Raw genomic sequence first — 60,948 nt, 5'->3', positions numbered from 1 at the left:
TCTCTACAGATTGCTCAGTCACGGCTGCCTGATACCTACACTTGTGGTTCTGGAAATGATATTTAGCCCTTTGGACTTAACTGGTACATTTGGAAATATATAGTAAAATAGGTTAAAATATAGTGCAACACATTTAGTTCACATAAAAGTTAAATTTTTTTCAGCTACATCTATTACCTGTAGATCTGGGCAGTCTGAGGCTGTTACTTGCATTTCTCTATTCCGCTGGCCTTTCCATACAAAATCCTTGAGAAGAATGAGCATGCTGTTTCTTCTGGTAAGTTTTAGCCGCACAGATTTTTTTCTCTGTGCACATGAAACGGGATACAAAGACCCCATTCACATGCATTGGATGTATTGTACAACGTGGTAAATCTGATGAGCAAATCCTCCTCAAATCCTGAACGTGTGAACAGGGCCTTAAAGGGGTTGTCTCATCTCCGACAATGGGGGCATATCACTAGGATTGATAGGTGCGGGTTCCACCGCTGGGACCTGCATCTACACCGAGAACAGAGCCCTGAAAGTGGTGGAGGGTGCACTGCGCATGCGCAGCCGTCCTCCATTAATTTTCCATGGGGTCACCACAAATAGCAAAGCGCTGGCTCGGCTATTTCCGTCGGGCCAATTGAAGTGAATGAGAGTGGTGGCCCGTCATGCACCTTGTTCTCTCATCCACTTCTATGGGGAGCGCTTGCCCCCATTGTCTGAGATGGGACAACCCCTTTAAAGTCAGCGGCACCTGTTAACAAATGAACCAAATACGAGGAAGATGGTGAGATAAGGCGCGGGCAGAAATGTATTCCTCTCTCCCCATTGAAAACACATACAAGCTGAGTAGGCATGTGTATGGAGAAGTCGGGAGGAACAGCTGTGGGCCAAGCAAGCCGACCATTATTTGAAGCCTTCATATGACACTGACCAGTCCTAGCCTCTTGTGGGTTATCAATTAAAACCTTTAATGTCTAAATGATTTCAGTGCAACTAAACCATTGACTATAAAAACTCTTCCCTTTCACTTGAGTTTTTCATGTAAATTATATTTTTTTTTTTATCAGATTTTGTGTTCCTTCCAAGTGCCATACAACATAAATTATAAGGAACCCCTAGGGTGAAAAGCCAAAACCATCATCATTCATCTAATGAGGTTTTAAAAGCTTATATACTGTCCAAATCAATGGGAAAACACAAGGTACCATTTCTACACAATGACTCTATGAAGGAGAAGTGCTCCTCAACATGTGACTCTCCAGCCATGTTGGGCGTTGTGGCTTTACAATAGCCAGAGCCGCAGGTAGGAGACCACTGCCCTAACACAGAAGATCTACACATGGGCTTGGACACGTATTTTAGAAAAATATATGGTTCGCGCTCAAATATGATGTTTTTCAAAAAAGTACAAAAACCTAAGCCACTGATAGGAACCAATGTAATTAGCAAATTAATAAGGATTCGTCATCACTACTGCTGCTTTCTGAGAGGGGATGCGAGGTCTGCAGAGTTGTCACTGCCACTGAGTGTTGATAATGGTTATGTACCCCCAAAGGCTCTTCATGGCAAGAAGACAAGCAGCCATGCGACTGCTCGTTCACCTGAATTCGGACATTCTTTAAGCTGTGTAAGTGGCCAGAGTTTTTTAAAGGCAATTTTAATGGGTCCTTGTTTTGTTTATGGCTATGGGTCACGCTGCTGAGACCAGCAGAAGTCCTTTCCGATACAGGCACAGAATAAAAAGCGTCCAAGAGTTCAGCCGAAGACGTCTCTCCGGGAGTTAGTCCTGGCTCTTCCCTTATGGCTGGATTAAAATAACTGTGGCAAGGATTTTCAGAGTCTGACAATGCAGAAGACAATTCAGTCTCCAGGGGTATGTGTGCTTCAGAGCAAGTCTGCAGCAGGACATCTGACGGAAGCTGCTCCGCACCTCCAGGGTCGGGATGCAAATGGTTGTCGACCAAATCAAGACTTTCTCCCTCTTGACTGGAAGTCTGAGTCTGTGTATTTGATGTTTCTGGAGGGGTTAGCGGGCTCGGCCAGGTGTCTTCACTTCTGCCGGAATCTGTTTCCCCGTACCGAGTCTGAGAAAGGAGGGATGAGGTCAGGAGAGGGATTTGCCCTCTTGCACGTGGACGATGGAATAATCTGTTCCAAAGTCTCCCCAAACGTCTTCTGGAGGAAGCCCTTCGTGACGAATGTCGCCTCATCTGTCGACGCATTGCTGTACGAATGTTCTGTAGCATCGACACCTGGAAAACATATTGTGTAGATAGTGAAAAGTGGATGGCTGTTAATCATAATAAAATTAGTGGGCAGGTTACAAGCCTCACTAGCATCGCTGGTGACGCTAGGGAGGCTCGTCCCCGTCGTGGCCTGCTATAGGCTGCTGCTCCCCCCCAACGCCGGATGTTTTGATCCGCGCAATGGGAGATGCAGCAGTGGCCGTGTGGGGATCATGAGCGACGTGGGTGCCGGGGAGCGGGGTAAGTATATTCTATATGAAGGGCATGTTTTATACTTTGGATAACCCCTTTAAAGGCATTTTCCATCTTTGAGAGTCTTTTGGGGCAACCTCCGAGACATGCAGAGTAAAGTTTACTTACCTACTTCCCGCCACAGGGTTTCTGGCTTCTTTGCACTGCCACTGCAGAGCTCTGGTCCTCTCAAGTCAACATCCGGTTTGACAGCCGCTACAGCGGTGACGCGTCCCCATTGTGTTACGACAATGGGTCACATGATGAAGGGGGAAGCGTAACCGCTGCAGCCAGTGATTGGATGCATCTAATGTCAAACCAAACCAGAGCACTGCAACAGCAGCGGGGAAGTACAGAAGAAGGGACACAGCGGTGGAGAGCAGGTAAGTAAGGTTCCCTCTGGAGGGTGCCGAAACGCCACAAAGATGGAAAACTCCTTTAAAGGGGTTGTCTAGGATTGGAAAAACATAGCTGCTTTCTTGTAGAAGCAATACTACACTTGCCCATGGGTTTTGTATGGTATGACTGCTCAGCTCCATTGAAGTGAATTTATCTGAGCTGTAATACCACACACAACCTGTGGACAGGTATGGTGCTGTTTTTGGAAGAAAGCAGCCATATTTTTCCGATTCTGGACAACCCCTTTAACACATTCCTCAGCTAAAATACTCTGTGCTGCTGAAGAAGCTGCTCCTTTTATCATCAGTGCGTGACCTTCCACTTGTCTCCATTCTCCACACCCCAATATATTTTAATCTGCTGCTCACTAAACATATTTACTTGAGAGTCACTGACGGCTGGAAAGTCTTCCACAGGAGGAATGAGTCCCTGGGCAATGAGCTGTCCATAAGAAGGAGGAGCCTCACGTCTCACGAACTCCGCCTCTAAGCGGGTCATTTGTGTTTCGAATGCCCTGAAAAAAAAGAATTAAGAAAGAATGCATTTCAACAAGTCATATAAGCTTATGTATAACAACCTTAAAGGGGTTGTGAAAGAACGGCCGGACATGTAAAGGTAGGCTTACTTCCCGATTCTGGCTCCCCGCTCCTTCTCCTCCAGGCCTGGGCTGCTCTGCTGGGCAACTTCACTGTAAAAATCTGGTTTGACACTGACAATCAGTGGCCGCTGCGGAGAACGAATCACCTTGCATCATTTGTTATCACATAAGGGTAGCTGGTCACCTCCGCGGCCCATGTCAAACTGGGTGTTTACAGAGAGGATGCCCAGATGAGCATGGCATCCTGGGAGAGGGAGGAGCGGGGAGTCAGTGCCAGGAAGAAGGTAAGTAAGCTTCCCTTTACGGTCCAGCCAAGTTGGCCATCAATATCAGATCAATGGTAGAGTCGAGTATTAGCTGACGTCTTGTAGTTCTGGCTCCATAATGGGAGAAGTGTTACCAACTATGTCGACAAGACCATGGACAGAGCTACCATGAACCAGCTGATCACCAGGGGTGCAAGTTGTCAGACCCCCGCCAATTCGATACCGATTGCCTATTGTGCGGATAGACCATCAATATTAAAATCCTAGACAACCCATTTTAATCTGATTGATGCGGGTTTGGCTCCTTCAAACTGGTAATCAGTCAGGGTACCAAAAGCCAGACTCCCACAGATTTAATATTGATGACATTTCTTACGGATAATCAGTCAATATCAAAGTCCAGGACAATCCCTTTTGGGGCAGTTTTTATGATTGCTATGGGTTAAAAAAAAAATTGGGGAATTGGGGTTTATTTAAAAAATTGGGCAGTGTTTCTTATGCATGCGGTTAAAAATCTGTCTATTTGTAAAGCTCATATGAAGCCTTATCTCTGATTTCCTGACCTTATTAACACTTATTTAAGCCATATTCTTATCAGTTTGATAAGCGTTTATAATGAGTGTTTGTGAGGTCAGGAGATCAGAGATAAGGCATGAGCAGTCAGCTCACGGAGCTTAGGAGGGACAGTCTGCAAATAGACTGACTTTTAATCACATGTATCACAATAACTGCAGACATTTTTTAATAAAGAGCAAATAAAAAAATTATTTTAGCCCAAAATTTGTAAAATGCAATCAAAATTTCCCCAAAAGTGTCCATAGCCTTTAAGGTTGAAGTATGAAAAGTCGCACCTGTACTCCCGGCTTCTAAGAGAATACAGTTTGAAGGCGCAGCCCAAGGCGATGACCAAGAGTAGGCCGCACACCAAGCTGCCAATCAGAGCAGCTGTGATGACCTTCCTAGGTACAATCACCAGGCAGTTCTGTTCATCACTTCCGTCCTGGCAATCTTCTTGGCCATCGCACCGCCATGTTTCAAAGATACACAAATTGGTTCCACAGTGAAAATTCCCTGGCTGGCACGTGAAGCAGTTTTTTTCATCAGAGCCATCTGGGCAGTTCTTCTGGTTATTGCAACGGTCAAGGTAAGAGTAGCACAGGCCGCTTCCTCCCTCGCAGGGATACTCGTTACTTTGACAAGGTTTACAGTTCTCTTCGTCTTTGCCGTTGGGGCAGTGCCAATAACCATCACAAGTCTGGCGTTCTGAGTAACAAATGTCATCAACTCCACAGGGCTGCTCCCATGGCAAGCAGTAACCTTTGACCTGGTAAGTGGCGTTAAAACCATGACCCATGCTTTTCGGCCGTGCGTGGTAGGTCAAGGTGAGCTGGCCATTGGCAGACTCGGCACTGACAGTGTGCCGGTTATTGCGGAATGAGAGGGTTTGCAAGAGTTTATCGCTCCTCTCGCCGATTCCTTCATACACTTTCACATAGTCGCTGTAGCCCAAAAGCATGTCGATCTGAAGAATGACATGGCGATTGTCTTGAGTGTCTATGTACCAAACACAGCGAAGATCTGACCGGCTGTGATCTGGGCGGAAAAAGTCTGGTGAAGCAAAGGAGCCGTAGAAGTTGCCGAGCTTTCCTCCACACTTAAGATCGGGACAGTTCTCTTCATCAGTGCCGGTCATGCAGTCTTTTACTGAATTACACCTCAGTTCATTAGACATGCATTGTGTGGAGTGAGCCAAGGTGCAGGGGAACGTTCCCACAGGGCATAAGCTGGTCCGTATCTCGGTAGAGGGATTTGTACAATTTTGTTCATCTGAGTTATCTCCGCATTCATCTACAGCATTGCACCTCCAGGTGTTCGGGATACATTTGCCATTGCTACACAGAAATTCATCGGTCAGACACGAGGTCAGTCCCATTTTTCCTTTTTAAAACAAGACATAAATATTATATTATTCAACAAATATCAAATGGATGCATTAGAAATGGAGCATCATGTAGCATCTATAATGGTGGCCCAGTTGTTTGCATAATCTAGTGTGGGGTTTCGCTCTGGTAGATAGGGTAAGCGGGTGCAGTACAGAGGCAAAATACAAGTTCTTAACTCAAAACGTCAATGTTTATTCACACTTGAGGTAATTGGTGTTAATTCACACACAATGGAAAGTTCATATAACAGTTCTGCCTCCAGTAGTCCACAGCAGGCTTTAGGGGGTCTGTTTCCCCAGCATGCGGCTCTCAGCCCTCCATAACGGCACAAAGTCTCAGATCCCAAAAACAGAGACATCTCTGCTGAGCCCAGCTGCCTATTTAAGGACAGCCAGGTGCTGCCAAAACCCGGACAGGCACTGGAAACCAGACTAGCCGCACATGCTGGGAGGAAAATACCTGCCTTGCCAGATAAAACCCCTCACTGTGTCACACTAGCAATGCGCAAGCCATATTTTTAATGTGACGAAATAAAGTGTGGGTGCTGGATCTTCCTTCTCAACTTCATTGGTATATGTCTTATTTTGTTGCGTTGCTTATCCACATATGCTATAGATGTCTGACACTTCTCACCTCATGGACCCACATCAATCTCTAGAATGGGGCCTTACTTCTGTCTTCCGTGGTCAGAGGCTGACCTACAATGGTTTTCGTAACTCCCATACAAGCGAGTGGGAGCTATGGAATTAGGGTAGCACAGCACGCTTAACTGTTTCTGTAGTCCCGACCCCTGTGGCCGCCACATCCATGCCGACCCCCCGTGGTAAGAGCCACCTGGATGTGGCGACTACCTCTTTAAGTGTGTTCTACAGCTTGGCATTGATTATCTGGCTTTGGAAAGAAGAAGACAGAAGTTAAAGGGGTATGCTCTACTTATGAAGTGATAGTATATCACTAGGATATGTAACTTTCATGAATGAAAGAGTGCAAGGGTCGTACCCCCTCCATTAATAGATTGATAGCATATCCTAGGGAAGACCCAAGCTTGATTGGTGGGCAGAATGGTAGGAATGGATCACGTCTCGATGTCTTACGAGGCACTGGTGTCACATGGGTAAATCATATGACTGCTGCCATCTTGATTGCCATTGACGTGATGGCCGACAGCATCCACTGTTTATACACAGAATCCATGGGCAGCAGGGGACCCTGAACTAGGCTGCTTGGTGTTTCCTATGCCCGCACCTAAAATTTTTGGAAATTTAGAGATTTTTTTCCACCCCTTTGAGAAGGTCATACCCATAATTTTTGGCAGGAGTGTATATGGTGCCCTCCCAACTAAAGGTGGCCTTGTGGTTCGCCCGGCGGTCGTTTCACGGCAAACTTTGCGCGTTTGCGATTTGCCGAACATGCGAACATATGGCAATGTTCGCATGCGCCATATTCTTTTGCATTGCGCTGAACTTTGACCCATGACACATCCATCAGGTGGGACAGGACAGCCAATTGAGACGTTTCAGCAAATGGACACACCCCCGCCATATAACAAAACCTGATCTGGCAGCAATTTTACATTCTGTGTTTTGCCAGTTTAGGGAGAGGTTGCTTTGTGGAGCAGGGACAGACTGTTAGGGACACCAAACGCTAGCTAATAGGGCCACAAAAGTCCTTTTAAGGACTGGTATAGGTGTGTTATTGATAGGTGTGATATACTCAGGGGTGTGATATATTTATAATATACTTTCTAACATAGAAAGTACAGTATATTATAGTGCATTTGTATTGTGCAGCAGTTGTGTGCGGTTCTACTGAGATTCCACAGCTATACAGAGGGACAAACGCTATTGGAATAACTAATTGCAACTCGTGTGATATACCTGTTGCCCCAAAAAAAACTAATTGAGGGGGTGTGATATACCTATAATATACTTTCTAACATAGAAAGTATATAGTGCATTTGTATTGTGCAGCAGTTGTGTGTGGTTCTGCTGCGATACCGCAGGCATATAGAGGGACAAGCGCTATTAGAACAACTATTTGCAACGGGTGTGATATACCTGTTGCCCCCCAAAAAACTGATTGAGGGGTGCGATACACCTGCCTCCACAAAATACTGATTAGAGGTTTGATATCCCTGCTTCCACAAAATTCTGATTAAGGGGTGCGATATACCTGCTTCCACCAAATATTGATTAAGGGGTTCTATATACCTGATTCCACAAAATACTGATTGAGGGGTGCGATATATCTGCTTCCACAAAATACTGATTAAGAGGTTTGATATACCTGCTTCCACAAAATACAGATTGAGGGGTGCAATATACCTGCTTCCACCAAATATTGATTAAGGGGTTCTATATACCTGCTTCCACAAAATACTGATTGAGGGGTGCAATATACCTGCTTCCAAAAAATACTGATTGAGGGGTGCGATATACCTTCTTCCACCAAATATTGATTAAGGGGTTCTATATCCCTGTTTCCACAAAATTCTGATTGAGGGGTGCGATATATCTGCTTCCACCTAATATTGATTAAGGGGTTCTATATACCTGCTTCCACAAAACACTGATTAAGGGGTTTGATATACCTACTTCCACAAAATACAGATTGAGGGGTGCAATATACCTGCTTCCACAAAATACTGATTAAGGGGTTGGATATACCTGCTTCCACAAAATACTGATTTGAGGGGTTTGATATATCTGCTTCTACAAAATACTGATTAAGGGGATTGATATACCTGCTTCCACCAAATATTGATTGAGGCCTGCGATACACCTGCTTCCACAAATACTGCTCTTCTCTAGGGACTTTGGTGTTACCGCCACAGATTGAATGCAGGCCTGCCTCTCCTTCTCCTCCTCCTACTCCATCCTCCGTCTCCTCCTCGGCTGACTCCTCCTTTTCCACTGCTACCACCTCTTCTGCTGCACCCCCCAAGCTCCCCAGAACCTATTCGATGTGCCAGGTGAGACACTGCCATGCTGTGCTGCGGCTGTTGTGCCTGGAAGCCAAGAGCCACACCGGTCCTGCACTGCTTTCAGGTCTGCGGTCACAGGCCAATGCTCAATTTGCCAATTGGTAAAGTGGTGTGCGACAACGGTGCCAATCTGCTGAGCGCGCTGAAACAGGGCAAAATGACACACGTGCCGTGAATGGCACACGTCCTGAACTTAGTCGTGCAGCGATTCATTGCCAAATACCCCGGGGTCCAGGACATCTTGCAGCAGGCCAGGAAAATCTCTGGCCATTTTAAAAGATCTTACACGGCCATGGCTCGCCTTGCTGACGTTCAGCGGTGAGACCACCTGCCCGTCAGACGTCTGATTTGTGACTGCCCGACGCGCTGGAACTCCACCTTGTATATGCTTGATAGGCTGCTCCAGCAGCAACGTGCAGTTAACAACTACCTGTACGAACTCTGCAGCTGGGGAGCTTGGTTTCTTTTCACCGCGCCAATGACTGCTCATGCGCGACGCATGGAGACTTCTGCGGCGATTTGATGAGATCCCCAAACAGGTCAGTCACAGCCAGGGCGCTATCAGTGACATCATACCTTACGCCTTCTTTCTTGATCAAGCCATCGAGGAGCAGGAGCTGGAAGATGAGGAAGCCGCAATGCTGAATGAATTCCCAGGGGAGGCTACTCCATCTGAGACAAGTCAGCAGGAGCCTGAAGAGGAGTCAGAGGAGGATGGTGGCTGGGGGGAGGAGGAGGAGCAAGAAGAGCAGGCTTGGGAGGGGGACTTTAAACTTTTCGGGGATCCCTGGTGCTGATCGTGGCTGGGGGGAGGAGATCGAGGATGACATTCTCCTGGGCGCTCCACCACTTCCAATTTAGTGCAAATGGGGGCCTTCATGCTCCAGTGTTTGAAGAGGGACCCCCGTATAAAAAGCATGAAGGGCAAGGACCAGTACTGGGTGGCAACGTACTTAGACCCCCGGTACAAACACAAAATGGCGGACATATTACTAGCATTACAAAGGGCTGTCAGAATGCAGCATTTCCAGGCCTTGCTGCGAGAGATGCTGCATTCTGCTGTTGCGGGCGCTGGCAGAGGAATTTCCACCCACAGCGAAACAGGTGCGGGTACCAATCCTACCGCGCCTGAAAGAAGAGGGCGGTTTGAAGATGTGTTGGTCACTCGGATATGAGATCATTCTTGCAGCCAACCCATTGAGAGCCGCCCTCCCAATCCAGCCTCAGGGAACGCCTAGGCCGACAGGTGTCCGACTACATCGGACTGAGAAGCGAGGAACCCCTGGACTACTGGGTGTGCAGGCTTGACCTGTGGCGAGAGCTGGCGCAATTTGCCCTGGAACTCTTGTCTTCCCCTTCGTCGAGTGTCCTGTCCGAAAGGACGTTCAGCGCAGCAGGGGGGATCGTGACCGATAAGCCTAGCTCACGACAGTGTGGACTACCTCACATTTCTAAAAATGAATGAGGCATGGATCTCGTAGGAATTCAACACCTGTGACGACCACGTGTAATTGAATTTCCTCATGCCAGCCCACACATATCCGCCACCACCCAGAACAAAGAATGGTCCTAGTCTTATGTATATACAGCGGCATAAAAGGCCTTTTCTGTCAGGTGAATCCCTAGTTTTTGGGGCCTGTACTGGCCTACAGTAAAAATTGTATCCAGTGACCACATAATGTACCTCCAGCCACATCATCACAAGTTCTTTTCTGTCAGGTGAATGCCTAATGTTTGGTGCCTCTACTCCAGTGGCCTACTCTAAACATTTTATCCACTGACCACCTAATGTACCTCTAACAACATAATCACTTGTTCTTTTCTGTCATGTCAATGCCTAATTTTTGGGGCCTGTACTCCTGTGGCCTAAAATAACATTTTTCTAGGTTCCAGCAGGGCACGTTTTTGAGAGTTTCCCTTTAAGACGCATAAAAATGGCCCCTCATTAAAATCCATATTTATTGTGGGAATTTTTTACCATTGATCCCCCTCTGGTATGTCACTGTCCATGTTGTGGGACTATTTGTGCACTTCTAGTAAGTATTTGGTGGTTGCAAATATGACCTGAAAGTTTTTCAGGTTTCGCCTGCCATTAAAGTCAATGGGGTCCGCCGCGAATGCGCGGTTCGTGAATATTTAATCGCAAACGCGCGTTCGTGAATTGTCCTGGCTGATGTTCGTCCATCACTACTCCCAACTATCCCTCAAAGGCAGATTTGGATAGTTGGATCTCAACATGCCTGATCTTATTGTTCACAGGGAGATAAGCCTCTGCAAGGGTTGTCTGGCAGCAGCTTTCTCCCCATTCACCACACATGCATGCTTGTCACCAGTATTGGACAGTCGGCTTTACTAGTCTTTAACACTGTTCTCCGGGACTAGAAAAAAACGGATGCTCTTCTAAAAGCAGCACCACCACACCTGTCCATGGGCTGAGTCTGGTATTGCACCTCTGGCTTGTGGAAAGGAGTGGTGCTGTTTTTGGAAGAAAGCAGCCATCTTTTTCTAATCCTTGAGAACCCCTTTGATCTCCACAACACATTTCTTTAACCTATAGGTAAATGCTAATCTGTAGGTGACAATGAGAATTTTTGCACCATCATTCTAACAGCTCGGTGACAACTTTCACTCCAGAAAATGAAAAAGCGTTTAGTGTGCGGCGATCCCATTAGTTGAACCTGCGGTACCGTAGTTACAACTGTAATGACAATTGCTCAGAGTACTCTGCTTATTCTTCACGGCTTGAGGGATAATTTCTATCAAATTCCACTTCACTTAAGAGATTTCATGCGGACGCGTCCTGTGATTTACAACACCTCCGCTCGCCTGCCAGATGGATATTAACGAGAAATGTGAGAGGTGCGGAAGGAGAAGAGATGCATGGAACAGAGCCCTGATGAAGATTGTAATGGAATATGAAATGGACAGAAGTGAGTCTGGGTATACACAAGAGTACATCGCTCAAAGAAAATAAAATGGAAGCAATTTTGCAGTGAAGTATAAATGGAATTACACAGGATTCACTTTCAATCACAGTATGCAAAGAATAAACTATACTAGAGATGCCTGGTCTTGGGGTATCATATCCTCCTTTGACCAGTGGCCCACTGACAGACGATGCGGCTGCCTCCTATGCTGCATCAATGTCTTTGTCACTTTACATGCAACCAGGTACCGACAGTATTATTTTGAGTTGCAATACTCCACACATCACAGACAGATGTGCAGCTGTTTCTGGAAGAAGATCAGGGGTCAGCAACAGTTGTGAAACTACAACTCCCAGCGGCTTTTCTTGGTAGGGGCGTAGCTATAGGGTTTGCAGAGGTAGCACATAGGACCCACTATGTGCTACCTCTGCCCCGAGGGGGCACAAAGACCCTTGTGCCACATAAGAAGATACCGGTTTTATAGTGCATGTTGGTCAAGTTACACCTTCCGCTGGAGTAAAGGGGTTAGGTCAAGAATTTGGCATGGCGGGGGTGAGGGGGGGGGGGGGGGGGGGGCGAGTTGCTGTTCCAATTTTTGCCTCAGGCAGAATGAATGTGCTTCCCTGGCCACAAAGCACTGAGGGAAGGGGGGCCCAAGCTGAACTATTGCACCAGGGCCCATGGGCCTGTAGCTACGCCCCTGGTTCTCGGAGCATGCTGGGAGTTGCAGTTTCACAACAGCTAGACTGATACAGGTTGCCGACCCCTAGCCCAGGCAATGGTTAGAAGATATTCCCTTGTATGTGATTATTCATACCTCTAATATACGACAGCCGGAATCCCTGAGACTGCCCTGAACTCAAGGGATCTGAGTGAAAGAACATCCAAACATGATCCCGCAATGAAATAAAGGCTGGGGGGATGGTAGATCCGCAGACTTTATACCCTTCCCTTTTTGAAGACGGACCGATCAGTAACCAGTCGATAGTGCACTTGTGAGAATCTTGAATATCAAAATTCTTAAAACTGCAAAAATGCAAAAAGGAGAGAAGAAAAACAATGTTAAAAATGCCTTTTACATGGGTGAGAAATTTAGAATAATAAATGCATTGCAAGCAGCTCCCTAACATATGTCTATTAGCCAAATCGCTTCTTTTTACAAACCATACAGAGCAGTATAGACGTCACTAACTGGAGAGTAGATGGGAGAATATGAACTGGGAAAGAGCAAGGAACTCAAAGGGCCATTCCCATCTGGAAATCCTTCACCTGAAGGCAGACCCACTGGTGGGCATATGATTGCCAGGGATCAGGCGAGTGAAACTTCTGCCAGTCTTCTCTTTTTACTTGCCTACAGGAAGCATTACGCATATGAATGGGCCACCATCCAATATATGGTCCCATCATGTCCTCTGGGGTGAGAGATGGTTTTTGCGGTTTGCTCCAGCTAACAGATGTCTAAAAAGGGTTCTTGGAAACCATCAGCAAGCAATTCCATATATACTGACCCCAAGTTCTTCCAATCACTGGTTCCTTTTAACATGCATTAAAAGTATACTGTATTTCCATTAAAAAGTGTTCACACAATTATTATAAAAGGAGTTATCCAAGATTATTAAATGCCCCCCATATGCCCGGGCCCCTCACACTGAATATACTTACCTGTCCCAGCACGGCCGCCGCTGCTTCTCCCCGTGCGCGGATGAAAACATGTGGTGTCAGGGGGAGCAGCCAATGGCAGGCGGTGGGTCGTGGGTGACACTAGGGAGGCTCGTCCCCGTCCTGCCATTGGCTGCTCCCCCCGACACCCGGGCACCAGGAGCGGTGCAGGGAGCGGGGAGCCAGTTAAGTATATTCATTGTGAGGGGCCCGGGCATATGGGGGCCATTTAATAGTCTCATTCATCAAGGCCTTCTGTGCAGAAACCTCTGTAATATTACATGACTAGTCACGCCAAAGTCGTTATTTTTTGGCTGGTCTCAGTTCTGGCTGGTAGAGGAGTGGGCCTGAACCAAGACCCCCTTCTATGCCATTCATATGTCCTACAAGGAAATGTGTTGTATTGATGAATCAACCCCTTTGGTGCCCTATCTAGGCGGAATTTACACAGCCAGATTGTTAGGGCGATTATCGGAAACGAACATTAGTACAAATGTTTGCTCCTGATAATCGGCTGCCCAGAAACAATGAATTTGTAGGGGGATGAGCCATGACAGTAGCCATCAGTCGTCTGCATACTGTGGAGGCGATCTCTGCATGAAACCGGAGCTCTTCACCTCCACAGACGAGCAGGTATCTAGGACGGAACGCTTCCTTCCCCATAATTGCCTGCATTACATTAAGGCAACAATACGGTGATTCATCAACTGACATCATTAAACTGCTGAGGCGTATTTGTGATGAAAGTGACTGCTAATGTTGATTAGCGACTCACCTAATTGTTATGACGTCTCCGTGGTCTCCTTGGATAAACCAGCTGCAGTTCATGGTAGGGGGGTAGTTCAGGGGCCATGCGGGACTATAAATGACGCCTCTCCGTTCTGTGTGTTGCTCCAGTTCACCATTACAAGCAGCTGCCAAGGTACAAAATGCATCCTCAGACAAATTAAAGAGTTTAGAGACAAAAAGACATATACAGTTGCAAGAAAAAGTATGTGAACCCTTTGGAATGATATGGATTTCTGCACAAATTGGTCATAAAATGTGATCTGATCTTCATCTAAGTCACAACAATAGACAATCGCAGTCTGTTTATACTAATAACACACAAAGAATTAAATGTTACCATGTTTTTATTGAACACACCTTGTAAACATTCACAGTGCAGGTGGAAAAAGTATGTGAACCCCTAGACTAATGTCATCTCCAAGAGCTAATTGGAGTGAGGTGTCAGCCAACTGGAGTCCAATCAATGAGATGAGATTGGAGGTGTTGGTTACAGCTGCCCTGCCCTAGAAAAAACACACACCAGTTCTGGGTTTGCTTTTCACCAGAATGGGTCCGCATCCAAGCCGCAAAAACTGTGGCTCGGATGCGGACCATAACTACGGTCGTGTGCATGAGGCCTTAGCTGTGTGGGTCCTATGTCAGAAATAAACATGCCCCAACTGCAGCTTAGGGGTGAAAGCACTGACAGTGAGACCTCTCGAGCCATGACTGGCCGCAGACCTCTCTGCTTTGGAAGAGGTGCTGCCCTGACTTACGTCATCCTCCTATAGACTTGCAGTATCTTCATGTGCTTAGCCCAGCTGATGCCAAAAGAGTAAGAAAACTCATTATATCCTATGCCCTATGTCCAGGTGCAACCATTGTGGCTGCATAAAAATTCAAGAAACCTGAATTGCCCATGACCCTGGCACTACAGTTTTGCAATGTCCTAAAAGTCCTAGTGCAATAACCCAGTGGATCACAGCGAAAAGGGTTAATATTGTTAAAGAGTTAATCCTCAGGTTTACTGTGATTATGATGTGCACCACTGTAAATCCCAAAATGCTCCATCCAGGAAGGAAATAGTTAAAAGAGTTTTCTGACATTTTAATACTGATCACCTATCCTCTGAATAGTTTATCGGTATCTGATCAGTGGGGGTCTGACCCCTGAGACCCCCACCGATCAGCTGTTTGAGAAGACACCGGAGCTCCTATGAGCGCTGCGGCTTTCTCGCAGCTTACCAAGCACAGTGCTATACACCACCACAATGGATTTGAAATGAAACGAACTAGATGTGCTTTACCTGCAGACTGTCAGCTTTAATTTGAGGGGATTTACATCCAAATCAGGTGAACGGTGCAGGAATTACAACAGTTTGCATATGTGCCTCCTACTTGTTAAGGGACCAAAAGTAATGGGACAGAATAATAATCATAAATCAAACTTTCACTTTTTAATACTTGGTTGCAAATCCTTTGCAGTCATTTACAGCCTGAAGTCTGGAACGCATAGACATCACCAGACGCTGGGTTTCATCCCTGGTGATGCTCTGCCAGGCCTCTACTGCAACTGTCTAGAGTTCCTGTTTGTTCTTGGGGCATTTTCCTTTCAGTTTTGTCTTCAGCAAGTGAAATGCATGCTCAATCGGATTCAGGTCAGGGGATTGACTTGGCCATTGCATAACATTTCACTTCTTTCCCTTAAAAAACTCTGTGGTTGCTTTTGCAGTATGCTTTGGGTCATTGTCCATCTGCACTGTGAAGCGCCGTCCAATGAGTTCTGAAGCATTTGGCTGAATAGGAGCAGATAATATTGCACGAAACACTTCAGAATTCATCCTGCTGCTTTTGTCAGCAGTCACATCATCAATAAATACAAGAGAACCAGTTCCATTGGCAGCCATACATGCCCACGCCATGACACTACCACCACCATGCTTCACTGATGAGGTGGCATGCTTAGGATCATGATAAGTTCCTTTCCTTCTCCATACTCTTCTCTTCCCATCACTCTGGTACAAGTTGATCTTGGTCTCATCTGTCCATAGGATGTTGTTCCAGAACTGTGAAGGCTTTTTTTAGATGTCGTTTGGCAAACTCTAATCTGGCCTTCCATTTTTTGATGCTCACCAATGGTTTACATCTTGTGGTGAACCCATTCACTCTGGTGAAGTCTTCTCTTGATTGTTGACTTTGACACACATACACCTACCTCCTGGAGAGTGTTCTTGATCTGGCCAACTGTTGTGAAGGATGTTTTCTTCAACAGGGTAAGAATTCTTCGGTCATCCACCACAGTTGTTTTCCGTGGTCTTCTGGGTCTTTTGGTGTTGCTGAGCTCACCGGTGCGTTCCTTCTTTTTAAGAATGTTCCAAACAGTGGTTTTGGCCAGGCCTAATGTTTTTGCTATCTCTCTGATGGGTTTGTTGTGTTTTTTCAGCCTAATGATGGCTTGCTTCACTGATGGTGACAGCTCTTTGGATCTCATCTTGAGAGTTGTCAGCAACAGATTCCAAATGCAAATAGCAGACTGGAAATGACCTCTGGACCTTTTATCTGCTCATTGTAATTGGGATAATGAGGGAATAACACACACCTGGCCATGGTACAGCTGAGAAGCCAATTGTCCCATTACTTTTGGTTTCTTAATAAGTGGGAGGCACATATGCAAACTGTTGTAATTCCTAAACCGTTCACCTGATTTGGATGTAAATCCCCTCAAATTAAAGCTGACAGTCTGCAGGTAAATCACATCTTGTTCGTTTCATTTCAAATCCATTGTGGTGGTGTATAGAGCCAAAAATGTTAGAATTGTGTCCATGTCCCAATATTTATGGACCTGACTGTATATAGTGGTTGTACTTCATATCATGCTCAGCCCCATACACTTCTATGAGGCTGAGCTGCGCCTAGGCCACATGAACGTGTCATCACATGGCCTCACAGAAGCGCTGCTGCCTTCTCAAACAGCTGATCAGCAGGAGTCCCGGGTTTCGGACCCCACTGATCAGATACTGATGGCCTAACGAGAGGATAGGTCATCAGTATTAAAATGTTGGAAAACCCCTTTAAATCTGACAGTTCTTTAGATAGTTGACGGGAGACAGGCTTGTCCTGTCCCCACCACCACAAGTTCTTTGTGAGCTGCTGCAAAGTAGGCCTAAATAAGGCTACTTTCACACTACCGTTCAGAGCGGGTCCGTCTGATGTCTGCTCAGACGGATCCGCTCATATAATGCAGACTTGGGATCCGTTCAGAACGGATCCGTCTGCATTATATTGTAGAAAAAATTCTAAGTGTGAAAGTAGCTTCAGACGGATCCGTCCAGACTTTACATTGAAAGTCAATGGGGGACAGATCAGTTTGAAAATTGAGCCATACTGTGTCAACTTCAAACGGATCCGTCCCCATTGACTTACATTGTAAGTCTGGACAGATCCGCTTGCCTCCGCACGGCCAGGCGGACACCGGAACGCTGCAAGCAGCGTTCGGGTGTCCGCCTGCTGAGCGGAGGCTGAACGCTGGCAGACTGATGCATTCTGAGCGGATCCGCGTCCACTCAGAATGCATTAGGGCAGTACGGATGCGTTCGGGGACGCTTGTGAGCCCCTTTCAAACAGAGCTCACAAGCGGACACCCGAACGCTAGTGTGAAAGTAGCCTAAGCCACATCCAGGAACACACCATTCCTGAAAGTGGAAAACTGCCAGAAGCCAACCTTACTATGGATTCCGCCCAGAGAGAAGGAAGCACTGAATATTTATCCAGATGTTTGACAACCAAGGATGTTCTAGATTGAAATAGAAAGGTAAACACACGTTTATGACAACAGGCTTTACTGCAACTGGAAAGGGTTAATTGCGTCCGGTGTCCGCCACACTGAGATTGCACGCTTGTGGTTATTTTGGAAGGATTACAAAGTGCATTTAGAAAAATCTCAGAGAGGATTACTACCATCATTGCCACCTTCTATATACAGCCTTTCAGAAAAGCCTGCTCTGTGTAATATCTGAAAACTCTGTCCGCTGTTTGCATCTCTACTGTAATTCTGCAAAAAGACTTTATTTATCATAACCAAACAGGCCTGGTCACTGACTCCACCATCTAACTGCTGGCCTCTCCTTGCCTGCCCTCCTGCCTTGCTCCCTGCTACTGATTCGCCTAACATCAAAGCCACCTCAGCCACCACCAGGCAGGAGCCCCCAAAAGTCCAGGGTGTGCACCAAGGCAAGAATAGGTGCACCCTCCACTCAGTGCATTCGCAGCCCAGGGAGCACTAGAGGGATTAGCCACTGTGAGGACAAAAACCATCCTCATTGCCACCACTCCCTTCCTCTCGAGCTCCAGGCACCGCGGCTCCCGAGGGCCCGAAGCACTGCACTAGCACACTCCCTACTCTCATGCAGCATCAACCATAGGTTGCTCAGCTAAACTCCCTAGTGCTGGCATCAGCAAGACCTCTTGAAAACCACGATGAAGAAGAAGAAGAATAATAACTAGATATAACACTGATTTCACAGTTCACATTACTGCTGTGCAAGTGACGGCAAATATGAGAAGAAAATCAGCATGGTTTCAGCCTAGCCCTGGTATTCCCAGAGGTCCGTATACCTTGTCTTGCTATTACAGCTTTGGGAACGAGCTGCGGGTCTCCTGAGACACTACTGAAGTGAAGAATTGCTAGCTGTAGATTGAAACCAGGATGTACACAGACAGCAGAGCACCATATGGGCCCCAATGCTTTAGAATAAGATAGGGCAGCCATCTTAACAGCCTCTCAAACTCAGCCCTAAATATACAATCTAATACCTAGGGTATTGGGCAATGGCGCAGGATGCACATTACAATGCATTCGGAAAGTCTTCAGACCCTTTCACTTTTTTCAAATTTTTTATTGCTCACCAGCATACATCATGTTCCAAGGCATAAATTAAAAGGTACACTGACCATTGCAAAAAGACAAAATGAACACAATTTTGTCTCTTTCCCCCATCTGGATGTCATCACTACTTTAGCAACGATATCTATCGACATCAAGAGTTTGCAGTTGCTCTCAATTTGCCTAAAGTCCCTCTAAAAATCAGCTCATAAATACCAATCTGTGAATCGGAAATTGAACATGATTTTTTGAGTCTCATCAGAAGTCAAATGGTAGCACATAAAGCTCTTCCATTTATTAAGAAAGACTCTAGAAATTGTTCTTTGTGTTTTCAGCTTCTAATTCCATAAGTAGAAAGTGTTTCAATCTAATATATAAAGCTGAGTGTATGTATGTGTGTATGTCCGCTAAAGGAATACGCACCGTCGCATTTACAATCACGAAATTTGGCACACAGGTACATCAGGAGTCTGGGAAGGTTTTAGACCGGGTCTCAGCTCTCTAGCACGTACCGTTCCTGAGATATTCCCAAAAAATGCATTAGCCAATAGAAGCCTGGTCACATGACCCTTATCAGCCAATAGAAGCTCGCAGGCTGTTAGCCTCCAGATACATAGTTTTACACCAGGTTTCCATAACAACCCAGGCATTTTTCTTCACTGCTGTAGGTCAGCTTTAAAGGAAATCTGTCACCAGGATAATCGCTATTGAAGTAAAGCCATGGCCTAATAGCACTTAGTGCCTTATTTCCAAATGTGTCTTTGTTCCAGCAATAGATGTTTTTTATCCTCTGAAAATCCAGTTTATTTAGTATGCAAATGAACCAGTAAGGTGCCCAGAGGGGCGTCATTCTTGCAGGAAAGAGCCCAGGCACGCCCCCTGCCACAATGTGTCCACCCACCCCTCCTACATCACACTCAAGCCATAACTCTGCCCCCTTTTCCCTGCTCCCAGCATGAGGGCGTGGCTTGGCTTCTTCCTGCAAGAGTGACGCCCCTCTGGGCACCTTACTGGCTCATTTGCATACCAAATAAACTGGATTTTCAGAAGATAGAAAACATCTATTGCTGGAACAAAGGCACATCTAGAAATAAGGTACTAAGTGCTATTAGGCTATAGCTTTACTTCAATAGCGATTATACTGGTGACAGATTTCCTTTAAAGGGGCAGGTGTCACGCCCTGCCTTGTGGGTGGTTTGAGGAGATCTGTCAGAATTGCTGCACGTGACTCGACCTGATAGTTTGTTTGTTGTGGGTTTGAGCACCGTTCCACCTTCCCCCAGGTGGTGTTCTTTTGGTGATTAGGGAAGCTATTTGTACCTTCCTTTTTCCCTATAGCCTTTGCAGGTTATAGTTCTACCTTGTGTGAGTTTTGGATGCTTGGTGGATCATCTGCTCCTTCTCGTATCAGATAAGTATTTTCCCTTCTCTTTTCCCTTTTGGTTTCTGTTTTGTCTAGGCCTCTAGTGGGGACGCTAGCGCCTTCGGTGGTAGAAGGCGCTGGGTGTCTCTTACCCTTTTTCCCTATTACTGAGGGTCTGTTTAGTGTGTTATAGTCTTAGGCACGGGGACATATGTATATCTACCATTGAGGTATGCACATGGGCTTAGCAGCCTAGGGAAAGTGTGTCAGGGATTACTAGGAGGTGATCTTGTTTTTCCCTAGCTTGTGGGTCCTAGTCCGTTGTTTAGTTTGTCTTTCAGTTTGCTGTTCCCTTCGCTACCTATCGTGACATTATAACATGCCATACCGTAATTCTTTGCAAAATGGAGACTATTGATGCTTTGGTTGATCGCATGCAGGGATTGTCTTTGGAGGTAGCTGACCTCCGCAATTCGGTTGCACGGTGTCAGAGTACTTTGGCGTCTGGTGCCGCCGGTGGAAACCAGGTCTGCCTGGAACCTAAGGTTGCTCTCCCTGATAGGTTTTCCGGGGCAAGTGATAACTTTGTCCGGTTCAGGGAGTCCTGTAAATTGTATTTTCGTCTGTGTCCGATTTCATCTGGAGACAAAAACCAGAGAGTAGGGATTATTATTTCTCTGCTAAAAGGTGACGCTCAGTCCTGGGCTTTTTCTCTGCCGACCTGTTCTCAGTCCCTCCGGTCGGTGGATGAATTTTTCGGAGCCCTGGGCCAGATTTATGATGACCCTGACCGGGTCTCCATGGCTGAATCTAAGTTGCGCAGCTTGTGCCAGGGAGAACGCACTGCTGAGTCGTATTGTGCTGAATTTAGAAGATGGGCGACTGACTCGGAGTGGAATGATCCTACACTCCGTAGTCAGTGCTGTCAGGGGCTATCTGAGAAATTAAAAGTTGCATTTCAGGAAAAAACTGATTCTTTGGAGGCGGCCATGTCTTTGGCCATACAGATTAATAGACGTCTTAGGAAGAGATGCAAGGTTCTCTTCAGAAAGGGGGTGCTGTCTGGTGGGGAATCAGTCCCTCCTGTCCCTTGGGGTACTTTGACACCTGAATTAGGGGCTGGAGAGGAGCCTATGCAATTTGGTAAGGTTACTTCTTGCTCTGGTAATAGGAATTTTAGGAAGCTGAATCGACTGTGTTACTTCTGTGGTAATAAAGGTCAGTCAGCAGCTACTGGCCAGCCAAGATCTGGAGGAGACATCCGCAGCTTCCTCCGGTAGGCGGGCAAGTAGTGATGAGGAGAGTGGCATGGGAGCTGGTGTTGCGAGCGGTGAGGCTCCTGACCCAGAGACCGTTGAGGAGGACATCAGTGCAAACAGTACTCGATGATGATGATGATGATGTAGCTGATCGCACTTGGGAGCCGGGTGAATTAGGGGCTTCATCATCTTTGGGAGAAGAGGGTGGCAGCTTGCCCGTGAGGCAGCAGCAGAGCCAGCAAGGTGGTAGTGTGGCCGGGAGTCAGCAGTGTGGCAGCAGTGGGAGGTTGGGAGCCAAACGTACCCGGAGTAGACCACCCACTTCGCAGGAGCCTACCTGCCCAAAAAGTAGTGGTGCAGGGGTTCACGGAAGCAGTGGCGGTAGCAGTCAGTCAGTGCGGGGTGTGTTGGGGGTAAAATCACAGACTCGGCGGTGTGGCAGTTTTTTGTTAAGCTGCCGGAGGAGGTGAATATGGCCATTTGTAGAATCCGTAGGCAGAAGGTGAAGCATGACCAGGGTGCCAATGTTGGCACCACAGCCCTGCTTCAACATTTGCAGCATCACCATAAAGTGAGCTGGGAGAACCGTGGCTCCAATGTGGTGGTCCAGACTGCCGCAGCAACCGCTGCATCACCCAGTGGCACGCACCCGATTTCAGGCAGTGAAGGCTCCACCACCTCAGCCGAAGGGAGCTGTCTGTCCTTCCCATCATCTGCTGGACCTGATGCTCCTGCTTCTCCTCCTCGTCAGTCATTCCATCAGCAATCGATCACTGAAGCGATTGCCAAGAGACAACAGTATGCGTGCACTCATCCAACGGCGCAGAAGCTGAATATGCTCCTGGCCAAGTTGCTGGTGCTGCAGTCCCTTCCTTTCCAAGTGGTGGACTCTGGACCTTTCAGAGAACTGATGGCTTGTGCCGAGCCGAGGTGGAAAGTCCCAAGCCGTCACTTCTTTGCCAAAAAGGCAGTTCCAGCCCTGCACACACATGTAGAACAGAAGGTGGGCCACTCCTTGAGCCTGTCGGTGTCTGCCAAAGTGCATGGCAGCGCCGACGTGTGGAGCTGTAACTACGGTCAGGGACAATACATGTCCTTTACGGCCCACTGGGTGAATGTGGTTCCTGCACAGCCACACCAGCAACTTGGCCAGGTGACGCCGCTTATGCCTCCATGTTCTCACGCCGGTGGTCCTGCGACAATGTCCGCCTCTGCCTCTTCATCCTCCACCATGTCCTCAGCCTCCACTGCAGGGACAATACACAGTGCCCCTCCAACATACCACATGTGCAGGGCACGGCGGTGTCACGCTGATCTGCACCTCGTTTGCCTGGGCGAACGGAGTCACACAGGGGAGGAACTGCTCCGTGTCCTTCATTAAGAAATCGAATCCTGGCTTTCTCTGCGACAACTGAAAATCGGAAACATGGTGACCGACAATGGGAAGAACATGGTGTCGGTGCTGTGTCAAGGAGGGCTGAGCTATGCACCCTGCATGGCACACGTGTTCAATCTGGTTGTCAAGCGGTTCCTGAAGTCTTCCACCCATCTGCAAGACATCCTAAAATGGCCAGGAAACTTTGCATGCACTTCAGCCACTCGTACACCGTAAAGCACATCCTCCTTGAGCTGCAGCGGCAGAACGGCATCCCCCAACATAGGCTGATATGCGACGTTTCCACCCGTTGGAATTCTACCCTCCATATGTTGGATCTACTATACGAACAGAGAAAGGCCATAAACGATTTCTTGATGATCCAAGCGGACAGGAGTACTCCCCTGGGTAACTTCGATGTCAGCCAGTGGCAGCTCATGCGTGACACCTGCCGTTTGCTCAGGCCCTTTGAGGAGGCCACGTTCTTTGTCAGTCGCCAGGACTACGGGATGAACGTCATTCCACTGCTTCATATCCTGGAACATCTGGCAGGTCAGGGGACTGGAGACGTGGCGCCTACATCTCACGGCCACATGAACCCTGTGGGGGCTGAACTGGAGGAGGAGGAGGACTTCAGAGCACAAGCAATGTGTAGCGAAATGGGTGGTTTTTCTACACAGTTGACAGGAGAGGAGGAGCAGGAGCAGCCAGAGAAGCTACAGAGGGATGACTTCTGGCTCTCCACCATGTTGGACCCTCGCTACCAGTCCAAAATGGGGGCCTTTTTTTACACCCGCTGAGAGGGAGGACAAACTGAACTACTATAGAGACATCCTATGTAGTCAGTTGGCCGCTGCCTATCTGCGCCATCGTCCATCCTCTCGCAGGTCTGACCAGGGGGCCCTCTACACTCACATTCCTCTGCCATGGCTGCTGTGGCAGGAGCAGTACCAGCTCCATCAGCAGCAGCCTGAGTCTAGAGTCGCTGATGAGCAGCTTTCTTCACCCACCCAGTGAAGAAACTACTCACCAGCAGCAGCTAGACCTGGAGCAGGACCTGAACCAGCAGGTGGTGGCATACTTGGACAGCACCCTGCCAGCGGTCATTGAAGATCCACTGGTCAACTGGGCAGCCAAACTGGATTTGTGGCCACAAATGGCAGAGTTTGCCCTGGAAAAGCTGTCCTGCCTGGCCAGTAGTGTGGCATCAGAGCGGGTGAGTGTTTAGTGCGGCGGGGGCCATAGTTAAACCAAGAAGAACTCACCTGTCCACCCAAAATGTGGAGAGACTGACCTTTGTCAAGATGAATCAGGCATGGATCAGCCACCAATGCCTGATGCATCAGACTAGATCATCCATGGTGCCACACCAACACTTTGCCAAAAAAGACCGGTTTCTTCTGGCTACCTGCCTTAGCTACTATTCTGATGCTGCCACCTGCCTGATGCCACACATCTGATGCCAAGTGAGCCTTCTTTAACCCACCATCTTCAGCTGTAAGTCCTGAGATAGTTGGGAACCTCAATGACATGTTGTTTTATAGTCAATCAACATGGGATTCTGCAATCTTCCATATCCAGACCGATCAGCATAATAAGAGAGTCTGACACGTCAGCCTCTGTGAGTTCATGAGGAATAGGCACCATCCTAGATTGTTCGGCGGTCTCAGCGAGGAGCTCCATCTGCGGTTTACTCTTAATTTTCTTTCCCATATTCAAAACAAATCAGTCCATTCAATGCCACAGACCTTGAGAGAGGTTGCTGGTGAACCGGGTATCTCAGGTATCCTGATGAAACCCAGGGGGCGCCACATAAACTCCAGTACTATTAGAAATCCAGTACTATTAAAAATTGTATAGTTATAGTGGAATACATTAGTGTATTCCACTATAACTATACAATTTTTAATAGTACTGGATTTCTAATAGTACTGGAGTTTATGTGGCGCCCCCTGGGTTTCATCAGGATACCTGAGATACCCGGTTCACCAGCAACCTCACTCTAACCTCAGTCCACTAGTTGGTACTGAATTTCCCCCCTTTTTCTAGGGGGTCCTTGGGGAGCTGCCTACTTTTCTCCATCCTACATACATTCCTCCCAATTCTGTCCTCTTTTCACATTATTTTGTGGTTATCCCTTGGCGCCTTATTCTTTCCACTTTCCCCCAACCCCCCTATTTTTGTACATCTGTGCAGAATTTTCCATCTCCAAAACTTTTTTTCTCTTTGCACAGACCTTGAGAGGTATTAAGGAGTGGTATGAGAACCCTCACTGTGGTATTTTGGGCAATCGGAGCTATTAGGGTCCATTCACACATCCACATCCACGGATCCGCAAAACACGGACACCGGCAATGTGCATTTCGCATTTTGCGGACCGCACATCGCAGGCACTATAATAGAATATGCCTAATCTTGTCCACAATTGCGGACAAGAATAGGACATGTTAAAAAAAATTCGGGAAAGGAAATGCGGACCCGGAAGTACGGGTCCGCATTTCCGGATCCGGGCTGCACATCGTGCGGTCCCATAGAAATGAATGGGTCCGCAATTCCGTTCCGCAAAATGCGGAACAGAATTACGGACGTGTGAATGGACCCTTAATCAATCTGAGTCAAGGAAGCCGCAAGTATAATCAGCCTTACATGTCGGCTCCAGAACCGGAAGTCCACGTTTTGTTATGTTGCTCCTTGTACTAACATTTTAAAAAATCAGGTTTTCCCATCATTCTGCACTCAGTACTCCATAATAAAAAGTGAAAACAGAATTTTAGACATTTTTGGCAATTTATTAAAAAGGAAAAAATAAAATTTTGAATGGACATAAGTATTCAGACTCTTTGTTGTGACATTTGATTATCTCTAAGATGGAGTCAACTGTGGTAAATTCTGTTGACATGACTTTAAAAGACACAGCCCTGTCTATATAAGGTCTCCCAGCTGACAACGCATATCATAGCATTTCATGTAATATTCTAATTTTCTGAGATTGTGAATTTGGGGTTTTCATAAACTGTAAGCCATAATCATCCAAATTATAACAAATAAAGGCTTGAAATATCTCGCTTTGCATGTAATGAGTCTATCTTATATATTAGTTTCACCTTGTAAGTTGTATTACTGAAATAAATGAACTTTTGCACGATATTCAAATTTTTCGAGTTTCACCTGTACTTTATAATTGGAGCTCAGGTAAACAATAATTGCCTTACCTGTAAAAGGGAATGTGGTATCTACCCATCCAGGAGTGAGTGCATTAACTAGAAGAAAAAATACAGATGATCCAACATCATTATGATCATTATGGTAATAAAAAAAACAATAGTATAGAAATGTCCATATGTACAAGAATATAACTACCATAATACTGCTCCTATGTACAAGAATAGTACTATTATAATACTGCCTCCTATGTACAAGAATATAACTACTATAATACTGCTCCTATGTACAAGAATATAACTACTATAATACTGCTCCTATGTACAGGAATATAACTACTATAATACTTCCCCTATATACAAGAATATAACTGCTATAATACTGCTCCTATGTACAGGAATATAACTACTGTAATACTGCTCCTATGTACAAGAATATAACTACTATAATACTGCCTCCTATGTACAAGAATATAACTACTATAATACTGCTCCTATATACAAGAATATAACTACTATAATACTGCTCCTATGTACAAGAATATAACTACTATAATACTGCTCCTATGTACAAGAATATAACTACTATAATACTGCTCCTATGTACAAGAATATAAACTATAATACTGCCTCCTATGTACAAGAATATAACTACTATAATACTACCTCCTATGTACAAGAATATAACTACTATAATACTGCCTCCTATGTACAAGAATATACTTACTATAATACTGCCTCCTATGTACAAGAATATACTTACTATAATACTGCCTCCTATGTACAAGAATATACTTACTATAATACTGCCTCCTATGTACAAAAATATAACTACTATAATACTACCTCCTATGTACAAGAAGATAACTACTATAATACTGCTCCTATGTATAAGAAGATAACTACTATAATACTGCTCCTATGTACAAGAATATAACTACTATAATACTGCACCTATGTACAAGAATATAACTACTATAATACTGCTCCTATGTACAAGAATATAACTACTATAATACTGCTCCTATGTACAAGAATATAACTACTATAATACCGCCTCCGATGTACAAGAATATAACTACTATAATACTGCTCCTATGTACAAGAATATAACTACTATAATACTGCTCCTATGTACAAGAATATAACTACTATAATACTGCTCCTATGTACAGTAATGTGGATCTTTCTATATAGAAGTATTACCCAGTAACAGTAGCATTACAGAATCACTGAGGTCACACTGATGCCATCAATTGCCATGAAAATAAGCATAAATGCCATATGTCACTGATACAAATCTCTGTGTAGGGCATGACAGGATTATGATTATGGTTGCTAAAAACGGGACTTTAAGCCAATGTTATTATTAGGATGGAAAATATCACACAGGAGGAGGACATGCATTTTTCCAGAAACCAAATATAATATGTGACTCGATATAAGCTCTGTTAACAAACATTCAAGATTTGATAAAACTGTACAGCAAAAGCTATAATTCACTGCATACAAAACATGTAGTAATACACTACTCACAAAAAGTTAGGGATATTTGACTTGTGTGTGAAACTTCAGAATGAACCTAAAATGTATTCTAACCTTTATAGGTGAACTTAATGTGACCTTCTCTAAACTTTTGCATTCACATGCCCAACTGATCAATGTTTCAGAAGTTTTCTCACAACTTGCTGTTCTCTAACAAGAAGCTTAACATCAAAATTCACAATAGGTGTTTGATCCATGAATCCCCTAATACATTTCCTGGTTAAATTAGAATTGGTATTTAAGCAGTCCTCCTCATCATGCTGTTAACATTTTGACATCATGAGACCAAGACGACACCTAACAATTTATCAACAGTACCTCGCCATTGCCAGGCTTCAAGCAGGATGTTCAGACGGAAGTGGCCACTGAGCTTAGAGTGTTGCATCGAGGTGGCATCATTAGGGAATGGCTGCTGGAGACTGGGGGACCTCAAATGTAGTGGCCTGCACTTTCTCCAGACCTGAATCCCATTGCAAACCTATGGGATCAGCTAAGTCACCGTATAGAAGCTCGTAACTCTGTACCTCAGAACCTCAATGACCTGAAGGCCGCCATTCTAGAAGAGTGGGAGGCCATGCCTCAGCATACAATAAGTTGACTTGTGAACAGCAGGATATGTCGTTGTCAAGCTGTACTTGATGCTGAAAGCCACATGACAAGTTTTTGATACATTGAAATTTTTTGTGAGAATATACCCACCACTGGGGTTGGCTTTTGTTTAAAAAAATAGTTTGAGATGAGGAAATCACCATTGCATGCTTCTACTTAAATGCTCTACTTTCATGATATAATATCACTGTAGCGTGAACGTTTTCCATAAATTTCACCCAACTTTTTGTGAGTAGTCCATTATGTAAACATTGGGTCATAATATAGGAAATCTTAACCACACCAAAATCAAACGAGTGCACAGTGTGAGAACCAGCCTGCAGGAGAATGGTGCACATATTTTGTAGCAAAATGCAGTGAATATCAGCATCCAGAGTCCTCTCCATTATGTGCCTGAGCTCAGGAGTCCTCTCAATACAATTTACTGCTGGTTTGTCGGCGCACAACTTCAGAATGCCACTGAGTATAAGGATAAAAATTACATAAATGGACTCGGCATCACTTACACTATACACTGCTTACTCTAGTTTGGGAGTGTTTCGAACCTGACAGAATCCCTTTAGGGACTTATGCACACAGCCCTATTTTTCTTCCAGGTGCCTTCACTGACCGATTTATTTCTATGGTGTCATGAACACATCCATATTTTTTTGCAGATCCGTGAGGCATTCTGCAAATTCTAGAACATGTCCTATTCTTGTCCGTACCGTGGACGAGAATACTTCTTTCTAGTGATGAGAGTGATAAAAATGTGCATTGCACACCAGAGGACCAAAGTAAGGACACGTCCATGTGCATGAGAGTATGTTCACATGACGGATTTCGACCGTGTCAGAATCCACAGGGTCTCCCATGGCAGCGACCACTGCCCTTTCTGCCATGGTTTTTAATTTTAAATTGTGCGGTCCCTCTCTCAGTTTAGCTCCATTGAATGGAGCTAAACCCTGAGTAGGCGCCCGATGCGGCTTTCTGAGGTGTCCGCGAAGCAACCGCCTCATAAATCGACACGTATGCTTTTGGCGTGGTCTGGAAAACCCCACGTGAAAAATCTTCGGCTGCATGAACTGCGGTGCGACATCCCATTCATAACAATTGGGGAGCAGTATTAGCTCAGATTCAGAGCAGATTCAGAGCAGTTTTTGGTGCCAAATCTGTGCTAAAGCCCACACCAAAAATTCTCTATGTGAACATACCCTAAAAGTTTTATTATCAAGAAATATAAGTAATAATGGTCGCTTTTTCATGTTATTCAACAGACCACTGCTCATTGAGAGGTCATATCTAGAGTATGTGACTGGTCCCCATTACTCACAGGTTCAGCTATTTTTGACATTGGTGGGAACAGCCATCCACCCTGACATATAGAGGGAATGTAGGCAGGATAGGTGGTGGGCCAGCCGCCTCTCATATTCCACCCTGCTCCTGTCACGGTAGGTGAGGGAAGGGAAGCAAACCAAATACAACAAAAGCAACAAAACACCAGGCTAGGCCCCAAAGCTAGGGAACAGGGAAAGGTCACCACCTGACAATCCCTGGGCCTTTCCCTGACTGCTGACAACATGAGCAAATCCTTAGGGTGGAAGTGCTCATGCGCTGGAATCTAAAACTAGCTGAAACTGAAACAAACCCTCAGCTAGGGAGCTGGAGATAAGACAACCGGTTCCTAGTGCAAGGTGCAGGAACCAGCGTCTTACTGAGGCCTAGTCAGAACAAACAACAAAAAGGGAAGGATCAAGACTTAGCTTAAGACGGACGGGGATCAGGAGATCCACCAAACACCAGCTGAGAACTCCAGAAGCAAATATAAACCGCAAGGGCTATAGTGAGAGGCGGGTATAAATAGCACCACTAAATAGCTAATGAGCAGAACCTGTGGGGAGGTGGGATCCTGTCCAAAACCACAACAAAGAGAAACAGAACAATCTGTCAGATAGACTCACGAGTAGCAAGTCTGTCAGATCTTCTCAGGCCTCTCACAGGGCAGGGCGTGACAGCTCCGTTTTTTAAATTTAATTAGACGACCCGAAGGCTGATCTCCAGAATCCATCTCTACATCCAGTCAATAAATATTCAGCGATCTGCTCACAAAGTGAGCTAATTCTTCCCATCAATGGGATAATGATCACTCTGAATTCGTTTCTCAACAGACGAAGAATACGAGAAGATGGGAGCGAGAAGCTGTCTCAATATTGACTTTAGAGGATTGCCAGCAAGGAGACACTTGCCAGATTGCCGCAGGATTTCGAGCAACTCTTGTTCTATTGCTGCATGAGAGATGTCTGGGCCCACCTGCAAAAGTGGAAGCAGCTGGGGCGCGAGGTGGGGGGGATGTCAGGAGTGGAGACTGAATGGAGATTTGCATAATGATAAAAGACACCACAAGGCGAAAAACACAAATGCCTCTCCACTGGCTTCAGGTGCCAATGTGATACCATCAAAACAACAGACTTTTTAATTCTGTTCTTGGGCAGTGTGAATGTTTAACTATTACAGTTCTGGAGTGGCACAAACACACATTTGCTGACGCAATAGCAGTGGCGTAAGGTTCGAGAGCACATGGGGTCCGACTGGGTCTAGCAGAGACAGGGGCCCATCCAGATCTCCATGAATGCGCTAAACAAAAGTATGGCAAAACCATTGGCTCTCTGCCCAGCCATTTACTCAGGGTGCTTTAAAAGGATTTTCTGACATTTTATCCTATCCTCTGAATAGGTCATCAGTATCTGATCGGTGGGGGTCCGACACCCGGGAACTCCGCTGATTAGCTGTTTGAGAAGGCACAGGTGCTCCTGTGAGCACTACGGCCTTCTCTCAGCTCACCAAGCACAGCACTGTACATTGTAAGGGCTCATGCACACGAACGTATGGGTTCTGTTTCCGTATCGTGGACCGCATATGCGAATCCGCAATAAACAGACACCGCTCCGTGTGCATTCCGCATCACGGATGCGGACCCATTCACTTGAATGAGTCCGCAAATCCGGAGATGCGGAATGGTGCGGAACGGAAGCAAGGAACGGAACGCACGGAGTGCTTCTGTGGGGTTCCGTTCCGTACTTCCGTTCTGCAAAATGATAGAACATGCCTTATCTTTTTGCGGAACGGAGGGATGCGGACCCATTCAAATTGTCGTGCCTAATGCACGGAACGGAACACATAAGTTCGTGTGAATGAGCCCTAAAGCAGCTGTGCCTGGTATCGCAGCTCAACCCTATTCAGTTCTATGGAGCTGAGCTGCTCCTAGGTCACGTGGTCAATGAACGTGACGTCACATGGCCTAGGAGAAGCTGCGATAAGGCCGCCACGGAGGCTTGGAGCTGCCTTCTCCAACAGCTGATCAGCGACAGTCCCGGGTCCCACCAGTCAGATACTGATGACCTATTCAGAAGATAGGTCATCAGTAGTAAAATCTCAGAAAACCCCTTTAAGCCTGTTACCTAACAGAGGCCGGGAGCACATGGGAGGAAGTCAGGTGGCACAATGATGTCACTGCATCCTGCCACCTGTGCCAGGCCATGGGCATCAAGGCAGGGGAAGTTGAACGGGCCTAGCATTCATCATGAGAATGGGGTTAATTGAGTTAGTTTTTTTATATTAATTAATGCAAAATGTAGCATGAAGGGGTACAAATGGGGCATAAAATGGGCAATTAGTCTTGTAGGGGGATAACATTTTTGCATAGGTGCACAAGGGGTATATTATTATTGCATGACGGCACAAAAGGGCCATCATTATTGCATGGGGGCACAAAGCAGGACATTATTATTGTACAGGAGCACAAAGGTGGTATTGTTACTTTGAGGGGCACAAAAGGGGGTATTATTACAGTGTAGTACGGGGGGGTTGACATTATTACCATCTGAGGTACTATGGATAAGAAGTGTTGAGGTAAGGAAGATACTAGAAAGTAATGAGCCAAAGATGTATTTGCTTTAAACTGTGCAGAAATATATTGTGGCTGGAAGAAGTCTTCATGGATGTCTGGTCCAGATGGAGAAGAAAAGGGAACGTGAACAACTCCTATCAGAGATGTCACCTGTAAGTGACTGGATATAACTGTACTATAATCACTTAAATAGCCTGTAAAGCACTGCATAGAACTGGTAATTACCAAAATACTGTCAGCGTATGGTGGTAACTTTGATCTTAGCACAGTGGTCAATATGGTGGCTGCATATCCAAGCAACGTGGACATTGCTGCACAAGAGAGTTGTATGATTCAATCATGCAATATATTATAATAATATAATATACATAATATACATTACATGACGTTTCATAACACAGCGTCCACATACTTCCACTGTACCTATAATCTTTCATAAAAATTGGGACAGGCCCCAAAATGATAGTATGGAGTTCTCTCTAAGAAACATCTCTGATTAGCAATCCATGTGCTGCATGTCAGAACATGGATTGCCTACAAATCTGCAATACGTGTACAAGGGCCGTGAAGATGACCTATTCCACACATATACACATATATCTCCACAGGTATTGCAGTGTTATCATGAAATTACAAGGACAGCCCAAGTACAGATTGTGATGGTGTCAAGCAGCAGCTAAAAGAGGCCTCCGTGGTAAAACTACGACTCGCAAGATGTACACTTGCTTGGCTGTTCTCAGAACTCCATAGAAATGAATAGAGCATGCTGGGAGTCATAGTTTCACCACAGGTGAAGTGCCAAAGGTTAGCCATCACTGTTCTAGGTCCACCAACACTAGCACTGTAGCAGCCATAGCAGTACCTGAGACCATAGCCAGCTGAAGGATGGGCTGCTTTAACTGGCTCTATCTCAGGCTATATAGCAGCTAGAGTTATGAGCCAAGTCTTGTTTTAAAGCTGATACTCTAAGTGGTGCTAGTTATTATACAGATGGGAATAGGGCTTTAGAGACTGGGTCATGAGTGAGATCTGCAAGTAATACCTGCAGATATCATTCCCAATCTGGCTTCCAAAAATTATATTTCTGGCTGTATTGTTAAGGTCTTGTTTTAATGCTTAAAACACCTTTGTCAGCTTTAAAACAAGACATGGCTCACATCTCTAGCTGCTATACAGCCTTTGACAGAGCAGATTAAAGCAGTCTCCACCTTTAGATGGCTATGGTCTCAGTCAGCATTAGGCCCCTTTCACGCGGGCGAGTATTCCGCGCGGGTGCAATGCTTGAGGTGAACGCATTGCACCAGCACTGAATCCGGACCCATTCATTTCTATGGGGCTGTGCACATGAGCGGTGATTTTCACGCATCACTTCTGCGTTGCGTGTAAATCGCAGCATGCTCTATATTGTGCGATTTCCACGCAACGCAGGCCCCATAGAAGTGAAGGGGGCTGCGTGAAAATCGCAAGCATCCGCAAGCAAGTGCGGATGCAGTGCGATTTTCACGCACGGTTGCTAGGAGACGATCAGGATGGAGACCCGATCATTTTATTATTTTCCCTTATAACATGGTTATAAGAGAAAATAATAGCATTCTGAATACAGAATGCATAGTACAATAGCGCTGGAGGGGTTAAAAAAAATAAAAAATAATAATTTAACTCACCTTAATCCACTTGCTCGCGCAGCCCGGCTTCTCTTCTGTCTCCTTCTTTGCTGATTGCAGGAAAAGGACCTGTGGTGACGTCACTCCGGTCATCACATGATCCATCACCATGGTAAAAGACCATGTGATGACCGGAGTGACGTCACCACAGGTCCTTTTCCTGCAATCGGCAAAGAAGGAGACAGAAGAGATGCCGGCTGCGCGAGCAAGTGGATTAAGGTGAGTTAAATTTTTATTTTATTTTTAACCCCTCCAGCCCTATTGTACTATGCATTCTGTATTCAGAATGCTATTATTTTCCCTTATAACCATGTTATAAGGGAAAATAATACAATCTACACAACCCCGATCCCAAACCCGAACTTCTGTGAAGAAGTTCGGGTTTGGGTACCAAACATGCCGATTTTTCTCACGCGCGTACAAAATGCATTACAATGTTTTGCACTCTCGCGGAAAAATTTTGCGCATTTTCCCGCAACGCACCCGCCTCTTATCCGGGCCAAAAATATGACGCCCGTGTGAAAGAGGCCTAAAGGAGGAGAGAGAGTGCTCACAGACTGCACAGAGAGGATAGAGACAGACATACATACTCCTCTCCCTGTGTAAGTGCTGTACATGACCCCAGGAGAAGGAGTAGCATGGACTTTATCCTCTCCCCAATCAATTGACAGAAAAGGAGTGAAAGGATTAATGCTTGGATAACTGCGTAAAATAAGTTGCAACAAACACTTGCACCACACTCACACTGTCCCTATTAGGCCTCATGCACACGACCGTATTTTTTTGCGGTCCGCAAAACGGGGTTCCGTTTTCCCGTGATCCGTGACCGTTTTTTCGTCCGTGGGTCTTCCTTGATTTTTGGAGGATCCACGGACATGAAAAAAAAGTCGTTTTGGTGTCCGCCTGGCCGTGCGGAGCCAAACGGATCCGTCCTGAATTACAATGCAAGTCAATGGGGACGGATCCGTTTGACGTTGACACAATATGGTGCCATTTCAAACGGATCCGTCCCCATTGACTTTCAATGTAAAGTCTGGAGTCCCTTTTATACCATCAGATCGGAGTTTTCTCCAATCCGATGGTATATTTTAACTTGAAGCGTCCCCATCACCATGGGAACGCCTCTATGTTAGAATATACTGTCGGATATGAGTGAGATCGTGAAACCTCATTTCCGACAGTATATTCTAACACAGAGGCGTTCCCATGGTGATGGGGACGCTTCTAGTTAGAATATACTACAAACTGTGTACATGACTGCCCCCTGCTGCCTAGCAGCATCCGATCTCTTACAGGGGGCCGTGATCAGCACAATTAACCCCTTAGGTGCCGCACCTGAAGGGGTTAATTGTACTATCATATCCCCCTGTAAGAGATCAGGGCTGCCAGGCAGCAGGGGGCAGACCCCCCCCTCCTCCCCAGTTTGAATATCATTGGTGGCCAGTGCGGCCCCCCCCCCCCTCCTCCCTCTATTGTAATAATTCGTTGGTGGCACAGTGTGCCCCCCCCCTTCCTCCCTCTATTGTAATAAATCGTTGGTGGCACAGTGTGCGCCCCCCATTGGCCCCCCCTCCCTCTATAGCATTAACAACATTGGTGGCTAGTGTGCGGCCTCCCATCTTCCCCCCCCCCCCCCCCCCCGATCATTGGTGGCAGCGGGTTACTAGCAATAGTACAATAGTAAAGATTCATACTTACCTGGGAGCTGCGAGGTTCGTGTCCGGCCGGGAGCTCCTCCTACTAGTAAGTGACAGTTCATTTAGCAATGCGCCGCACAGACCTGTCACTTACCAGTAGGTGGAGCTCCCGGCCGGACACTAACATCGCAGCAGCAGCCTGGAGCAGGTAAGTATGAATCTTCTACTATTGTACTATTGCTACGTAACCATGGCAACCAGGACTGTAGTAGCGTCCCGGTTGCCATGGTTACCGATCGGAGCCCCAGCGATTAAACTGGGTCTCCGATCGGAACTCCTCTGCCACCAATGATGGGGGGGGGGGGGGGGAGAGATGGGAGGCCGCACACTGGCCACCAATGTTGTTAATGCTATAGAGGGAGGGGGGGCCGATGGGGGGCGCACACTGTGCCACCAACGAATTATTACAATAGCGGGAGGGAGGGGGGGGGGCGCACACTGTGCCACCAACGAATTATTACAATAGAGGGAGGGGGGGGGCCGCACTGGCCACCAATGATATTCAAACTGGGGAGGGGGGGGGGGAGGGTCTGCCCGGGGGGGAGGGTCTGCCCCCTGCTGCCTGGCAGCCCTGATCTCTTACAGGGGGCCGTGATCAGCACAATTAACCCCTTCAGGTGCCGCACCTGAAGGGGTTAATTGTGCTGATCACGGCCCCCTGTAAGAGATCGGGTGCTGCCAGGCAGCAGGGGGCAGTCTTGTACACAGTTTGTAGTGTATTCTAACTAGAAGCGTCCCCATCACCATGGGAACGCTTCTGTGTTAGAATATACTGTCGGTTCTGAGTTTTCACGAAGTGAAAACTCAGCTTTGAAAAAGCTTTTATGCAGACGGATCTTCGGATCCGTCTGTATAAAAACTAACCTACGGCCACGGATCACGGACACGGATGCCAATCTTGTGTGCATCCGTGTTCTTTCACGGACCCATTGACTTGAATGGGTCCGTGAACCGTTGGCCGTGAAAAAAATAGGACAGGTCATATTTTTTTCACGGCCAGGAAACACGGCTCACGGATGCGGCTGCCAAACGGTGCATTTTCCGTTTTTTCCACGGACCCATTGAAAGTCAATGGGTCCGCGAAAAAAAACGGAAAACGGCACAACGGCCACGGATGCACACAACGGTCGTGTGCATGAGGCCTTACACTGTCCCTATCCCTGTCCTGTCCTTGGACCATGAAATGCGCTATTACTGTACAAAAGTAGTAATAGGCAAAAAAGCTACACATATTTGGTATCACTGTAATAGTACCAACCAAGAGAGTAACACATTATTTATGCCCCTTGGTGGTGGGGGAACCATTCAAAAAGTCTGCTATGGGGCCCCCCTGATGTAGACCACTGACCACAATAGTCAAATGTTGCCGTTGTCAACCCTGTTGCTTTGCACATATTGTGTGGCTCTATGCATCCATACAAGCACACACTTTCACCCCATTAACATTAAGGGAGGAAGCCACAGGTTTACAAAAAATCGTGATTTTTCAGATCACATTTCCAAGAACTGCTTCATTTCATGAACCGCAGAGCTGAACCATTCTTTTGCGGTGGAAGCACGATGTGCACTTCTGCAGGACCATTTCCGGCATGTATGAATCTACCCTCGGGGCCTGGCAGTCAAGCAGTTTTGGAGGCTGCCCGTCATGGAGTGTTCAAAGATCATGTACAGCCTTAAAGGATCATCAAAACGGAGACTGGCTGTCATCCGGCTCAACGTGGGCTTCATTTGCTTATTATACGGAAATCTTGCACTGTGTATAACAATGGAAAATGTTCCGTGACCCGATTTGCCCGCAAGATTTTACTATTTAAAAGATATTTGGACAAGGGGTTTGGGAGCGAACCAATCATAGGTAATAAAAAAAATGCAAAAAAAAATCTATTGCAGAAAGGGCAGCATAGGATCCTAGTCTCTACGGAGGACAGTGGGGGGGGGGGGTTCTGCAGCAGCAAGCTGCCCCTCAGCCACAGCTAAAGAGCATAAGCCCTTTCTCCAGACATATTGTTGCATATGTTAAAAGATTAGGAGGATGAGATTTTTGTAAAGAGGTATTTATCACGTAGAGAAAGTTAATGCAAGACTCTGCTATTGTATGTGAGCTCCAAATTCTGGGATTATAGGAATTCATGCATGTTTGTATCGTAAAGGGGTTGTCTAGCCCCATGTCTGTCCATGGGTTGTGTCTTGTATTGCAGCTCAGGGTCATTGAAGTAAAGGGGGCTGAGCTGTAATATGGCGCAGGCAGGGTTGGTGCCATCCATTTCTAGTCCTGGACAATTCCTTCAATAGGGGGTCATCATGCAGAGCAACTGAAATCAAAATCCACTTCATTAGCAGCTGAGGCTTTCATGCAATTGCAAGTCGCTCTAGAATTGAGGAGCCTTGCGTCATGAGTAGGATGGGCATCGCTGAAGTGTTTGTTAATTTTTGCACTTTCTTGCCAAAAATACAATTATAATGCAAGCTGCATTTGGTGAGGCCGGCTGGCTCTGGCTGTAAGCAGCGCTCACTGAAGATGAAAGGGGATCGGCTGTGGATTGCAGAATCCATCTGAGAGGTTATTTCCTAGCAACTCAATACATGGAACAGAAGTGACTTCCAAGCAGCTCCGAAATATGTAAAACCAAGTAAAATCTGCAATTCTGGCCTTTGCTTCTAAGTATAAGGTTATACGTGACAACGTCAAACAAAAAAATCCAGGATTTAGAAACAGTAACAGTGGGGGGGGCGCTATAATGACAGCTGGAGTGCTCACATAACAGTGACAGCTAGAATGCTCCATAATGATTGCCACAGTGACGGCTAGAGTTCTGCATAGTGACAGCTACAGCTGCTCATAAAAGTGACAGCTAGAGTGCTCCGTAATGACTGCCACAGTACCCCATAACAGTAACAGCTGGAGTGCTCCGTAATGACTGCCAGAGCGCCGCTTAAGGCCTCCTGCACACGACCGTATTTTTCCACCGTTTACTGGCCGTTTTTTGCGTTCCGTATACGGAACCATTCATTTCAATGGTTCCGCAAAAAAAACTGAATGTACTCTGTATGCATTCCGTATTTCCGTTTTTCCGTTCCGTTTAAAGATAGAACATGTCCTATTATTGCCCGCAAATCACGTTCCGTGGCTCCATTCAAGTCAATGGGTCCGCAAAAAAACGGAACACATACGGAAATGCATTAGTATGTCTTCCGTTTCCGTTCCGTTTTTTGCGGAACCATCTATTGAAAATGTTATGCCCAGCCCAATTATATCTATGTAATTACTGTATACTGTATATGCCATACGGAAAAACGGAACAGAAAAACGGAACAGAAACGGAAACACAACAGAAACAAAAAAACGGAACAACGGATCCGTGAAAAACGAACTGCAAAACACAGAAAAAGCCATACAGTCGTGTGCAGGAGGCCTAGTGACAGCTAGGGTTCTGCATAGTGACAGCCAGAGTGCCCCATAACAGTGACAGCTAGAGTGCTCCGTAATGACTGTCAGAGTGCCCCATAACAGTGACAGCTAGAGTGCTGAATAGTGACAGCCAGAGTGCCCCATAACAGTGACAGCTAGAGTGCTGCATAGTGACAGCCAGAGCTCCTCATAAGAGCACATGGGTGCAGGTGAACATGCAGAAGATCCATACAAATTTCTGTGTGGATGTTTGTGCGATTCTGCACCCATTTGATGCAGTTTTGCAGCAGATCTCACCCTTCATTTTAAAACTGTGAAATCTGCAGCTAAAGCCGCAAACATAATTAACATGCTGCGGATCTGAAAATCGACATCGTAGGTCAATTTCCATGCAGAAAACATCCACAAAGTGTACATGAGAATTGTCTACTCTCATACACTTTGCTGGTACTGTGCGATGCTGTGGTTTTTCCATTCAGAAAAACGCACGTAATCCGCAACATGTGCAGGTAGCCCAATGGTAACAGCTGGAGTGCTCTACAATGACAGCCAGAGCGTCCCATAACAGTGACAGCTGGATTGCTCCATAATGACAATCAGAGTGCCCCATAACAGTGACAGCTGGAATTCTGCATAACAGTGACAGCCGAGTCCTCCATAGTGACAGTAGGAGTCAGTGCGCAACTTGTGCAAGGGGTGGGGGACCGGAGGCCTACCTTGCTCAGGGGCCATCGCGGTAGGTACCTGTCCCTGTCGGCCAGTCCGAGCCTGGATGAGCCCCAAGTCCTTTGTCCAAAAGTGGCGTCAAAGGACAGATTTCTAACTAGATAAACAGGCTCGTCCATATGTGGCCATAATGGTTGACTGACCGTTGACAAAACCTAAAATATCTGCCTATGTATGAAAGCACTTACTGTCTGGTATCATTATATATAATGACTCCTAACCCCAGCTATTTATAGGATTGTCAGAAGCGCCGCGCTGTGACACATGATGTAATGCTTTATGAACAATGTTACACAACACTTCAGGAAATGTATACATTTCCAGATAATGTCACATGAGCGCCTGATACAATGTAACCCCCCCCCCCCCAAGCATTGTTCCTGCCGCCTCTGAAGTCATCACTTTTAGCTCTTTCACACATTTATTCAGCCGATGCAGGAGAATCAGACACAAAGAGGTCCATTCACTTCAGGTTGCTGTGAACCACACCTGCCGAACACTGCTAGTTACTGCTGAATCACATCAGTTGTTGGAAATGTGAACAACACTGAATCTTTAACCACGAAATGTAATAGAACGGCAATGATCTCCAACCTGTGACTCTCCAGCAGAAACTACAACTCCAAGCAGGCAATGATAAACTTGTCAGGCCATGTTAGGAGTTGTAGTTCCTAATTTAGTAAATTTGCCTGGGGTTGATGTCCTTGCCCCTGACCCCAACACTACCAATTGGTGAGGATGGCATAAAAACGCTGCATGTGAAAAAAAATTGTGTTGCACGGGGGTGTTAAAAAGTCACAAAATGGGGTCCTGCGACTTTTTTACGCCACAAACTAGTGTACCGTTGTTAGTAAATGACCACAAATGATTTGGGCATTCATACTGAAATCTACATGACACCTCTACACCATGCAAGTTGTAACAGCGGCTGCCAGGGGCACCGTGTTCAGCGTTTATCTGCTGCCAGTGTTTCTTTTCAGCCCTGGCCACAGCATGTTTGCTGCTTGTTTCCTGCAGCATTTCCTTAAGGGCCGGCGCACATCACTTCCTGTGTTTTATGGGTTAGATCTTGTGACCTCGCCAACCAATCCTAGCCCTCCTGCACATATATAAGTGGCTCAGCCTCCTTCCCAGATGCCTCAGTGTTAAGGTCCTTGTGTCCTGCTAAGGTTCCTGATAGGTGCTTGTGGGCCTGGGCTCTGCTACCTGTTTGATTCCTGCTTGCCTTGACTCGCCTGTTGCTGACCTGTACCGCCTGGCCTGACCTATTTCCTATCTGACTTTGCCTCATCCTTCGGTCCTGCACTGTTGCTCCTGGTAATGACTCAGCCTGCAGACAACGCCTGTACCTCTGGTACCTTTCTCAGGTATCTCCTGGACTACCTGCCTCATGTGCCTATCCTCCTCAAGAGGTAGCGACCTGGTGTTCCCCTCGGCAAAGTCTATCCCCACCATCAGGGGTACTGTGAAGATATGAGGGGTTCACTTAGACAATGCCCTTAGAGGAGGTAGGACACGTGGCACAGTGGGGTCATACCCGCTAGTTCGTGACACAAGTGAATGGGGTTTCCAAAACCCTGTTCACATGCAAAGAAAAATTTCTGAGTGGATTTTAATCAGCATGGCAGAAAAATACTTGCTGTAGAAATAACTGTTACTTAATTTGGGTGGAAAATGGGAGGAATAAACTTGCATTGAATGGCGATGTTGCTATTCTGTGGGTCAGCCGAGGGTTAACCTCAGATATCTGCTACGGAAGATGCACAGTGCGGGTGAATATGATGTGTGAACATAGCTTTATTGGTGCAGCCAAAAAAGAGGTACATTCGGAGTCATGGATTACAAATAAAAAAAAAAAGAATCGTTACTCACCTCACCTGTCTACTGCCTCTAAAGTCTGGTACTGTTCTGGTCTCTACTGTTCTCCACTTCCGAGTCCTAGCTTGACACACAGGAAATGGTTGGAAATGCCCAATCAACTAATCACTGGCTGAGGGGGTTTACCACTGTGGCCAATGACTGGTTGAGTGGGCATTTCCTGTGTCAAATATGGATCAGGAAGTTTAGAGCAGCAGGGATTGGAGCAGTGCCAGAAACTGGTGAGGTGAGTAATGTTTATTTTTCATTTCCAACCCATTCTGTTAAACAATTCACCCAGTAAAACCTCTTTAACCCCTGTAGAAATGCATGGGCTACAAAACAATGGCAAATGATCATATCTTATGCAGTCGTGCGCAGTTTTAGCATTAATGTAGCAATGACAAGTAATGTTGCTTTCGATGTGACTAATGTGAGATATCTGGGTTTATTAATGAAAAGTTGTCTTTCGTTGTTTTATCACATTTATTGTTGCTGTAGGTTATTTTTTGTTTAACTTGGACAACCCCTTTAAGGTGTATTCTAGGGGTTGTTGGCTAACACCAAGAAATGGTATAAAATAAAAATAACCATTAAAGGCGTTATCTGTGCCTGGGCCCCTCACATGGATTCTACTTAACCCTCTACCTGCGCCGCTCCTGGTCCCCGCACCGCCTCAGCTGCTTCTCTCCATGCGCGGATGAAAACATCCGGGGTCGGGGGGGCTGCCAATGGCAGGCGGTGACGAGAACGAGCCTCCCTAGCATCGCGAGTGGCACTAGGGAGGCTTGCCCCCATCGCCGGATGTTTTGATACACGCAACAGGAATCAGCAGCGGGGACCAGGAGCGGCGCGCGGAGCCAGGTAAATAGAATCAGTGTAAGGATCCCGGGCATATGGGGGGGGGGGGGCATTTCCAGCCTCAGATAACCCCTTCAATGACCTGTTACTTCCCTCACAGCTCCAATAACAGTGCCACCCTTAGGTTACTTGCACACGTTGCGAATTACGTGCGAAAAAAACATAGCATTAGGCCTTATTCACACATCAGTGGTTTTCTTCAGTTATTTCCATCAGTGGTTGTGACCCAAAACCAGGAGTGAAGCCTACACCGAGAAGTTGTAATGGACAGATCTGCACCTCATGTCCTATTCTTGTCTGTATTGCGGACAAGAATAGTCATTTCTAACAATGGGAGTGAGAAATAGGCGGATTGCACACGGAATGTGTCTGTATTTTGTGGGTCCGTAGTTTGGTGGACAGCAATACGGACATTGTCCTGTACATGAGGCCTTAATGTGTGTAGTGGTTTACCAGGGTCCGTGGTGACACCATGGAAGCATGTCCTACTTTCTGAGTGATTACAGATCCTCCATGCAGGTTATAGTCTAGGGGTCCGTCAAAATCAGTGATATAACACGTGTTTGGTCGGTGGTCTGCATGGACCATTGGTAGGAGATGCACTGGGAACTAAATTTCAGCCTAGCTGTGTCTACGGATGACACCCGGACCTAACACTGATTCTTCTTGGACATCTTCACAGAAGGATGACCAACCATTTTGTCAGTGGTTGAGTGTTTTATCTGGTATAACATATCAGCCCCCTTCACTTGAGCTGTAATAATAGACACTGGCCATGGACAAAAGCGACATTGGTTCTGGGGGGAAAAAATACTTTTTTTTTTTTTTTTTTAAACAAATTTGTGACTAAATTCAAAAGGTGTGAGTCCTCTAGTATGGTTGGATGTGGTCTCCTCTCGTTATCCTGTTCTGATCTTCTACATAGTCTGGCCTCCACCACAGAGATCAATGCTGTCAGGATCCATCTCGCTGACATTCGCCTGTCAAATATAACAGAGCGCGGACGGTATAAAGACCGGGGTGCGCGCTCTATCCCTGCAGGGCTTGTCCTGTAGGAATACTACCATGCGTTCTGTTGTGTTAGGTTTAGATTGGGGTTGTCGGGTTAGTAACAGTAGGAAATGGCATAAAATAAAGAGAAAAATTACCCATTAGCCATTCAATTTTCCCACCGCTCTGGTGGTCAACGGACAGCTTTGATCTCAAATGTGGAAGCGAGGACAATTGGCCAAAATAAAAGATGCATCAAAGTGAAATCGCATCTTATGCGAGCGCATAAAGTAAGTAACTAGATGTCCTCACACCTTCTACAGCCCCAAATTTTATAAGGTTCCACGAGATTAGAAAAAAGGGTTCCCCCCCCCCTTCCCCAGAAACAGCGCCATTCTTGACCATGGGTAGCATATAGTAATGCAGCTCAAGTGATTGGAGCTGAACTGCAATACTAGACAAAACCCATGGATGATGGTGGCGCCTTTTCAGGAATAAAAAAGTACCCTTTTTGTCACATCTCATAGAACCCCTTTAATTTCAAGAGCAGCAGCCGATAGGCCCCATCATGATTTGATGGTAAACTTTTTACGCCGATATATTTGCTTTTTTTCTTTTTTTGCATCTCTGATTTATTTAAAGGGGTTATCCTACTATAATACGCCGAACCCATCACGGGGTTAGCAGAACCGCAGGCGGTCCGGGTGTTGCAGACATAATATGCCCCATTATGACCCAGCCTAAATTCATTTAAAATCTGATGGCTACCCCCCAATATCCCACTGCTCCGATGTGACCCTTATGGAGGTCTACGAAGAAGAGACACAGGAAGCTATTTGCTGAGATCCTCACACTGTGTTCACCATTTGCTGTCATATAAACATACCCCCCCCCACCCCCCACCATCACCTGTCCTAACAATGCGCCACGCTCCTGACAGCCAATGGCACTTGATGCCCACCTGTAATAATATTACAAGAGGTTTGTGTTGGCTGCCGTCAGCTGTTGCCGGCTGCTGTGTGCAGGGGAGATGGATGCAGGAGCAGCGGTAAGGGCCACAGGAGCAGCCCAAGTCCTCAGTGGCACATTTAGCAGATGAGATCATAGTATTAACCCCTATCAACCCTGAGCTGGAAGCGAATGCAGACTGTACGGACAGCAATGGAAGCTACTGCAACGGCGCAAAGCTGGGGGCACAATAGGAGTTATTGGCATTGCATCCAGTAGACACCCCCCCAATATCACGCACTATGTAATCCTCTGCTGTGGTTATAAAAGGAAGGGAGGGGGGTGCAGGTACTCACCAAAGCAAATGACAGAAATATGATGGAGAAAGTCCAGCCTGGCAGAGCTGTGCATGGTGTTGAGGGGGGCTGCGTTCCTTTGTCAGGCAGCCAGGGGGGTGCAGGAGGAGAGAGGCTCCACATCAGCTGTGTCTTTTGTTAGACAGGGGATGAGCACTTGTCATTTCCAGCAGCACATGCATTGAGTGAGCCTTTCTCTGTGTGTGTATGCTGTATGGGAGGAGGAGTGCAGGCTGGAGGAGGTGGAGAAAAGGAAGCATCTCCTGGTGCAGCAGCTGATGACACTACTTCCTCATACACACACTGCCAGACCCCCAACCCCCTCCTCCTCTTCTTCCCCTGGCACTAGCACCATTCCCTCTTATTCTAGCAGCAGGATAGCCACTCACCTCAATACACCTAATGGCAGAAACCACCCCAATACTGCTCATCTCTATCTGCCTCCCTCTCCTGGTCAGTCAGAGTACTGCACCTCAGGGAAGTCACCAGCCCCATGTCCCTGCACTGAGATCATCTGGAAACCCCCCTGGGTCTGTGTGACACTGACCTATGACTAGTGCTTCTCAGCCCAGCTGTCACCAGATAGCATTCTCCACATTGTTACTATGTATCAAGCTTTGCAGTAAAAGGAGGCATGAGGAAATCTGGAATAATTGTTACATATTTTATTTATTTATTTTGGGCATTGTTATTTTTAGTAAACAAAACTACATATAGCAATTATAGGATGTAATTGGAGACACAGACTACAAGCTACACTGGGCTCCACCTGGCAAAGTCAGAAACATTTACTTCTTTCACACCAGCGATACGGATCTTGTCAGGATCTGTTCAGGAAAAAAACGGATGGTTTTGCACACAAGTTCAGTCAGTTTAGGGTCCATTCACACATTCGTAGTGCATTATGGATCCGCAATACACCCGGCCGGCAACCCCATAGAAATGCCTATTCTTGTCTGCAATTGCGGACAAGAATAAAACATGTTCTATTTTTTTCGGGAGCCGCTGACAGGAAGATTGGGGGCGCGCTCCGGAAATGCGGATGCGGAGAGCACATAGTGTGCTCTCCGCATCCATTCCGTCCCCATAGAGAATGAATTATTACGGATGTGTAAATGGAGCCTTAGGCTGAGTTCACACGGGCGAGTATTCCGCGCGGATGCGATGCGTGAGTTGAACGCATTGCACCCGCACTGAATCCCGACCCATTCATTTCTATGGGGCTGTTCACATGAGCGGTGATTTTCACGCATCACTTGTGCGTTTGCGTGAAAATCGCAGCATGCTCTATATTCTGCGTTTTTCACGCAACGCAGGCCCCATAGAATTGAATGGGGTTGCGTGAAAATCGCAAGCAAGTGTGGATGCAGTGCGATTTTCACGCACGGTTGCTAGGAGATGATCGGGATGGAGACCCGATCATTATTATTTTCCCTTATAACATGGTTATAAGGGAAAATAATAGCATTCTGAATACAGAATGCATAGTAAAATAGCGCTGGAGGGGTTAAAAAATAAATAAAAAATAATTTAACTCACCTTAGTCCACTTGATCGCGCTGCCGGCATCTCCTTCTGTCTCCTTCTTTGCTGATTGTAGGAACAGGACCTGTGGTGACGTCACTCCGGTCATCACATGATCCATCACATGATCTTTTACCATGGTGATGGATCATGTGGCGGACCATGTGATGACCGGAGTGACATCACCACAGGTCCTTTTCCTGCAATCAGCAAAGAAGGAGACAGAAGAGAAGCCGGGCTGCGCCAGCAAGTGGATTAAGGTGAGTTAAATTATATATTTTTTTTTTTTAACCCCTCCAGCGCTATTTTACTTTGCATTCTGTATTCAGAATGCTATTATTTTCCCTTATAACCATGTTATAAGGGAAAATAATACAATCTACAGAACACCGATCCCAAGCCAGAACTTCTGTGAAGAAGTTCGGGTACCAAACATGCGCGATTTTTCTCACGCGAGTGCAAAATGCATTACAATGTTTTGCACTCACGCGGAAAAATCGCGCGTGTTCCCGCAACGCACCCGCACATTTTCCCGCAACGCCCGTGTGAACTCAGCCTTAGTCTGCAATTGCATTTAGTGCTTCTGTTTTTTTCCACACTGGTGCAATCAGTTTTTGATGCGTTTTTTTTACGCGGCGTGAAAAAAATTTAAGAATAACAATCTAAATCTTCTAGCAACCATCAACACATTGCATCTGGATGCCTTCCGTTTTTTTTTACTGAAGCCCCATTCACATCTATGGAACCAGAGCTGCGTGAAAAACGAATATAGAACGTGCTGAGATTTCTCCTGAACGCAGAAATGATGCACAGACCCATTGAACTGACTCGGTCAGGATTCAGCATAAATAACAAGAGTCGAAAAAAATAAAAAACATGCTTGACAAAGGCTGTTTGTGAGCCGAAACGTTGCATCCGGATTAAATTCCACCACTTTGGACGTGCTGTCTCCTGTTTATTTTTTTCAACCCTAGTTATTTAGGCTGAATTGGGGGTATTTTTACCAACCCCCTGGAGACGTGCACCCACCACACTGATGCCAAGGAGTGCTGTCCATCCCTGATTTTTTGCTGAATCGGTAGGTCAGGATTTAGTCCGGATGCTATGCATTTGATTCACGCATTGCACCCTGACGGAAAAATTCAGTCCTGGGAAAGAGGCCTCTCCAGTTCAAGATTAAAAAAATTTAAATAAAATCGCATTAGGGCTCAAGCACAGGACCATATTTTCTTTCCTTGTCTGTTCCGTTTTTTATGCAGTCCATATGCGGAACCGTTCACTTCAATGGGTCTACTAAAAAACGGAAATGACTCAGTTTGTCTGCAAGTCTGTTCAGCCAAAAAATAGAACATGTTCTATTCTTGTCCGTTTTGTGGACAAGTACAGGCATTGTTACGAAGGATCCGCAAAATATGGATGTGGATCCATGTTTTGCGGACTGCAAAATACATACGGTCGTCTGCATGAGCCTTTCATTTGAGAACTAAAATAACACTTGGTGACCTATTTCATCTTTTCAGCTGCAGATCCACCAGTTCCTGGGCTCCTCTTCTGTCAACTATGATGGTGGCATTACTTTTCAGGCAACCCGTTGTTTGATCGCCGAGACCTCCTCGAAGCTTACCAAGCACAGCGCCATACATTGTATAGTGGCAGTACTTGGTATTGCAGCTCAGCACCATTTACTTCAATGGGACTGAGCAGTGCCTAGGGCCTAGGCCATGTAACCAATGAACATGACGTCTCCAGCCTAAGAAGAGGCCTAAGCACTCACTGAGCACCACGGCCTCTTCGTACAGCTGTTCCTACTCCTGGGACCCCCGACGATCTCATACTAATAACCTATCCTGAGAATAGGCCATCATTATGTAAATCCTGGAGATCCCCAGGGTATGGGCAATGGTATACAAAACATTCTGATGTGGAGTAATTTACTGCTTGTATTATGCTTCAGAGCTGCTCTCTCTCTTCTGCTAAAACCTCATGCACACGGCCATATCTGTTCTTGCAAAACGCAGATGCGCGAAACACGAATATAGCACTGGGTCCGGGTGTGATAGACATTTGCATCTTGATTGGTGGCCCCTTTGCTCTCCAACATTACTCCCTCCAGAGCTGAAATCTAGTGCATGCATGGAATGGTATATACCGTAGTAGTCTCCACCCTGTGGGCATGGGCTTCAAGGATGTGCTACAGATGTCTGCCACGAATGCACAGTGAATTTGCAAGATTTCATGACCGGAGGGAGTGACACTGGATAGCAAAGGGGCCACCATTCAAGACGATGGGGAGGCATTACGAAGAAGAGCCTGGGCACTCGGTGCAGTTGGGCCGCCCACTGGGCACTTTCAGACTCATTTTCATATTGGGTATAAAAGTGCCCAGTGGGCGGCCCAAGTGCCCAGGCTCTATAACTTCTGATAATACTCAGGGTCGGCACAGGATGCATCCGTTATGAATGGATCCGGCTGTGTTATCTTTAAAATAGTAATGACGGATCCATCATGAATTTTCTATTGTGTCTGAGAAAACGGATCCGGCACTATTGACCTGCATTGTGTGTTATGCCGGATCCGTTTTGCTCTGCATCCCATGACGGAAAGAAAACGACGGCATGCTGCGGTTTGATCTCCGGTATGGGAATGCAACCAAACGGAAGGGAATGCATTTTGGAGCACTCTGTTCTGTTCAGTTCCGTTTTGCTCCGGTATTGAGATCCTCTGCCGGGTCTCAATACTGCAAAAGTTAAACACAAGTGTGAAAGCAACCTAAGGTTTCGTTCACATCACCGTTCAGCCTTTCCGTTTTCTTGCTCAGTTTAGGAGCAGGAGAACGGAAAGGACGGATTTGGCACATAACTGAGCCTAAGGACCCCATAGACTATAATGGGGTCTGTTATGTTTCCGCGCAGAAGATGATTTTGGAGCGGAGACAAGAGTTGTGCATGCAGGACTTTTGTCTCCGCTCCAAAATCATCTTCTGAGCGGAAACATAACGGACCCCATTATAGTCTAGGGGGCCTAAGGCTCCGTTCGGTTAAGTTATGTGCCGAATCCGTCCTATCCGTTCTCCTGCTTCTATAACGGAGCAGGAAAACTCAAAGGCTGAACGCTGATGTGAACTCAGCCTTATATAGGATTTATGTACAGTATTTGTATATGTAGAGTGGTGTTCCCTTCCAGGTTTCTGACCTGTAGTAGCAGCATATGTAGGAGGATAATTGCACTTCACATCTCACACAGCACTTCTCTAGCTGACGTTGGATTTCAAAGGGCCATTATCAACAGGAAATGATCGGACTCCTGGAATGAAATCACTTTCTTTTTTTTTTTTTTTTTAGAATGGCGCCATCTTTTAACTTTTAGCGGTTCATTAGTTATCTTAATAATAATAACATGGACTCGTTTGCTTTGAACTTTCTGATTATTACAGCTTTCTGCTCACTAGGATTACTCATCCCCACTTCTCAGTGTCTCACACCAGGATGAAAGTCCCTTTATTCTGGATCTCCTCTCTATTATTTATAGATTATTTTTTCATTCAGAGATGTTTTGCATTAGCTTTAGAATTATTAATAACCATTCGGTGCTGATTCTCCCCAGAGTTTGCCCTCATTCTGTCATTATCTCCAGCGAGCAGTAATAGTATTTAGTGCATTTACAATCTAAAGCGTAATGCCATTGAATGGGAAACCCATAGGAAAATGCCGCTTATGATTAACCCCTTGTTTCATATACAGTCAGGTCCATAAATATGGGGACATTCAAACTTTCACTTTTTAATACTTGGTTGCAAATCCTTTGCAGTCAATTATAGCCTGAAGTCTGGAACGCATAGACATCACCAGACGCTGGGTTTCATCCCTGGTGATGCTCTGCCAGGCCTCTACTGCCAACTGTCTTCAGTTCCTGCTTGTTCTTGGGGCATTTTCCCTTCAGTTTTGTCTTCAGCAAGTGAAATGCAGCTCAATCGGATTCAGGTCAGGTGATTGACTTGGCCATTGCATAACATTACACTTCTTTCCCTTAAACTCTTTGGTTGCTTTTGCAGTATGCTTTGGGTCATTGTCTATCTGCACTGTGAAGCGACGTCCAATGAGTTCTGAAGCATTTGGCTGAATATGAGCAGATAATATTGCCCGAAACACTTCAGAATTCATCCTGCTGCTTTTGTCAGCAGTCACATCATCAATAAATACAAGAGAACCAGTTCCATTGGCAGCCATACATGCCCACACCATGACACTACCACCAGCATGCTTCACTGATGAGGTGATATGCTTAGGATCATGAGCAGTTCCTTTCCTTCTCCATACTCTTCTCTTCCCATCACTCTGGTACAAGTTGATCTTGGTCTCATCTGTCCATAGGATGTTGTTCCAGAACTGTGAAGGATTTTTTAGATGTCGTTTGGCAAACTCTAATCTGGCCTTCATGTTTTTGAGGCTCACCAATGGTTTACATCTTGTTGTGAACCCTCTGTATTCACTCTGGTGAAGTCTTCTCTTGATTGTTGACTTTGACACACATACACTTACCTCCTGGAGAGTGTTCTTGATCTGGCCAACTGTTGTGAAGGGTGTTTTCTTCACCAGGGAAAGAATTCTTCGGTCATCCATGACAGTTGTTTTCCATGGTCTTCCGGGTCTTTTGGTGTTGCTGAGCTCACAGGTGCGTTCCTTATTTTTAAGAATGTTCCCAACAGTTTTGTTGGCCACGCCTAATGTTTTTGCTATCTCTCTGATGGGTTTGTTGTGTTTTTTCAGCCTAATGATGGCTTGCTTCACTGATGGTGACAGCTCTTTGGATCTCATCTTGAGAGTTGACCGCAGATTCCAAATGCAAATAGCAGACTGGAAATGAAGTCTGGACCTTTTATCTGCTCATTGTAATTGGGATAATGAGGGAATAACACACACCTGGCCATGGAACCGCTGAGAAGCCAATCGTCCCATTACTTTTGGTCCCTTAACAAGTGGGAGGCACATATGCAAACTGTTGCAATTCCTGCACCGTTCACCTGATTTGGATGTAAATCCCCTCAGATTACAGCTGACAGTCTGCAGGTAAAGCACATCTTGTTTGTTTCATTTCAAATCCATTGTGGTGGTGTATAGAGCCAAAAATGCTAGAATTGTGTCGATGTCCCAATATTTATGGACCTGACTGTATTTAGTAGGGGGAATTTCCAGAATTGGACATATAGCACAGCATCTACTGAATCCACATTTTTTTTGTCATTACATGTAAAGACCTCAATATAAAGTTGGAATTTTACCTGTACTAAAATTTCCTAACAAGCCAATAAGAACTTCACCCATATTCCCCTCCCGTCTACAAACCCGGACAACCAATCAGCAGGGCAGAAGGGATGACATCACGTACTACCCTGCAGTCTGCTACTTTCACATCTCCGGTTTGAATTCCGGCAGAGTAAAGCCAGTCGGAACTCCACCGGATCCGGCGCTGCTGGATGCAGACGTAATGTCTGCCAGCCCCATTAGGTATGAGCGGAGAACCAGCTGGACAGAAATCGTTGTGCGCTGCGGTTTGTGTCCGGCTGATCCTCCACTTGTTTGCCGATACGGCCATGCCGGAGTTTCAAACCGGAGGTGTGAAAGTAGCCCTAATAAAGAGCAGAGGGCGCGGCAGTTGTAGAGCAAGCAGAGCCTTTAGGTGTAACGGCAACGCCCCCGTTGCTCCTAGAGGCTCATTTGCATATATTAAATCACAATTTTTCTCAGTAATCCGGGCACATATGAACATGGGACCAACACAGATCTGCCAAGCGCACATGTAACAGGTCAGCCAGTGTCATAGGTACAAATCTGCTGACAGAGGCCCTATAAGAAACTCCCTAAGGTGTCAGGAGTGCAAAGCCAGATTTAAGGCTCATGTATATGAACATGTGCAGCCCGTGTCCGTATTTCGGCCCAGCGGGTTCTCAATGCATGGGCATCGGCTGTGTGCGCTCTGTATCGCGCATACGGACCCATCCACTTAATTATAGATCTGCAATCCACAAGATACAGAGCACTTCCGTGGGATTTCGGTCCATGCCTCCGCACTGCAAAAAATAGAACTTTTTTTTTTGGGGTGCGGACCGAATCTTGCAGATCGAGGATCCATTCAAGTGTTCGCAGATTGCAGGTGGGGTTGCAGTTCATTGCTATTCATTTTGCTGGAGCTGAACTGCAATACCAGATGCAGAAAGCAGAATATTGACGTAACCGCACTGGTGAATGTGCATTAATATAGCAGATTAAAATAAAACAGCAAAGCATTTACAGTACGGCATTTCCTAAACTCCTAAGTAAGCAAAGCTGTCATCGACGGGGAAGCCTGGTCAGCAGAGCTTATCTGCACACAACAATCATGGGGCCTACCCTGGGTGCAGCTCTCTGTGGTCATCGGCTGGTGGACACGGATAAAACGTCTGCATTATAGTCCTTTAACCCATATCACAGTGGTGTCTGTTTCTGGGAGAGCTGGGTAACAGCCATAAAAGCTTGCACTGGAGGCATACACATTTATGATCTGAGCAATGTGTGATCGCGGGGGATCTGATCTGTTCGATTCCCAAGTGGATAGGGCTGAGCTGCAATACCAGACAAATGCACCACTATGCCTGGATAAGCACCGAAGTAGCTACAGTCTCTATGTTTTGGTGATCGCTGGGGGGACCAGAGGTCGGACCACCACCGACCACACACTAATGACCTATCCTGCTGATTTTTTTTCTTGGGAAATCCCTTTTAAGTGGCTGCCTTGGACTTTGATATGGATTTCTACTATAGGCCATCAATATCAGAGTGGCGAGGATCCTACACTCCGCACCGCCACCGATCAGCTGTTTCATCGTAGCTCCAGCTCCCAAAGTAGGCACCGACATTGCTCCCAACTTCTGAAACCTGCAAAGAGGAACAATAGGTAATTTGGGCAATCTAGGCCACACCTCTGACTTCACCCAAAACATAACTATAGACACCCAGTCCCCCTAATGCCACCGCATTAATTATTCCCCCTTTGTGCCACCACACAGTGGTAATGCCCAAATGTGCCCCCTTCACAGTAGCAATGCCTACATGTGCCCCCTTCACAGTAGCAATGCCAACATGTGCCTCCTTCACAGTAGCAATGCCTACATGTGCCTCCTTCACAGTAGCTATGCCCACATGTGCCTCCTTCACAGTAGCTATGCCCACATGTGCCTCCTTCACAGTAGCTATGCCCACATGTGCCTCCTTCACAGTAGTTATGCCCACATGTGCCTCCTTCACAGTAGCTATGCCCACATGTGCCTCCTTCACAGTAGTTATGCGCACATGTGCCCCTCACAGTAGCTATGCCCAGATGTGCCCCTCACAGTAGCTATGCCCAGATGTGCCCCCTCCATAGTAGTTATGCCCAGATGTGCCCCCTCCGCAGTAGTTATGCCCAGATGTGCCCCCCTTCGCAGTAGTTATGCCCAGATGTGCCCCCCTTCGCAGTAGTTATGCCCAGATGTGCCCCCCTTCGCAGTAGTTATGCCCAGATGTGCCCCCCTTCGCAGTAGTTATGCCCAGATGTGCCCCCCTTCGCAGTAGTTATGCCCAGATGTGCCCCCCTTCGCAGTAGTTATGCCCAGATGTGCCCCCCTTCGCAGTAGTTATGCCCAGATGTGCCCCCCTTCGCAGTAGTTATGCCCAGATGTGCCCCCCTTCACAGTAGTTATGCCCAGATGTGCCCCCCTTCACAGTAGTTATGCCCAGATGTGCCCCCCTTCACAGTAGTTATGCCCAGATGTGCCCCCCTTCACAGTAGTTATGCCCAGATGTGCCCCCCTTCACAGTAGTTATGCCCAGATGTGCCCCCCTTCGCAGTAGTTATGCCCAGATGTGCCCCCCTTCGCAGTAGTTATCCCTAAATTTCTGCCCCTTCACAGTTGCTATGCCCAGATGTAGCTATACTTGGATATATGCCCCCTTCACAGTAGTAATGCCCACATGTGCCCCCTTTACAGTAGGTATACCCAGAAATGTGCTCCCTTTACAGTAGTTATAACTATATATGTGCCCCCTTCACAAGAAGTAAAAAAATAAAAATGTAAATACTCACCAAGTTCCTCCAATGATCATCACAGCTGACCCTGCACTCCCCAGCAGCAGCTGGCAGGATACAATCACACATGGCGCTGCTGGGCTGTGTAGGAGGAGTACAGGCTGATTCCCGGGCCTGCACCGCTCCTCCTACACAGTCCAGCAGAGGGATAGCGGAATGCCCAACAGCATCCTGCAGGGGAGCGACGGCAGTTGAGCTGAATGGTGAAGCGGGAACGGACGGATCCCTGCTTCACCACTACAGGCAACTGTCTATACGTCCTATGGAAGCAGAGACAGCTGAGAGCGAGACATACTGTACCTCAGCTGTTCCGGGACCACTGGGCAGCCACTGAAATTTGGGACTGTCCTGCCGGATCCAGGATGTTTGGGAGGTATGGGCACTGGTACTACACAGCTCCATCCACTGTGCAGTGGATGGAGCTGGTTACCATTCACTTCAAAGGAAGCTGCGCTGCAGTTACAGCTGCATCCACTTTACAATGGACGGAGCTGTTCAATCCTGGAACCGACTTCCAGCATCAGAGCTACAACTGAACTGCTCATTGACGGGGGTGAGGGTTGCTGCACCTCCGCCCATGTCACATCAACCCAAATGCAAACCCCATTCAGTAACATAGAACATGGTGGTAAAATAACTGCAGCAGCCAGAACGTAACTGCCATGTGTGAACAGGCCTTATATGCTTGATTTGCAGTCCCTGATTCTGACCTCAGTTGTGCAGGTGTTTCATTCTCCGGCAGATTTAAACCTGACTCGTTAGCGCTGATTTCTGACACAGAATTGTTAGAAAAACAATTGGAAACCTTCACACTATTCCCGCGAACAAACCGAGAGGGGAGAGATTTATTCAAATCTATTCAAGCCTCCTGCAAAACGATGGGGGCATATCGCTAGGATATGCCCCCATTGTCTGAGACCAGCACCTATACCGAGAGGGCGCACTGCGCATGCGCAGCTGCCCTCCGTTCCTTTTCTATGGGGCCGCCAAAAATAGCCGAGCGCTGGCTATCAAGAAGGTTTCTCATGTGCCCAAAAGAGACAGAATCTAAAGGGTATATTAGACTGCCAGATTTTCCGGCAATCATCTAATACTGCCTCCAAATGCCTAATGAACGAGCATGTTTAAAAATCATAACGGCGCGGCCCTGCATGTGGATGAGCGGTGGACATCGCTGCATGTAACAGCAGCAGTGTCCTCCGCAGCGGAGTCCACGGGTGCAATCGCAGACACTCAACAGACTCCCTAATGGTAGCTGTTCAATGGGTGCAGTAGCACCCAAGGGCGCTGATGGATGCCCCTGGCAGGTCCTTGTTGATTCTGAAAAGTCTTGATTGTCACACATGCTGCACATGTCACCCCCGCACCGTGCGCGCCATACTCTCCCATCACTTTCATTATATATATATATAACGTGTTGTGTATACGAGTGACGCCCTCGGCAGCCTCATGTCGGGACACCTTTCATCAGAAGCTTTCATCCCCGTTGCCTAGCAACGCCTGTTCGTTAATAGAACCCAGAGCCGGCGAGACGCTGACGAGGGTAAACACTTGTCTTCATGCCGCCATCGTCAGTGCATTTTATTAATAAATGAATGCACCTTCACATGGCGGCTGGTTACGACAGTAGATGTGAAGATGTGGGTCCTACCTGATGTAAGAAATGGAAGATCTGAAATAAATTCACTGTTTTTTAAAAGAATCCGGATGGGTGCCGACTTCATATTTTTCACTTTTTGCAAATTTCCCAAGGACACAACCAATACCTCTCCTACTGTTGTATGTTAGGCCTCTGCGTGCACAGGACATGTATGGAATCCCTATGGTTCCACATGGTGTCATCTTTATCACCAACTTACTATAGCGTGCAACGTGGGGGAGTTAAATATCGACGACCTATCCTCAGGTAGGTCATCGATGTCTGATGGGTGGGGGTCAGACTCTCAGCTGTTTCAAGAGGCTGCAGCGACTGGAGGAGTGCATTGATTGTATACCGAGCACAGCGCCGTCCATTGTATAGTGGCTGCACTTAGTATTGCATTTCAATCCCATTCACGTGAATGTGACCAAAGGTCATGTGACTGATGAATGTGACCTCACAGGCCAAGGAGGTAGGTGCAACGCTCTCCCGAGTGGGGTGGCCCCTTCCAACAGCTGATTGGTGAGCGTACCAGGAATCGGACCCCCACAGATCAGATATGTATGACCTTTCCTGACGGTCAATATTCAAATTATCAGGACTTTAATTCTGTTAAACCCCTTTGACAACAGAAGGAAAGTCGGCTGGCGTATATATGTCACCTTAAAAGGGTTTACTAAATGATGGCCTATCCTTACCGATCAGCTGGAAGTCAGCACCGGAACTACAGCGTTGGACCCCCACCGATCAGCTATTGAGACCTGCCCTGAGGATAGGCCATAACTTAGAAATGGCTGGGCAACCACATTAAAGGGGTGAACCACCTGTAGAACAAATTTTAGGTCTCCCCTTCAGACCTGTGGATGGAAGCAAGCAAACGTTCCTTCTCCCCGCCACTCGGTTCCTTCCATTCGTAGTCCTCTGGTCCCCACTTACCAACTTCTAGCATGTGCCGCTACAGCCAGTGACTGTCTGCAGTGGTCACTCCTCGCCCAGAGGCACATCACTGGGTCACATCTCGTATGGGGGACACGTCACTGCTACGGCCAGTCATTAGCTGCAGCAGCACACATGAGTCCAGGCCAGTAACCGGAGGGCAGTAGGAGGAGGACCCAAAATTTCAAAATTTGTTCACAATACATTATCCATGCCTCATGTCGGAGTGATTGAGTGGGTATAGGACCAATAAATGTACAGAGATGTGAGGGGGGCTGAACAGTGAAGATCTGACTGCTGGAACCCCGGCGATCAAGAGAATAAGGGTGCCTGTTCCTGGTGCCCGGTCAGGTAACTCCCTGTGGCAGGTTTCGATGAGTTAGACCTTCAACAGCTTGAAAAGGATTACAAAACCATGGCTGCTTTCTTCCAGCAACAGCGCCACACCTGCCCATGGGTTGAGTCTGGTATTGCAGCTCTGTTACATTGAATAGGGCTGAGCCGCAGTACTACACACCACCGATGGACAGGTGTGGCGCTGATTTTTGGAGGAAAGCAGCCATATATTTCTAAGGGCTCATGCACACGAAGATTTTTTGTCCGTGTCCATTCCGATTCTTAGCAGTCCGTATACAGAACCATTCACTTCAAAGGGGCTGCAAAAAAACGGAAATAACTTCCTGTGCATTCCGTTTCCTTATATGTCCACAAAAAAAAAATAGAACATGTCCTGTACAAATGGAGAGTCTTGCTCAGGGGAAGCTTTGCATCGAGACCATGGAGGATGTGGACAACCTGATCTATGTGGGCCCAAATCAGATACTTGCACTGCCTCTATGGCAGGGGTCAGCACGCCTCGGCACCCCAGCTGTTGTGAAACTACAACTCCCAGCATGCTCCATTTATTTCTAGAGGAGTTCAGAGGACAGTTGAGCAGCGGTCAATGCTGGGAGTTGTAGTTTCACAACAGCTGGAGGTTGCTGAGTCCTGTCTATGGCATATTTGGTCTTGTGCCACACTGAGAAAGGGATAAGAATTTCTATACTTAAAGTGGTTTTCCCATGAAAAATATTCTACATTTTTTCAAACCAGCCCCTGGATCGGAATTCTTTGTAATTGCGTGTAATTAAACATTTACCATAGCCACTGAGTTATTCCATAAAATGCATCTGTATAGCGCCACCTGCTGTTTGTATTTTTCTTAATTCTTTGTCCTGCTCACTGAGATGGCCGCACATGCTCAGTTTCATCCTTCAACTGCCTCCTGTGTTGTGATAGGAAGAGAGGGGACACGCCCCCTGAGCTGTGATAGGAAGAGAGGGGACACGCCCCCTTAACTGCAGCAGAAAAGACACTCCCTTGAACTTTCAGCTTGATATAAATCTAGCAGAGCATTGAATGGAGAGATCTCTGGATCCATGTGAGGTGCAGGGCTGGTTCTGGCTTTGTTAGAAAGAGGTTGTCATGTACTAGATGATGTCTGATTTTAATTTTTTACATTACTCATGGGATAACCCCTTTAAAATAGAGCGGCGTCTATTTTTATCTTTTCGGCCTAAAACCATGAGAACCTCTTCTCTAAACACCATGGGAATCACAGCTGGAATGGGACGGGAAATACGGAATGTCTGTGTCCCCAAGCCAAGGACCCAGAGGAAAATAATCAACTACATTCTGGGGAGGAAAAGATCCCTGATATCAGCCAACAGGTTTGGATTAAAAATATATAAATAAAATATCAATAAAAATCTATATGAATAAAAATCTCTCAATGTAAATACATATAATATTATAATAATCATATATTACATAGAAATGATGCCAGAAGTCCACATTTGTTAGCAGGGGTGCACCTAGCCTTTCTGCTGCCTGAGGCGAAAATTGAAACCGCAAATTTCTTAACCTAACCCCTTTACCACAATGAAAGCGCTCATTGGCCCTTCCGCCGCCCCCCTCTTGCCCCTGCCTGAGGCGACTGCATCACCTGGCCTCATTGGCGGTGCGCCCCTATTTGCCATGATCTGGACCCTCATAATCTACAAGTACTCTGGCTTCAATGGGGATGTAACTTGCGGGGAGCAGCATTCACAGAGCGGACAGATGGCGGCTGTTCCACCGGACACAAGGGACTGCCACACAAGACCACTGGCCACATTAGCAATCGTTCTGTAAACGCAAACTTCTGGCAGCTCTGGTGCCGTTTACAGAAAGCAGATGTACATTTAAAGGAACGCGTTCCCTTTAAATCACCGTATATACGATCGTGTCGATAGCCAGTCCGTAGATCTCAGTCTGCAGACCCTGTCATCCGTACGTTTAGTGCTCCTGATTTACAATATGTTTATGTGAGATGTAAATGCTGCGCACCGCGTGTGGTAGGTCCACGTCATTTTACAGCACCAGCCAAGTGGAGGAGATTCTACAGTGGATGAAATCTGCAGCGTGAAGGCATGGCCACATGGGGGCGTAATTTACACTGCAGATTTTCTGTGCTTCAACAGCAAAACCTGCAGTGACTTTGAGACAAAATTCTCATGTGCTACATGCAGATTTGTTGAGGATTTTTTTGTGGATTTTACCCGATGCATTGCAAAAAGTGAAATCCAGGGAGCAAATCCGCAGCATGCTGTGTATCATTTATATAAAATCCGTACTGCAATGCAGTGAAATCTGCACCAAAATCCATGGCAAATCTGCATGTAACACTGAAAATCCACAGAGAGAGGATTTAACACCTTTGGAGGCATTTATTTATGATTGCATTTCACTCATTTTTGGCTAAAAATCATATTTTCAATTGGCCTTTATTAAAAATATTGAGCCATTCTGTCACAAAGGGTTAACTGATTTTCTAACTGTGTGACTGGTACTATCACTTTGTGCCGGTCATCTAATACACCTTATCTCTAAACTACTAACAGCTCCTAAACACTTATTTAAGCCACATTCTTATCAGTAAGATAAGAACTGAGCTATAACGAGTGTTTATAACGTCAGAGATCAGAGATAAGGAGCCCGTCTGCTCCCTGACTGACGGAAAAGAGAAAATTCAGATCCTGCTACTAGAGCATCTCAGCCCTGTACAGAGAAAAAGGCTCCATATTTTTTAATAAAGACTAATTAAAAAAATATTTGTAACTCAAAATAAGTAATAATACAATGCAATAATAATAACAACAAGTGTCTCCAAAGGTGTACATAGCCTTTAAAGGGATTTTCTCAGATTCTGCAACTCTGTCCATCTGATCAATCATCAGGAGGTCGGACACCCAACGATCAGCTGTTTGAGGAGCTCATGGCACTCCGGTGAGAGCTGCGGCCTCCTCACAGTATACCAGGCATAGCGCCATCACTTGTAGATTGCATCTCAGCCCCCTTCTCTTTAATGGGACTGAGCTGCGCCTAGGTCATGTGACAGATGTACGCGATGTCACTGGCCTAGGAAAATGCCACGGCGCTCACCAGAGCCCCGTAGTCTCTTCTTACAGCTGACCGGTGGGGATCCCAAGAGTCTGACCCCGACTGATCAGATACTGATGACCTATCCTGAGTACAGGTCATCAATATCAAACTCTCTGACAATCCCCTTTAAGGAAGAGAAATATGGAGAAGGGCCATTGTGACAAGCCCCTCCTAGGCAAGTAAGACAACCCAGCACTAGGGGGAGGTAGTCTCCTCTGCCTGCGCCTCCTCCCGGGCCCCTTGTGGACCGTGACCGCGGCCGGTCGCCCACAGGTTGTCTGACTCTGAGTTCCATGGTCCTGAATTAGCTCCAAAGCTGGCAGCAGGGGCGTAGCTGTAGGGGAAGCAGGGAAAGTGGCCGATTTGGGGCCCAAACTCAGAAGGGGCCTGTCCTGGAGGAGGACTAAAAGATGTTATTGTCAGGGCCCCTCTACATTATATACTGAGACACTGAAGGACACTGAGCTGCCGGGCCTCATCCGAAAGCGATCTGGAGTGGGGGTTGCACGTGAGTTGGGGGTTGCAAAGAAGTTGCTGGGGGGGGGGGGGGCCTTCAAAAATTTGCTGTGGGGCCCATTCAGTTGTGGTTCCTGATAATTATTTAAAAAAATGTATGTTTTGCACTTTCAACAGATACGTATGCAGTCTTACATACAAGCCACTGTTCACACTGCACACAAAGTGTACCTC

At 46.4% G+C, this 60,948-nt stretch overlaps 1 protein-coding gene across 1 annotated transcript; it reads right to left on the bottom strand.

Moving 5' to 3' along the window:
* Window positions 1-695: 695 nt before the first annotated feature.
* On the bottom strand, window positions 696-44,998 carry LRP3 (LDL receptor related protein 3). Its single transcript, XM_040410237.1, has 7 exons — window positions 44,599-44,998; window positions 26,102-26,149; window positions 14,019-14,157; window positions 12,402-12,610; window positions 4,583-5,669; window positions 3,249-3,381; window positions 696-2,243 (listed from the first exon to the last, which is right to left on the bottom strand). Exons 1-7 carry the CDS (start codon window positions 44,651-44,653, stop codon window positions 1,434-1,436), a joined length of 2,481 nt encoding a protein of 826 aa, XP_040266171.1. The 5' UTR covers window positions 44,654-44,998; the 3' UTR covers window positions 696-1,433.
* Between the last annotated feature and the right edge of the window lie 15,950 nt (window positions 44,999-60,948).

Source organism: Bufo bufo, chromosome 10 (assembly GCF_905171765.1).
Source record: "Bufo bufo chromosome 10, aBufBuf1.1, whole genome shotgun sequence".
NCBI classification, from domain to species: domain Eukaryota; kingdom Metazoa; phylum Chordata; class Amphibia; order Anura; family Bufonidae; genus Bufo; species Bufo bufo.
Note: the sequence above shows the minus strand (reverse complement) of the source record. Positions and strands in the feature narration are given on the sequence as shown.

Coding starts and splice junctions, on each gene's coding strand:
- LRP3 (XM_040410237.1), bottom strand. CDS start 44,653: ATGCACAGCTCTGCCAGGCTGGACTTTCTCCATCATATTTCTGTCATT. Junction 3,382..4,582: donor CTTAGAAGCCGGGAGTACAG/GTGCGACTTTTC, acceptor CTTTTTTTTCAG/GGCATTCGAAACACAAATGA. Junction 2,244..3,248: donor CAGCCGTCAGTGACTCTCAA/GTAAATATGTTT, acceptor TATGTTTTCCAG/GTGTCGATGCTACAGAACAT.